General features: G+C 35.4%; 6 protein-coding genes and 1 pseudogene across 6 annotated transcripts; 3 read left to right on the forward strand and 4 right to left on the reverse strand.

Moving 5' to 3' along the window:
* Positions 1-6,763: 6,763 nt before the first annotated feature.
* Positions 6,764-7,870, reverse strand: LOC135270178 (olfactory receptor 8U8-like). The gene is made up of 2 exons (XM_064365511.1): positions 7,671-7,870; positions 6,764-7,523 (listed from the first exon to the last, which is right to left on the reverse strand). The coding sequence occupies exons 1-2, from the start codon at positions 7,868-7,870 to the stop codon at positions 6,764-6,766; spliced, it is 960 nt and encodes a 319-aa protein (XP_064221581.1).
* A 7,819-nt stretch (positions 7,871-15,689) lies between these two features.
* On the reverse strand, positions 15,690-16,655 carry LOC135270232 (olfactory receptor 8J1-like). Its single transcript, XM_064365598.1, has one exon. It carries the CDS (start codon positions 16,653-16,655, stop codon positions 15,690-15,692), a length of 966 nt encoding a protein of 321 aa, XP_064221668.1.
* Positions 16,656-17,973: 1,318 nt separating this feature from the next.
* Positions 17,974-18,802, reverse strand: LOC135270233 (large ribosomal subunit protein uL18-like; annotated as a pseudogene).
* Positions 18,803-29,820: 11,018 nt separating this feature from the next.
* LOC135270179 (olfactory receptor 8U9) lies at positions 29,821-30,780 on the forward strand. Its single transcript, XM_064365512.1, has one exon. The coding sequence runs from the start codon at positions 29,821-29,823 to the stop codon at positions 30,778-30,780; it is 960 nt and encodes a 319-aa protein (XP_064221582.1).
* A 7,188-nt stretch (positions 30,781-37,968) lies between these two features.
* Positions 37,969-38,946, forward strand: LOC135270180 (olfactory receptor 5AL1-like). Its single transcript, XM_064365513.1, has one exon. It carries the CDS (start codon positions 38,005-38,007, stop codon positions 38,944-38,946), a length of 942 nt encoding a protein of 313 aa, XP_064221583.1. The 5' UTR covers positions 37,969-38,004.
* Positions 38,947-43,552: 4,606 nt separating this feature from the next.
* On the reverse strand, positions 43,553-44,523 carry LOC105718575 (olfactory receptor 8U3). The gene has a single exon (XM_012454307.1). The coding sequence runs from the start codon at positions 44,521-44,523 to the stop codon at positions 43,564-43,566; it is 960 nt and encodes a 319-aa protein (XP_012309730.1). The 3' UTR covers positions 43,553-43,563.
* Positions 44,524-67,149: 22,626 nt separating this feature from the next.
* Positions 67,150-68,073, forward strand: LOC135270181 (olfactory receptor 5M3-like). Its single transcript, XM_064365514.1, has one exon. The coding sequence runs from the start codon at positions 67,150-67,152 to the stop codon at positions 68,071-68,073; it is 924 nt and encodes a 307-aa protein (XP_064221584.1).
* The last annotated feature ends 4,016 nt before the right edge of the window (positions 68,074-72,089 follow it).

Raw genomic sequence — 72,089 nt, forward strand, 5'->3', positions numbered from 1 at the left:
AATCTCATTCCATTTTTCCATGTATGTGAGTTTAAGGGGTTCTAGGGTGGTTTTGTTATATGGATCTATTGCACAGTTGTGAAGTCTGAGCTTTTAGTGTAACCATCACCTAAAAGACACACATTTTACCCCGTCAGTAAATTTTCATTGTCACTTCCCTCCCAATCTTACTTTACATACTATGTCCATGTGTACATATTATTTAGCTTCCACTTACAAGTGAGAACATGTGGTATTTTACTTTCTGAATTCCTTCACTTAAGATAATGGCCTCCATTTTCATCCATGTTGCTGCAAAAGATACAATTTCATTTTTTTCTGTGTGTGGCTGAATAGTATTCAATTACCCTTAAAGAGTAAATGAGAATTTGTCATTACAGCTATGAGAAAGTAAATACAGTGAATTTTGATGAACTTAGCAACTTTGTAATAAACAATTGCATTTTAATGGTAGATAACTATTGAAAATGACATTTGATTGACATTTAAGTCAAGCAGGATATAGTAGAAAGAACTCTAGATAAAACTGGGAGACTTGGAATTTATTTCCGTCATTCTCTAGTTACATAAACATTGGCACATCAAAAATTCAGTTTGTTTTTAAGTTTCTAATCTATAAAAGGTGTTATTTTCTATCTAAAATGATCATTGTTACTACCAAAAGAAAGTTATCTGCAGCACATAACAGGTATAAATATATTTTAAATTAGAAAAAATGTTAAACCATGAAACTTGCTTCCCCGATATATTAAAAGTTATATGCATGTAGAAGTTAGCATAATCACTTTTAAAATTCATTGACAGCTGGGTAGGTAATGCTATGGGTCAAGGTAATATAATTCCAGGACTTATACATAGGGAAGTCTGAAGAAATAAAAAACAAAAATAGTAAAAAACACATGGAAAATCCTTAACTGATGGAAGTAGATAGGTATAGTTAAACTTTTACATGTAATGTGTCTTTTAAATTGAATATAGAGAGAAAAGTGTCCTAAAATTTTGGTTCCTGAAACATAATCTCAGCAAATAATAAATTAACAAAATAAACTAATTTATATATTTTATTATTTCAGGAAACAGAAGGGGAATATATCAGGAAATGTTAGATATTCTTTATAAATTATGGACATGGGAATCAAAAATAAAAAAAATTTTGAGTATATGTACATGTATGTTTCTACCCCTTTCTGTGAAGAAGATAACCACAGATAATATTGATCACTGCTGCTGCTGCTGCTGCTTATTGTTATATGAAATAGGTGTATCATCAAAGTTTTTAAAGACTTTTCGGTATTCATACAAATACACACATTTTGTTTTGAGATAATTAAGCAACTATTTGATTTAAAATTTAGTTTCCATTTCCAGAGATTTCAGGTAAGGCTGTGCTGTTTGACAACTATAAGTAGTTTATTACCTCACCTCAAAGTACCACTTTATCTCATCTCAAAGGTAGAGTACGCGTTATATTTGGAAAAAAAAATTATACATGACCTTTTACAATATAGCCCATGATGTTTTCCATCAAAATTCCAGACACATCTCTTCCCTCTGCCACTACCAACACCCAGTGATCAATTAGGAAAATTATTTTGCAGTCCTCAAATACAACATGTCCCTACATGTTCCCCAGCCTTTATATGTACTTTTGCTTCTGCTTATTTCCACCATGTGAATGGCAAATGGAGAGCTGCAGTGAAAACTATTTATACTTCAAGGTTTCCCTAATTTCTGGTTCCCATGTGGTGGTACTGCCTTTCGTCTTTGTGTTCTAGAAATATTGTATACATAATTCATTTACCTATATCACCTATATGGCAACCATCTGTTTTCATATATTTTCTTTTGATAAACTGCTGACTCCATGGGTGGAAGCCATAACATTTTAATTAATTTCTTAATGTAACCCCTTCTAGATGTTTGGTAATGGGAAATTAATAATTAAATTTTTGCAATAACCTTTCAATATTTATTTCACTGGTTCACAAGTAATGTTCTTTGCTTATAAAAAATATATTAAGTGACATATTGATGACTTGGTTTTGATATGCTCACTTTTCATTTGGCAAAAATAGGAAGCACATTGTTGACGTAAATTGCAATCGGGTCAATTAACTGCCCAAATTTTCCAAGCAGCCTAATAAATTTTATCTTGGTATTCCCAAATCATTTCTTTCCATCTCACACCAATAAGAAATATATTTTATATAACACATACACATATAACTTAAATAAGATTATAGGAAACAGTAGCCTTATTTCAGAAAATACCATCTTAAATGTTATATTCTAAAGTTCATTATATTCTATGGTACTTCATTTTTTAAGTGCTTATCTTGATCTTCATTTTGAAATATGTTATTTGAACTTACTTGGATAAAGGGTGTTCCTATTTCTTCTCCAAGTGGGTTTGGGCAGCAACACAATGTAGAGTTTTGACAGTGACTCTGTCCCATAGGATCTTATTTAGAAGAATGATGCAAGTAAAAGCATCAGAAAAGTAGTTAATAACCCAAGGGATTCCAAAGCAGGCTAGAGATAAATTAACATTATTATCTGGCTTTGAGGACCAAAGATCTACAGCTCTATTTTAGCATTACATTATTGCTTCAATGTTCTTATTTTTGGAATGCTATTTATCAATAATTTTATTATTAATAATGCTATTTATTTATATACTTTATATTGCTATTTATTCATGTTGTAATTGTTCATATTGTTGTTGTTATTGCTTATTTATTTATTTGTATTCTTTTCCTTTTGTTGTTGTTGCTCAGTGATAGAGTTTAGATTTATCTTTAAAAGAAAGATAAAAATTACCTTGCAAAAATTTTTACAGCATATCTTCCAAAGAACTAATATGCAACTCCCAGTAACCTATTCCAGAATAACTTAATACATGATACTCTCTCTTTGGCTTATTCTTTGAAATGCTTATGAAATATTTTTGTCTTTTTTAAGGATGTTGTTCTCTGTTATTACTTAATTTTGTAGTTCCCTGGTCTACAGAGTAGTCTTCCAAATTATTTTATTAGCCAATCTGTGGCCATAGCAAGAGAAGAACATTATTTTAATACTTACTACAGAACAATGCATCTGCTAGGAACTGAATTGTTTCTCTCAAAATTATTATGTTGAAGCTCCAAACTCTCATTGTGATGATATTTGGAGACAACACCTTTGGGAGGAAATTAAGATTAGATAACTTTATGAGGGAGGGGTCCTCATGATGGGGTTAGTGCCTTTATAAGAAGAGACACTAAAGTGTACGCTTGATCACTCTCTCTCTCTTTTTTTTTCTATTTTTTGAAACGGAGTTTCACTCTTGTTACCCAGGCTGGAGTGCAATGGCACGATCTCGGCTCACCACAACCTCCGCCTCCTGAGTTCAAGCCATTCTCCTACCTCAGCCTCCCAAGTAGCTGGGACTACAGGCGTGCGCCACCATGCCCAGCTAATTTTTATATTTTTAGTAGAGACAGGGTTTCACCATGTTGACCAGGATGGTTTCGATCTCTTGACCTTGTGATCCACCCGCCTCAGCCTCCCAAAGTGCTGGGATTATAGGCGTGAGCCACTGTGCCCGGACTTCTTTTTTTTTTTTCTCTCTCTCTCTCTCTCCTGTAAGCTCTCAAACAAAAGGTCATGTGAGCACACAGCAAGATGTTGACTGACTGCAAGTCATGAAGAGAGATCTAACTAGGAACTGAATCAGAGAGAATCTTGATCTTGGACTTCTTCAGAACTGTCAGAAAATAAATTTCTGTCATTTAGGCCACCCTGTCTGAGTTGTGGGGTTTTTGTTGTTGTGGTTTTTATTGTTTTTTTTACTGTAGCATGAGTTGAATAAGAGAGCGTCTCTGAGAAAGCAAAAGCAAAGTAATCCTCTACAATGCAAAAGGCTTTGTTGGGGGAGTGTGATAGGGAAGACAAGGGGTGGAAAGCAATCATAAAATCACTTTTTTTCTCTAAATATAGTATATTTTCTGCTAGCTGAAAATGAAAATGGACAAGATTCCCCAAATATGTCTTTTATAGACAGAACATGAAAATCACAACTGGGTTTACACACAGTCAGCTGAAAAGACATAAATGAGAAGGCCAATAAGACATTTGATACAAACCCTGGGATCCAATCATTAGCTGATCCCTTAGCTAACTTAGCAGAACATCCCAGTGACCACACACTACAGGAAATACAGATTTTGCAGAATTAGTCCAAAAAGTCACTAAGAAAACAAACGCCATCAATAAAAATTATAACAATATAAAAAGGACTGGGCAAAACCAACAAACCCATGGTGTATGTATGTGTGTGAGTGTGTGAGAGAGTGTGTGTATTTGTGTGTGTGTGTAAGGTCTGACTGCTATAGTTGATACTAATGTAAAACGTCCAATTTTGACAAAAATTAGGAATGAAGAATTAGGAAATTCAGTTCCATTGATGAAGAAAAGAAAATAATCAACAGAAACTTTCACCAAGGGAATCCTAGCTGTTGGTCTTTCTATACAAAAACCAAAATCTCTGTTATAACAGTGTTAGAGAAAACAGAAGAGACCATACATATGAAGTTAAAGTATGAAAACAGTATCTTACCAAATGGGGACATTTTTTAAATATATACTTTTTAAAGAACCAGGTAGAAAATTTGGAGACAAAAATACAATAACTGAAATAAAATGTGTTAGACCAAACAGAATAGTGATAACGTTGAAGACAGAATTAGTAAAATTAAAAATAGGTCCTTAGACTAATCAAAATTGAAGTGTTGAGAGGCAATGAGAGCAAAAAATCTTGGAAGTTGTTGATGAATTCCATAGAAAACCACAATAAGTTTAACAGATGATTTCTTACAAGGAAAAGATGGAATGTGATGGGATGATGCGTCCAAACTGCTATAAGAAAACAACTGTACACAGGTACTACTATATCCCGCCAAATTATATTTCAGAAATAAAGGTGACTTAAAGACTGGCCTGGGTAAATCAGATTAAGATAATTCATTGCTAGCAAATCTGCCTTATAATAAGTACAAAAGAATGTCTTTCAGAGGACAGGAAATTATTCTGTATGAATTTCAATCACAGAAATACATGAAGCACAGTGGAAATGGCAGATATGTCAATTTTTATATTTATTGACATATCGAGTCATATTACTGACATAGTCTTATACATCTGTGTATATTTAGAGAGTGTACATACATATTCTCTTCTTCATTTATATAAATGACATACAATTGCATATTTCTTGTCTCCTCTTAATTCATCGTAATGATACAAAATTGCATACATATTCAATTATGATAATACTGTCTTGAGGTTTATAAGTAGACATTGCATATATGTGTATGTATGTATGCATTTACATAGTGCTATGCTAGTGTTAATCTGAAGTAGATTGTGATAAGTTAAAATAAATAAATCCTTAGAGCAATCATCACTAATGCATGTCTGTATGTGTGCATTTGTATGCGTATATATTTAACTTATCAGAAATTACATTTCTAATTTAAAATTTTTAATACAAGGCATTAGAGCTCAAACAAGGAAATAAAAAAAGAAATGTCATTAATCTTTTAAATATTAACAACATAAATTCAACCATATCAGTAATCACGTTAAATATGAATGGACTTTATGCTCTAATTAAGAGGAAGAGCTATTCAGAGTTAATTACAAAGACAAGATCCAACTATTAACTGCTGATAAGAGACAAAATTTACACTTAAAATCACAAATGTAATAAAAGCAAAATGATGGAATACTACTTCATGCCTATAATAACCACAAGAGAGCTGAAGTACTTATATTGTCAGAAAAAAATAGACTTTTTGTCATGAAATGTTAACACAAATGAGAGAGCATATATAATCATGCTAATAAGAAAATAAATCAGTAAATTGAGTAACTAGAAATTCATGCACAAATGACAAAGGAGCCTCAAAACATCTAAAATTAAAACCAAGAGAAAATAAATGTAAATACATAATTTAACTTGAGATTTTATTATCAGTCTTAAAAATCAGTAGAGCAAATAAAGAGAAAACCATAATGTTACAAAAGGCTTGAGCAACCCTATCAACCAGCTTGATCTGAATGAATCTATAGAATGACTCTTAAGGAAAAAGTTATTTAAAACAGGCTTTCTCAACTTTAGCACTACTATCATTTGGGAATGTATACTTTCTGAGTGAGGGACCATGTTGTGAATTGTAAAATACTTTGCAGAACACCTGGCCTCAACCCTCTAGATAGCAATAGCATTCCTTTATGATATCCTGTTATTGTGAAAATCAATACTAAGTCTAGGCATTGCCAAATGTCCCCCTGGGAGAAAAATTACCTCTATGTAAAGCCACTGTTTTACAGTTGCAGGTAATGTAATTAAATATCATTAAATTTAATTTTAGATATACTATAAACACTCTTAGGAATGCATTAAAGAATTCGTATAATCCTAAACTGGGCATTCAGAGTGGCTTCATTTTTTCTATTCTTGGCAGCACCTAGTTGTATAACTATTAGATGAGACAATACATTTTTAAAATACATTTTTTCCTGTGAGCAATGATGTAAATTCTTATGTACTTTCTACATATGAAATATGATTTTATGTTAAAAGAACTTACAAAAATGCAAAGAATGTTTTTCAGTAAACAGATCTTTATTTCTTACCAATTAAGAGCAAGGTACTCCAATAATTTTATTAATATGGGGGGAAAACCGGATATGAAGGAATGCCCATTTTTGTTTATTGAACTCATTTTCGAAGTTTCAGAAACATAAAAGCTTGGTTTCTATTGATGATGACTTTCTTCAGGGCATCTTTTACATCTTTGTTCCTGAGACTGTAAATCAATGGGTTCAGCATTGGAATGATCACTGTGTAGAAGACAGAGGCCATCTTGTCAGTGTCAAGAGAATGACTTGAGCTTGGTTGTAAATACATAAAGATCAAGGTGCCGTAGAATATGGTGACTGCCAGCATGTGAGAGCTACACGTGGAGAAGGCTTTGTGTCTTCCCTCAGCTGAGCTCATCCTCAGGATGGCAAAAATAATGAACATGTAGGAGACAAAGACAATCAGAACAGAGCAGATGAATGTGATACCAGCACAGGCCAAAATCCATAGCTGTTTGAAGCGAGTGTCTGAGCAAGTCAGCCTGAGGAGAGGCATGTCATCACAATAGAAATGGTTGACAATGTTGGAGTGGCAATAGGAGAGGCGGAAGGTGAGGATGGTGTGAAACAGTGCCATCAGGAAGCTATAGCTATAAGGAACTGCTACAAGTTGCACGCAGATTCCTGGAGACATTACAACCATATACAATAGAGGGTTACAAATGGCCACATACCGGTCATAGGCCATGGAAGCCAGTAGCAAGCACTCCGATATCATGAAGGTGAGAAAGCAGCACAGTTGAGTAGCACATGCATTGAAGGATATAACATTTTGCCTGTACAAGAAAGTCCCAAGCATTTTGGGTGTAATGACGGAAGAGTAACAGAAATCTACAAATCACACTGCCATGAATGCACCTATGCAACAACTTTGCATGTTTTTCACATGTACCCCAAAACCTAAAATGCAATAAAAAATAAAAATAAAATAAAAAAAAAAAAAATCTGTGAAATGCTAAAAAAAAAAAAAAAAGAAATCTACAAAGGCTAGGTTGCTAAGAAAGAAGTACATTGGTGTGTTGAGCCTTGAATCTGCTCTAATGAGTAGGATCAAACCCAAGTTGCCTACTACTGTGAATAAGTAGATGGATAAAAACAGCACAAAGAGGGGTATCTTCAACTCTTGATGATCTGTGAGGCCTACAAGAATGAACTCTGCCACCTGGGTGCAATTGAAGTGAGCCATGTCTTTTCTGGTCATCTAAATGTGGAAGTTGGAAAAAGAGTTAAGTCTAAGTTATATTTTAAAACTGTAAATCCTATATGTGGTGTTTTTATATTTATTTCATTGTAAAGAGTTTAATTAATTAGATTTATTTATTAATTTATTTAACTAATATGGGGATTGTTAGCATACTAGAATTCTGGAAATGTGATGGAGAGCAAAAATAATGTAACATCATATAAACATCATTATATCTAATGCATGAACTTACATGAATGTAGGGAATAAAGTCTCACATAATTTTATCCTGTAAATTAGAGTAAATTTGATATTTGCTTTCCAAGCGATTTAAAAATTTATGTTTCTTTACAGTTCATGTTTCTTTTTTACCTTTTATTAAAAAACTGATTTAATTACATTTTATGCATTAATTTTTGTTTTCCTACTCTATTTAAATTTGTGTGTCACTGTTTTTCTTGTTCATTTTGACTAATCTTTATAATTGAATTATTGAATATCCAAATATTAGCAAATGTCTGTCTCTTCAATTCCCTTTTCTTCTCTCTCCCACCTTTATATATAGTAATTGAAAACAAAGCTTTCCTTGAACTTATAAATTACATGCCCTGAAAATTACTATGCAAATAAATATATAAATAATATAAGAGCCTGTGTTTCTTCACTGTTCTTCAAACTTTACTAATAGCTCTGTGTATTTGCTTTTGCTTAGTTTAACAAAGAATCCATTTCAGTTATTTGTGGTTTGTATTAATAAACATATTTATTGAGCAACATTAATGGTAAATAATAACTTTCAATAAATTTGAATGGTAAATAATAACTTTCAAGAAAATTGTGGTAAGTAATAACTTTCAAGAAATACTTATTTACCTTAATTTTATTCTAAACCAATTATATTTATTATACATATACATATAAAATATTTTATACATATAAATACATATATATACATATAAATATAAAATATATTGTACATATAAATATAAAATATTTATTAGATATGCAATATGTAAAACCCTAATACAGGTGAAACTTTAATGTCTAATTATAGTAACATGGAAATTTGATGGATGAGGACCTAGGAATCCATAAATTCCAAATCTCTAATTGCATGTTAAAAACAAGTGTTTACTCACACATCGATATTTGATGGAGTTATTGAAAATGTCATTCCTCGAACTTTTAATAATATTCAAAAGTAAATGAATTCTCATGGCTGAATTTAATTTTACCATCAGAAACTAAACCTCATGATTATTACTACTTTTGTAATTATTCAGTAGCAGCAATATTCATTCAGTAAGCACATTATATATCTGAGGCATTATGCCACATGCTTCCAAAAACTGTCAAATTTCATTATCTATGAAATTTCTACTAAATAACTTTTTTTTTTTGAGACAGAGTCTTACTCTGACATCCAGACTGGGGTAGAGTGGCTCACTGCAAGCTCTACCTCCCGGGTTCAGGCAATTCTTCTGCCCCAGCTTCCTGAGTAACTGTGATTATAGGCACCTGCCACCACATCCAGCTAATTTTTGTATTTTTAGTATAGAGGGAGTTTCACCATGTTGGCAAGGCTGGTCTTGAACTCCCGACCTCAAGAGAACTGCCCACTTTGGCCTTCCAAAGTGCTGGGATTACAGGCATGAGCCACAGTTCCCAGCCCTAAATAAATTTTTTGTAGTTTCAATTCAATTGTTTCCTCTGCTTTGTCTATTAAGTTTTTATTTTTGAAAAGGTGAAACCCTAGAGTTTTTTTTTCATCAATATGCTAAACTTATAACTAATTTTTTTACAGTATGGGATATTTTTTCAGTGACTGTAACATAGATTTGACTCTTGCAATAAGCAATCAAACAAAAAGTAAGCAATCAAATAGAGATACCTGTGCTTATATCAGTGCCATTGGTTGACAGAAATGGAAGATGGGTCTGCCTAATGTATGGATGTGAGTACCTGCATCACCACAGTGTAGTTCTCATTAATCCTTGTAAGCAGAGTCCAGTATTCTCTCCACTCTAATGAAAAATCTGTGTTTTCTCAACATCGTTATTTTCCACTTTGACTTGTGTAGGTGGAGACTGGAAGGTTTATTTGTTTTAATCCTCATTTTCAGTCTCTAGAGTGTTTAAAATAAGGTGTACTTTTCTTCTAATGTCCTCAGAGAAACTTCTACTGGGACATTGCTAATAATCTCACCTTTTCTCTTGAGTCGTGGGAGATTATGATGTGAGAACTTAATAGAGCCAGTGTAAACAAAGGAAAAACATTACATAGTTTAGTGACTTTTTCATATTTAAGAAAACTCATAATACCACTAATAAATATGCAATTTCTAGAATCTCAAGTCTGTCATTGAAATGTAATTTCAATAATTGAGGAAATTGTATTTTAGTTAAGGCACACCAAATGACTCTCACTATCTAATTTTCCTCTAGGAAAATTATTAAAGATAAAATAGGTCTTTCTAACCTAAGAAGAATAAACATTTATCTAAGAAATACGTGCTTTCTAGATTTTGAATTTTGCCAGCCAACAGAATTTCCTTTTCCAATAGATGACTTATAATTGGCAAATGAATCCTAGTGAACTTGGGTTTTTTTTTTTCTTTGCGTGATACTGTAGTCAATAATATGGCTCTACATTTGACGTATAAATGGTTCTAAATGTTTTAAGGTGAGACTCATTCATGCTCAAAGGGCAATATTAGTGATAAAAACTTTATTGGCAAAGCAGAACTTATGGATGCATCTTGGAGAATCAATGTTAGAAAACTACTAAACTTGGTGGGAGTGTGGATTACATTGTCACAGCTTCAGACAGCTTTTTGAGATGCATTTGAATTCTATGGAGATGAGCATTGACTGACATCTCTAAAACTATACTAAGCTTGAGCAGATAAATAAACAATTAGATTAGAGAAAAGAAAGCCATGTATTCCACTCTCAGAGAAAGAAGTTGAAAATAATCAATGGAGATGACTAGAATGAGCACTGTGATGCTGGATTAAAAGCCGTGTTATCACTATGTGCTTAAGCTTATCTAGATAGATATAATAGTGAAGTAGGTAGGTAGGTAGGTTAGAGAGATAGATATAAAATACACATATATAAAATATATATTGGTGTGTATATCAAAATATACATTATACATATATATCTATTTCTGTATACTATCAATATAACTTATCACTGCTAATGTCAGCTTTGATCATCTGGTTGAAATAGTGCTTGTCAGATTTCTCCACTGAAAAGTTCCTCTTCTCTTTCTTTCATATTGTGCTTTTCAGAAGGAAGTTAGTAGGTGCAACTCACATTTAGGCAGTGGGGAATTATGCTTCACCTCCTTGAGGGCAGAATAGCTACATAAATTTGTGAGAATTTATTTGTCTCTTTTCTTCCATTTCTAATTTGTTCAATTATGTATTTCTACCAATATGTTATAAAAATTATTTTATACTTAAGATAATAATTTCTAACATTCTACATTATTTATTTTTGTTACACCAATTATTCTGGCTTTAATCATTGGAAACCCTTTCACTTTGCTCCAGCGTTATTTTGGCATAGCTCCATCATCGTGTTTCTCTTTTGCTTCCTTCCTTCCTTCCTTCCTCCCTCCCTACCTTTCTCTGTATCACTTTCTTTCAGTGCTTCCTTAACTTCTGGAACTATAATATGCTCTGGATTCATCACATAAATTTCCCCCCATTTCCTAGTTAAGTCTCAAAGGTTCCTTGCCTCCTTTTTTGGAATAATGTTATTAGAAACTATTATTTGGGTTCTAAGTCTGTTTGCTGCACTGAATCGTTCACATGCCTTTAGGCCTTCTCAGCTGACAGATCAAGGAGGTAGAAATGTGGATATGCATTCATATATGTTGTATATACCTATTTATAACTATTTCTATCTAGTATATATATTAAGCTGAGAATAAATTCATTTCATTGTTAACACTAATTGGTTATCACATGGATCACTCTAGAATACTCTCCATGCTAATCTGTAACCTCCTACGCCAATAATGTGAAATGTGGGATCAACTACTTGCCATTCACTTATTTAACTGTTCAGTTCTAGTATACAACCATACTGGTTTCAGAATTGTTGAAACAGATCCCTATGAGAAACAACTTCATAATTATAGAGTAATGTATAGTTCATTCTGCCTTTAATTTTCACACTCTTTTAGATGTTACTTAGGTCAGCACATTTACCCCATCCTTTACAGGAAAATTGTTTCATGATTTTTTATTGACAGAATCTTGTTCTGTCTTTCAGGCTGAGTGCAGTGGCACAATTTCGGCTCACTGCAACCTCTGCCTCCTGGGTTCAAGTGATTCTCCTGCCTCAGCCACCTGAGTAGCTGGTATTACGGGCATAGGCCACCACTCCCACTAATTTTTGTACTGTTAGGAGAGACAGGGTTTTACCATGTGGACCAGGCTGGACTCGAATTTCTGGCTTCAAATGATCTGTCCACCTCGGCTTCCCAAAGTGTTGGGATTACAGACATGAACCACTACGCCTGTCAAGTTTTGTGCATTTTTAATACAATATATTGTTTTGTCACATTCTGCATTCCTTTTCAAATTCCTCAAACCTACTAAATGAGTATTTCTCAAACCTACTCTATGGGTATTTGAAAAATGGATGGTGTCATTTATCCACCATTGTGGTATTATATCATACTGAATAGTCTGACTACAGGAAATAATTCCATGTGTTTTACCTACTTAACTCTGCCCTTTTATCCCTCCTTTCAAGTAAGTCTTCTCATTTCTTTTAATAAATAATTATTTTACACAGTCACCTTTTTCAATTTAAAAAAGTAATAATGGTGTCTAAATATTCACAGATACTATGGTAAATTCACAGTGTCTGATTTAATTGCTATAGGCATTATCTTGTTATTTTTTATATTTTTTAAGGTGAGCAAAGGAAAGTAATAGATGAAACCCATGTAAACTATTTCACAAGAGAGAGGAAGTATAAAACAGGATTGGAAAGTATCTACTCAATGCTTTTATGAAGAAACTTCCGAAGATTAAGAAAAATTCTCAGGCTGAGCAAGACAGCTAATGCTTGTAATCTCAGCACTTTGGGAAACTGAAGTGGGAGGATTGCTTGAGATCAGGAGTTTGACCAGCCTGGGCAACATGGTGAGACCCTGTTTCTACAAAAACAAATAAATAAACAAACAACAAGAACAAAAAACATGGTAGGTGATGCATATCTGCTGTCTTAACTATTTGGGAGGTGAGGCAGGAAGATCTCTTGAGTATAGGAATTTGAAGTTACAGTGAGCTATGATCACACCATCGCACTCAAGCCTGGGTGACAGAGCAAGATCTTGTCTCAAATAAAATAGTAAAAGATATTCAGAAATTTCTCCCAAAAAGTTGTACTCATAGTATTGTTAGTTTGTTCAAAACATTTTGTTTGAAAGGAATGTGGATAACTTTATTATTACACAAAGAGTGGTTTAACATTCACTCTCTACTTCAGGGTCCAAATAAAATCAAGCATTCTCTAGGACATCCTTTATAGCACCAGGTACATAGCTAGTGCAAAGGTCCAAACATTTTTTGTAAATTAATTTCAAAGGATACTTGTTCTCCTTTACTAGAAATGCCCAGTGTGGTTACATGAACATATACAAATAATATTCCATTAATTTAACTTCACACTAGGTTAAATAATAATTTTTAAATTGATCAATAGTTATTGTATTTAATGAAGAAAGTACTATTTCTTCATAAAAAAAAAATAATGAGGTCCTGTCATTTGCAATAACATGAATGGAACTGGAGATCATTATGCTAAGTGAAATAAACCAGGCACAGAAATACAAACTTTGCATGTTCTCACTTAATTGTGGGAGCTAAAAATTAAATAATTGAACTCACCGAGGTATAGAGTAGAATGATGATTATCAAAGGCTGAGAAGGGTAGTGGGGGGCAAGTGAGAAGGTGAGGATAGTTAATAGGTACAAAAAATAGAAAGAATAAATAAGATCTAGTATTTTCTGGGTCTTTGATAGTAGCTGTGGATTCTTATTCTTATGATTCTTAATTGTATTTAGTTGCATTTCTTTTATACTAATATGTTTAGAGTTTCATCATGAAGTGATATTGAATTTTGTCATACGTGTTTTCTGTTTATATTGAATTGATCATACGGTTTTTTTCTTCTTTCTGGTAACATGATGTATCACATTTATTGAGTTGCATATGTAGAACCATCTTTGCATTCCTGGAATGAATTCCACTCGATCATAGTAGATGATCTTTTTAGTATGCTATTGAACTCAGTTTACGAGTATTTTGTTGAGGATTTTTGCATGTGTGTTTCTCAAGGATAGTGATCTGTAGTTTTCTTTTCTTCTTGTGTCTTTTTTCTGGTTTTGGTATCAGGGTAATAATGCTGGTCTTGCAAAGTGAGTTGGGAAATATTCCCTCATCTTTAAACTTTTGGAAGAGTTTGAGAATTGGTATTAGTTTCCTTTTTAATGTTTGGTAAAATTAGGCAGTGAGGACATCGAGTCCTGGGATTTGTTTTGATGGGAGACTTTTTATTATTTATTTTGGTTTTCACAGTCTGGGAAAATTCTTTTCTGAGAACTCTCTTAAACTGTAGGATTGCTTACAAATTTGGGGCAGGTTGTATGGCATTGTCCTTCATCCTGTGACCTCAGTAGTTGCTGCAGTACTAGCTGGTACCCTAAACCCAAGACTGCTGTGGTCACTGCATCTCGGGGCTGGAATCCTGGTGACTGTTGAGCCTGATGCAGCACTGGAGTACAATCAAAGTCCACTGCCACTAAGGCCTGATTTGACCGGAACCCAAGGTCAATGTAGTCAGCCATATGTGATAGAGGCAAGATATCAGGTACATTTTGCCACAGCTATAGGTTCATGACTGGCACCAGGATAGGCCAGGAAATTCAGTCTGCAGGATGCTAATACCTCAGTCAGGAGTTACCAGCCTGGATCCATGAGGGACTGCAAGGTGCTAGATTTAACTATAGCAGTCCCAGTGTTGGGGACAAAAACATATCCTATGCTCACTTTCTTTTCTTTTTCCAAAGTAGATGGTGTGTCTGTCTATGATGTGCTTCCTGGGTTTGGAAGAGAGATGATGTGGGTGATGTAAAATTGTTCTTCTTACTCTCTTCAATGCATCTTTTCTTATTACTATGCTCCAATCAGGTGCTGCAGACTCCACCTGGTTTTCTTAGCTCTTGTGAAGATATTTTTGTGCATGGATTTTTGTTCAAATTGATGGTTCTGTGGAGAGTGATCCTTGGAGAATCCTATTCCAACATCTAGCTCCACCTTCTTACATTTCTTTTGATGTATTAAAATTATCCGACTTAAGATTTACTCCCTATACTTGAAGAAACTCTTCTACGCTGAAACACACTTATAAATAAAGTGAACATACACATAGAATGTAATATATCTTGTGAATGACGCCAAAGTATAAGAAAATCAACTTTACTTCTCTCACCATATTATTTTGCTTCATTCAAACTTATTTACATTTTTTAATTTATATTTTTTCTAACTGCTGGAAACCATTTTTATTTCAAACTCTGTATCTGCTTAATCCTGGGCAGAATTGGTGAATAACATTTTTTTTCTACATTAACCTCACAACTCAAAGAGTTTCAGTTTCGTTTTTATTTCAAGTCTCCTAAATTCTATCTTGTAATTCCTACGATTGCTTATGAACCTATAAGTCAGATACCTACCTTTTCTTTTTCCTACATTTTCTCTCACATAATGGCAGCTTATATTAACTCTCTCCTTATTTATCTGTACAGTTTAAGATGACATTGTTTTAAAGCGTAGCACTGATTTGTCATGAATCTCTGTAGAGCAGACTTCACATCCTTATTCCTCAGGCTGTAGATCAAGGGATTCAGCATAGGAATGACCAATGTGTAAAACACAGAAGCCATCTTATCAGTATCTAACGAATGGTTACTTTGAGGCTGCACATACATGAATAGCAATGTCCCATAAAAAATTGTGACTGCCATCATATGTGAAACACAGGTAGAAAAGGCTTTTTTTCTTCCTTCTGATGAACGTATTTTTAGAATGGACAAAGCAATGTTGAAATAAGATACTAGAACTATAATCAAAGAACCAACCACATTTGTAGCTGCAGATACAAAGATGACTGTTTCTGGTAAGTAAGTATCAGAGCAAGATAATGCTAACAGAGGCACATTATCACAGTAAAAATGATTGATTACATTGGAAGAACAATAAGACATGGAAAATACACAAGATGACACCACAATAGCTGTACAAAAGCCATAGAGGTACGTGAGGGAGACCAGCAGGAGGCAGAGACGCCGAGACACCACCACCATGTAGAGCAGAGGGTTACAAATGGCCGCATAGCAGTCATAGGTCATCACAGCCAGCATCATTACCTCCGATACAATAAAGAACAAGAACCCTCCCAGTTGGGTGGCACATTCATAGAATGAGGTAGTTTTCTTCTTTACTAAAAAATTAATCAGCATTTTATGGGCAATGACAGTAGAGTTGCCAAGATTGATGATAGCCAGATGTTGCAGGAAAAAGTACATGGGGGTCTGAAGTCGAGAGTCAACACTGGTGAGGGTGATGATGCCCAGGTTCCCTGCCATGGTCAGCACATAGAGCACCAGGAAGACCAGGAAGAGGGGAATCTGGAGCTCTGGAGAGTCAGAAACACCTGTGAGAATAAACTCAGTGACCCCGGTGAAATTTTCAGGAGCCATGTAAGAGTTTGGAAATTCATCTGTTTGGGGAAAAAGAGAAGTTAAAAACTTTAAAGAATTATTTGTAGGACTGCCATTATATGGCTAGGACAATTCCTTGGTAACGTTTCTGTGAATTATGTATTAATCTAACACAATTATTAAACTCAAGCTTCTAACTCTAATAAGTGAACTTAGTATAATTTGGGAGAGAGAAAAAGCAAGTATCGAAAAGTATAATAAATTAAATAGATGATCATGAAACATTTTGAGGATTTACTTCCTTACAACCTTATTGAATTATGAGTGTATTCTTAGTTTGAAAACATTTGAAGCCACAATTAATATTTTATATCATTTATGTTGAGCACGAGAAAGGTTTGAGGCATTTTATATCTGCAAATAATCCAATTTCTAATCTGAGACTTCTTGCTTTTTCCTAAGAATGGATGATTTTGTAATTTTGCTCAAAGAATGAAATTCATACTATTAATGACTTTATATTTTGAATGCTAACCAGAATAAGATTAAAATAATTTTATATATTATTTTTACAACTTATAAAGTATATCTGCTTTTTAGTTTATTTTTTTATTCATCTTAATATTTTTAATATTTTCATTAGTGTAATAAGCATAAGTATTACTTTAGAGATTTTCTGTGAAAACTACAGTGCTTATATTTGACATAGAATTTAAATGCTATTTTAATATGTCTAAATATTTCCCTTGAGTTCTTTATAAATTTAGGATGATCACCTACTCCTAACTGAGGCAATTAGAGTGCCTTCTATGCCATAATTTATAGTTCCACTGGTGTGGGCACCTGACCCAAAGAAATCCTATCATAGTCCCTTATCTAAAAATGTAGAGTTAAGTTTCAGTGGGTTAACACAATATCATTAAACATACCTGAATTTTAAAATCCCAGAGCTGTTTACATTGTTTTCTCCTTCTGAAAAAAAGATAAATAGAAAGAAAAATTGAAAACTATTCTGTAGTGTGAAAAAAGAATGAAATAATAATTCCTAACATTGTTAATATCTAATCTCAGTTTGATTCTGAAAGCAAACATCACGCTTTTTCTTGTTTTTAAAAATAATCATCTTATTTATTTATTTACACCTGTTTATTGTATACCTTACTCTGGTAACATGCAAACTTCAGATAAATTGCTTATCCCTCTTTTTATGGACCTGCTAGTCCAATGACAGGAAACATACAAAAATCTGGTAAACAAACATATAAACAAGATTATTGCACACTGCAATAAGTATAATAAATAAATTAAACAAGAAAATACATTATGATAACTTGGGAGAATATTTTCACATGGTATGTTAAGGGAAGGTCTTTTTTAATTTTAGCAGTTTCCACCTTTGCGTTTTAACTTCTTTCTTGGGCTTCATTTCATAGACTAGATTCTCTCATACAGCTGCATAAGCTTTCTTATATATCTCTTCCATCATGTCTAGAGTTAGGCTGTTCTTTATGTATTGAGAGAACTGCTTCTTGTAAGCATCTTCATCTTCTTCATTAAGTAGCACATGTCATCTGCAACATTCTGGCCCATGATACATTTCCACTGTACTTCTGCATTAAATTCCTTGCTTTCAGAATCATAACCAGGGAATTGTTTGGTACTGTGAGAGATAGGCAAGCCCTCATCCACAGCTCCTTTCAGGGCACCAAAGCTTTATTGCCAGTGGTAGTTCTGGCAAGGCCTGCATCCAAATAGCAAGTAAAGGCACCTGGTTGACCATAAGTGCTTTCCACGTCGTAATCATCGCCGGTCACTACCACTTGGCCTTTATAGATCTTGCCCATGCCAAACCTATTGAGAAGTCTGCAGTCCGGCAGCAGGCCAGTACAATACACTGCAGCAGAATTTGTCAGGCCAGCCTTCACACCACATTCTGGCAGTTCGTGTGCATATGCTGTGCAGAATATCGTATCCTCCTCTATACAGGCAAAAGCAATCTGACAAATGATATATCTGTTTGTTACACAAACTATCATCCTGTATTTGGGCATTCTGTATTTATTTTTATCCTGTATCACCAAGCATTTCAGAGCATAGTAATCTGTTTTACCCTCTCATCGTCTTCTAAATTTCACTTGGTGTCTTTTAAGGTAGGCCTTATTCCTAACAACTTTAACAAACCCCATTCTGCAGAAGAGAGGCCCACGTCCGCGGCTCAACAGAGACCTGCAGGCCTTGAATTGTAAGCCATGACAACATTTTAAGATAGGTGAATAGCATTATTAGCTTTATTTAAAAAGATTACTCTTGTTGTTATAAAGATAATGTACTATAGGACTGAAAAAACGCGAGGCAGGGCTGCAATAGAAATTTTAAAATAATAAAAAATGAGTTTAGAGGTTGATATGGGACTTCTGGTATAAAATAATGTGGGCTTCAGCTAAAATGGAGAAACTCAAGATCAAAAGATAGTAACATTGATAGTCTGGAGCAGAAACAAGATAATCTCCTCAACGCGATTTACGTAATAAGTTATATAAGTTATATATGACAGAATGACAGATGGGGGATTTATTTTGATTAGGGCAACAGCTATGCCATTTTTGAGTATGAGCCAAGATGTTTTAAGATGGAGTAAACAAAGTTGATATTTTTGAATATATTCAGTTTTAGTTGCTTAGGAAACGTTTAAATAATCATTTAAGTAAGCTAATATTTAAATCTGGATGATATTGATGTGATTAGGCTTGGGAAACATCAATCTAGATAATGATAAAGTTTTTTGTTATATTTCAAGATTTTATAAAAACGTATAACCCTAATTCCTAATTTCTTCTTCATTCAGTTTGCATCCTTTCTGACTCAAGATCAATTCTCGTTTTCCTTTTATTTCCAAACACTACACAACAGGTAGTCGTGCTTCTGTGTCCCCTCTAATGCCCCTTTCTTATCTGACTTTCTCTAGGTTTGCAATTTTAGTATTCCGTCTGCAGCCTTCAGCCACTTCGTTGTCCCCCTTAGCAAACATGCCAGATATCAGCCAATATGAATGCTTGCAGACTGTATTAGCTACTGTTTCTGATGACACCTAGTGCTTTACTGGCTTTATGATTTATTTAAAAATCCAATAATTAATTCTTAAAAGTAATCATTTTGAATCACAAAAACAATATTCATCCTGTAATTTTCTCTTTCAGATCTCAAGATTACACTATATGCTAATTTCTGTGAATACTTTCCCATTATATACATCTCACTCTTCTACTTCCTTAGAGCAAGCACTTTTATTAATTATTGTATTGTATCCTTCCTGGTTCACCATGTCATGATTCTTTTAGATTGACTGGTAGGAATGACAGTCATTAAGGCATTTTGTACAATTAAGTTATGTTATCCAAGCTATTTTTTAGAATAATTGAAATATGCTTTTACCTCATTTACCATCAGATTCACTTGACATTTCTGGTCATCTACCCTAACAAACATGCATTAAAGGTATATTTTTATTTCTGACCCTTCGTGTCCTCACTGGTATTGATTCTTCTGAGACTGATTTCTTTTTCTTTCTCTTTCTTCTTCTTCTTCTTCTTTTTTTTTTTTTTTTTTTGTGTGTGTGGTGAGAGGTACAATCTTCTCTGAAAAAAGTTTGTCCACCATTTGTAGCAGTGTGTCCATATATTTAAAAACCGGAAATGAGGGTAGCATCAAATGAGGCTAATGAACTTTAATTTTGTAGTATTTAAAGATGTCATTTGTGATCACTCTCTAGGCATGTTCAAACTTTTCAAAACTACTATTGAATTGAAAGAATAGAAAGATAGATGAGTTGTCTTTTTCTTGTGAGATGGAGTCTCACGCTGTCACCCAGGCAGCTGGTGTGTGGTGGTGCGATTTCCGTTCACTGCAACTTCTGCTTCCCAGGTTTAAGCTTCAGCCTCCCAGGTAGCTAGGACTACAAGGCGTACACCACCATGCCTGCCTATTTTTTTTATTTTTAGTAGAAATGGGTGGTGGCAAGACTGGTCTTGAATTCCTGACCTCAGGTGATCCACCTGCCTCAGCCTCCCAAAGTGCTGGGATTACAGGTGTGAACCACTGTTCCCATTGTTGGACCCCAGTTAGTTGTCTTTAAATTAGTACAGTGTTTTATGGCTAATGTGTAACAATAATAGCCTTTAACTTTTAAACAAAATAATTCTTATTTATTCCCTATTACTAGTTTTAGTCAACAATAATAGCCTTTTAAAAAGTGTTTTTTCAAATACTTTCCATGTACTTAAGATTTTCTTTTCTTATACCATCTGAGAGGCAATGAAAAGAAAGTAAACTTATTTTTGAACATTCTATTTTAGGTTAGTTTAAGGACAACCCAGGCAATGAGTTTTTTTTCTATATTCCTCTTGATAATGTTATAGAGGTTTTGTCCCATCACACCGTGAATCTAGGGTTGTGCAGTTTTTCTTAAAGTCTTACTTCTGCTTTTGGAAATGTCTTCCTGCAAATTGAAGTCCTACTTTTTGATATCGAATGGAAGTTCTTCCTTGCTATTTCTTCTGAACTAAAATACTGACAGATTCCTTTTATGACAAGATAGATGGTTTAAACATTTTCCATTATTGCACTGGATTACATACTATACTTCTATATATATTTCCTTGTATATTATCACATTGAGAGGATAATTTTTCTGAGGACACTTGCATTCTATACTTGTATTCCCAAAAAGAAAGGCATCATTTTGACTTCAGGTAGTTGTATATCCAGTTATTTCTTTCATAAGTTATACTGTGCAACATGCAATTTTCATTGTAAATAATATTGCATACTAAAACCATGATGTAAACAGTCTCCACAAGCAAAAATTCATAGTTTCAGTAGTGACATAATTTGCTTAATCATTGTATTATTTGATTATATATAATGATGCTATTTCTAACTTGGAAACATAAATAGCTTGATCATAATTAATGCCCTGTATTCCTAAAAACAGTTATAAATCCTAAAACCAAAGTTTAGTTTAAGCATTGTATTATTTGATTATACATAAATGAAATGAGCCTTCCCAAATGAAAGTGAAGTGGCTCATTTTAAGGTATGGTTTTGGATCTTTTAAAGATCATTATACCAAAAACACAAGTATTTTCCACCCACCTCTACAGGAGAATCTGCTTCAGGTTCTTAGAGTTTATACATGGCTGTGACAATGAGAGTTGTCGGGCTTTCAAAACCTTTGAGACCTTAACTCTGAAGCACAGGCAACTCTTGTACATACACATTCCCTTTTATGTCTTTGGGGAAGATGCCAGCTGGGACTGGTTCCTTAACAAGGTCTCCCTCTAGAAAGTCAATCAGACACCCTGTGAGTCCTTCTGGTAGTCTGTGTTTATTCTGTATTATTGAAGTGAGTTCAAGTTCATTACAGCTAAGGGACATGGTGATTAAACTGTGTCTTTAAAGTAACCCATTTCCATTCAGAGACTCATTACTGCAAGATGAGCTATGTAAGAGCTAGAAGCTGATGGTATTACAGCAAAAGTTTAAAAAGAAACCTTGTATCTATAAATAATATATTTATTGTGTCGTTATCTCTGTTGTCTCCCTCTACCTTTTATTTCAAAGTATAAAGCATAAAGTCCCTGATGCACAAAGGCATTTTTAAAGACACCTAACATGTAGGACATATGCATTTTTATGCATGTAATGACTAATGGAATTGTTTAGAAAGAAATATGCCTTGGGGAAATTATCTTATTTAAGAATTAAGTCCTTTTTGTATACACAAAGATCTGCTCCCACAGGCCTCAAATTCAAGCAGAAAATGGAGATATATAGCATGATCACATTTATGTACAATATAAACCCATATACAGAGAAAACTATTGTATGCTCTGTAACAACACAGGAAAACAAATTAACATTAAGTCATTTTGTGGTGGTTTCCCAATGGTGGTGGTTGGGACTGGGTAAAAAAATTAAGATGAAAGGTATATTGAAGACTATCATAACAAAATGCCACAGTCTGAATAGTTTTAACAATGGAAATTTGTTTTCTTACAGTACTGAAGGATAGAAGTTCAAGTTCAAGGTCTCAGCAGGTCTGGATTCTTCTGGGGTGGCTCACCTGGGCTTACAGGGGGCCTCCTTTTCACTGTGTCCTCACAAGTTGTCCCTTGGTCTGTGAATTGCATGCAGAAAAATGCATATATTCCAAATGTTTAGTGTTTTTAAAAATGCCTTTGTGCATCGGGGAATTTATGTTTTATACTTTGAAATAAGAGGTAAAGAGAGAAAACGGAGATAGTGATATAATAAATATATTATTTATAGATATAGTATTTTTTTTTTCTTTTTTCTTTTTTTTTTTTTTTTAATTGCATTTTAGGTTTTGGGGTACATGTGAAAAACATGCAAGGTTGTTGCTTAGGTGCATACGTGGCAGTGTGATTTGCTGCCTTCCTCCCCTTCACCCATATCTGGCATTTCTCCCCATGCTATCCCTCCCCAATTCCCCACCCCCCCGCTGTCCCCCCCACTCCCCCACAACAGACCCCCATGTATAGTGCTCCCCTCCCTGTGTCCATGTGTTCTCCTTGTTCAACACCCACCTATGAGTGAGAACATGTGGTGTTTGATTTTGTGTTCTTGTGTCAGTTTGCTGAAAATGATGGTTTCCAGGTTCATCCATGTCCCTACAAAGGACGCGAACTCCTCGTTTTTAATGGCTGCATAATATTCCATGGTGTATATGTGCCACATTTTTCGTGTCCAGTCTATCATCGATGGGCATTTGGGTTGGTTCCAGGTCTTTGCTATTGTAAACTGTGCTACTATGAACATTCGTGTGCATGTGTCCTTATAGTAGAACGATTTATAATCCTTTGGATATATGCCCAGTAATGGGATTGCTGGGTCAAATGGAATTTCTATTTCTAGGTCCTTGAGGAATCGCCACACTGTTTTCCACAATGGTTGAACTAATTTACACTCCCACCAACAGTGTAAAAGTGTTCCTATTTCTCCACATCCTCTCCAGCATCTGTTGTCTCCAGATTTTTTAATGATTGCCATTCTAACTGGTGTGAGATGGTATCTCAATGTAGTTTTGATTTGCATTTCTCTAATGGCCAGTGATGATGAGCATTTTTTCATATGCTTGTTGGCCTCATGTATGTCTTCTTTTGTAAAGTATCTGTTCATGTCCTTCGCCCACTTTTGAATGGGCTTGTTTGTTTTTTTCTTGTAAATCTTTTTTAGCTCGTTGTAAATTCTGGATATCAGCCCTTTGTCAGATGGGTAGGCTGCAAAAATTTTTTCCCATTCTGTTGGTTGCCGATTCACTCTATTGACTGTTTCTTTTGCTGTGCAGAAGCTGTGGAGTTTGATTAGGTCCCATTTGTCTATTTTGGCTTTTGTTGCCAATGCTTTTGGTGTTTTGGTCATGAAGTCCTTGCCTACGCCTATGTCCTGAATGGTTTTGCCTAGCTTTCCTTCTAGTGTTTTTATGGTGTTAGGTCTTATGTTTAAGTCTTTAATCCATCTGGAGTCAATTTTAGTGTAAGGTGTCAGGAAGGGGTCCAGTTTCTGCTTTCTGCATATGGCTAGCCAGTTTTCCCAACACCACTTATTGAACAGGGAATCCTTTCCCCATTGCTTGTTTTTATCAGGTTTGTCAAAGATCAGGTGGTTGTAGATATGTTGTGTTGCCTCCGACGCCTCTGTTCTGTTCCATTGGTCTATATCTCTGTTTTGGTACCAGTACCATGCTGTTTTGATTACTGTAGCCTTGTAGTAGAGTTTGATGTCTGGTAGTGTGATGCCTCCTGCTTTGTTCTTTTTGCTTAGAATTGACTTGGCTATGCGGGCTCTCTTATGGTTCCATATGAAGTTTAAGGTGCTTTTTTCCAGTTCTGTGAAGAAGGTCATTGGTAGCTTGATGGGGATAGCATTGAATCTGTATATTACTTTGGGCAGTATGGCCATTTTCACGATATTAATTCTTCCTAACCATGAACATGGAATGTTTCTCCATCTGTTTGTGTCCTCTCTTATTTCGTTGAGCAGTGATTTGTAGTTCTCCTTGAAGAGGTCCTTTACATTCCTTGTTAGTTGTATTCCTAGGTATTTTATTCTCTTTGTAGCGATTGTGAATGGCAGTTCGTTCTTGATTTGGCTCTCTTTAAGTCTGTTATTGGTGTATAGGAACGCTTGTGATTTTTGCACATTGATTTTGTATCCTGAGACTTTGCTGAAGTTGCTTATCAGTTTCAGGAGCTTTTGGGCTGAGATGAGGGGGTCTTCTAGATATACAATCATGTCGTCTGCAAATAGAGACAATTTGACTTCCTCCTTTCCTAATTGAATACCCTTTATTTCTTTTTCTTGCCTGATTGCTCTGGCTAGAACTTCCAGTACTATATTGAATAGGAGTGGTGAGAGAGGGCATCCTTGTCTAGTGCCAGATTTCAAAGGGAATGCTTCCAGTTTTTGCCCGTTCAGTATGATATTGGCTGTCGGTTTGTCGTAAATAGCTTTTATTATTTTGAGATACGTTCCATCGATACCTAGTTTATTGAGGGTTTTTAGCATAAAGGGCTGTTGAATTTTGTCGAAGGCCTTCTCTGCATCAATTGAGATAATCATGTGGTTTTTGTCTTTGGTTCTGTTTATGTGGTGAATTACATTTATAGACTTGCGTATATTGAACCAGCCTTGCATCCCCGGGATGAATCCTACTTGATCATGGTGGATAAGCTTTTTGATGTGCTGTTGTAATCGGCTTGCCATTATTTTATTGAAGATTTTTGCATCTATGTTCATCATGGATATTGGCCTGTAGTTTTCTTTTCTTGTTGAGTCTCTGCCAGGTTTTGGTATTAGGATGATGTTGGTCTCATAAAATGATTTGGGAAGGATTCCCTCTTTTTGGATTATTTGGAATAGTTTCAGTATGAATGGTATCAGTTCCTCTTTGTATGTCTGGTAGAATTCGGCTGTGAACCCATCTGGACCTGGGCTTTTTTTGGGTGGTAGGCTCTTAATTGCTGCCTCGACTTCTGACCTTGTTATTGGTCTATTCAGGGTTTCGACTTCTTCCTGGTTTAGGCTTGGCAGGAGGCAGCTGTCCAGGAATTTATCCATTTCCTCCAGGTTTTCTAATTTATGTGCATAGAGTTGTTTGTAATAATCTCTGATGATGGTTTGAATTTCTGTGGAATCTGTGGTGATATCCCCTTTGTCATTTTTTATTGCATCTATTTGGTTATTCTCTCTTTTCTTTTTTATTAGTCTGGCTAGTGGTCTGTCTATTTTGTTGATCTTTTCAAAAAACCAGCTCCTGGATTTATTGATTTTTTGAAGGGTTTTTCGTGTCTCTATCTCCTTCAATTCTGCTTTGATCTTAGTTATTTCTTGTCTTCTGCTAGGTTTTGAGTTTTTTTGATCTTGCTCCTCTAGCTCTTTCAATTTTGACGATAGGGTGTCAATTTTAGATCTCTCCTTTCTTCTCATGTGGGCACTTATTGCTATATATTTTCCTCTAGAGACTGCTTTAAATGTGTCCCAGAGATTCTGGTATGTGGTGTCTTCATTCTCGTTGGTTTCGAAGAACGTCTTTATTTCTGCCTTCATTTCATTGTTTATCCAGTCAACATTCAGGAGAAAGTTGTTCATTTTCCATGAGGCTGTGCGGTTCTGGGTTGGTTTCTGAATTCTGAGTTCTAACTTGATTGCACTGTGGTCTGAGAGACTGTTTGTTATGGTTTCCGTTCTTTTGCATTTGCTGAGGAGTGATTTACTTCCAATTATGTGGTCAATTTTAGAGTAGGTGTGATGTGGTGCTGAGAAGAATGTATATTCTGTGGATTTGGGGTGGAGAGTTCTGTAAATGTCTATTAGGTTTGCTTGTTCCAGGTCTGAGTTCAAGTCCTGGATATCCTTGTTAATTTTCTGTCTCGTTGATCTGTCTAATATTGACAGTGGTGTGTTGAAGTCTCCCACTATTATTGTGTGGGAGTCTAAGTCTCTTTGTAAGTCTTTAAGAACTTGCCTTATGTATCTGGGTGCTCCTGTATTAGGTGCATATATATTTAGGATCGTTAGCTCTTCTTGCTGCATTGATCCTTTTACCATTATGTAATGTCCTTCTTTGTCTCTTTTGATCTTTGTTGCTTTAAAGTCTATTTTATCAGAGATGAGAATTGCAACTCCTGCTTTTTTTTGCTCTCCATTTGCTTGGTAAATCTTTCTCCATCCCTTTATTTTGAGCCTTTGTGTATCCTTGCATGCGAGATGGGTTTCCTGGATACAGCACACTGAGGGGTTTTGGCTTTTTATCCAATTTGCCAGTCTGTGTCTTTTGATTGGGGCATTTAGTCCGTTTACATTTAGGGTTAATATTGTTATGTGTGAATTCAATCCTGTCATTTTGGTGCTAGGTGGCTGTTTTGCCCTTTGGTTGATGCAGATTCTTCATTGTGTTGATGCTCTTTACCTTTTCGTGTGTTTTTGGAGTGGCTGGTACTGGTTGTTCTTTTCTATGTGTAGTGCCTCCTTCAGGAGCTCTTGTAGAGCTGGTCTGGTGGTGATGAACTCTCTGAGTGCTTTCTTGTTCACAAAGGATTTTATTTTTCCTTCACTTATGAAGCTTAGTTTGGCTGGATACGAAATTCTGGGTTGAAAGTTCTTTTCCTTAAGGATGTTGAATATCGGCCCCCACTCTCTTCTGGCCTGTAGGGTTTCTGCTGAGAGATCTGCAGTGAGTCTGATGGGCTTCCCTTTGTGGGTAACCCGACCTTTCTCTCTGGCTGCCCTTAGTATTTTCTCCTTCATTTCGACCCTGGTGAATCTGATGATTATGTGTCTTGGGGTTGCTCTTCTAGAGGAGTATCTTTGTGGTGTTCTCTGTATTTCCTGGACTTGAATCTCGGCCTGCCTTGTTAGGTTGGGGAAGTTTTCCTGGATAATATCCTGAAGAGTATTTTCCAGCTTGGATGCATTCTCTTCGTCACATTCAGGTACCCCTATCAAACGTAGATTAGGTCTTTTCACATAGTCCCATATTTCTTGTTGACTTTGTTCATTCCTTTTTACCCTGTTTTCTCTAATCTTGCCTTCTCGTTTTATTTCATTGAGTTGATCTTCGACCTCTGATATCCTTTCTTCTGCTTGGTCAATTCGGCTGTTGAAACTTGTGCATGCTTCACGAAGTTCTCGTGTTGTGTTTTTCAGCTCCATCAATTCGCTCATATTCCTCTCTAAGTTGTCCATTCTTGTTAGCATTTCGTCAAGTCTTTTTTCAAGTTTCTTAGTTTCTTTGCATTGGGTTAGAACATGTTCTTTTAGCTCACGGAAGTTTCTCATTATCCACTTTCTGAAAGCTGATTCTGTCATTTCATCACACTCATTCTCCATCCAGTCTTGTTCCCTTGCTGGTGAGGAGTTGTGATCCCTTGTAGGAGGAGAAGTGTTCTGGTTTTGGGTGTTTTCATCCTTTTTGCGCTGGTTTCTTCCCATCTTTGTGGATTTATCCACCTGTTGACTTTGTAGTTGTTGTCTTTCTGATTTTGGTAATTTTAAGTCTGCTGTGGCAGAACTCATAAACCCCCTGCTCTTCCCCCCAGGTGTTCTGTCCCAGGGAGTTACGGTTTCATGATGTTCCCCTGTGCGGTTGCTGTTTTCCCTGCCCACAAGGTGGCAGCCTAGTCACACTCAGGTTGCAGAGGCTTCGCTAAGCTGCTGTGGGCTCCACCCAGCTTCCGTGTGAACTTCTGGGTGTAGTTAGAACTGCTTCCGATATGTTGGCCCGCCCCTGTAGTGACGGAGTCTCTGTAGTGGCGGATTGCCTTGGTAGAGAACAGCAGGGTGCCTATGGAGAACGCCCCTCCTCCACAGAGATGGACCGTCCCGGTTTCAGTTGTGTTTCAGGTCTTCTTGCTGGGTAAGAGGGGACACCGTCTCATCTGATCTGCCTCCGGAGCCGCTGCGTTGGCTAAAGCCGCGGCTCTGAGATTCGTGGCGCTGGCCTGGCTCCCCGTTTCAGCTCCCCTTGCTGGCTTATAGGGGATTCAGACTCTCTCACTTTGTACAGTGAGCCGTTGCCTCAGGGTGCCGGCCCAGCGGCTGCGCCGTTCAAGCCAGCGGCGCCAGCGGCGCTGGCGACCCGTGTGGCTTCTCTGCGTGTGAATCTCCTGGTCTGTGGGCAGTATAAATCAGTCTGGAAATACGGCGTCCACTCACCCTCTGTGCTTTCTCTCGGAGCTTCATTCCCGAGTTCCTCCTAAGCGGCCATCTTGGATCTCCGCAAAAATTTTTTTTAAACGTGTAAGTATTCATTGTATTTGGTCAAGTAAGTTAATGCTTTACATATAAAGATGTTTCTGCAACTACATATCAAGGAACACTTAGAGAGATAATTTAGGCATGCAATGATGGAATAAATTTAATATATTACAAACATAATAGTGAGGTGCATAGACTCCTGTGTCAGAAAAACACATTTACATTCTACTTACTTCAGGTACTTAACCTCTCTGTGACTTTTTTCCCTAAGTTTTAAGATGGGCCAATAAAAAATGAAATAAACACCTATGAAGCACACTGTTGTGTCTTTTCAGTATTTGGATTATTAAAACAATTATGAAGATTGTGTAGAAAGCTATAGCAATCTCTTTATGGTAAGTAATGAATGAACAATAAAATAATAGAGCATTTTATATATGTCAGTATTGCAGTAATGTGTAGTTTCTGTTGTGGAGATACAATGACAAATATGTTAGAGTGGCGTCATTAGACAAGATTTGTTTTCCTTTATGCTATTGATGCTAGCATTTTCCAATAAATGTTAAATGTCAATAATTGTTTTAAACATTTAAAAATTACTGCTAAATTTTAAATAATATAATGTACAGAACTTTAAACAGATTTTGAGCCAATATGGATCAAAGCTATAATACCACTACAGCTCTTAGCTTTATAAATATAATTACTTTGTGCAGAGAGAAATATGTGTTCCCACAAAATATCTTCTTTACCTTTCATCCCATCCCATCCCATCCCTACACCCCAAGTGAGCTAATAATTTTAATACTAAATTACCACTTACATATTAACAATAAAATTGATTTTAAGGATATTAAGGTATTTAAAAAATTTACACCAATGTTAAGCTTGATTAAACTCTCTTTTTATCCAGACCACCTCAAGAGGTATGACTCAGATCAATTGCACCCAAGTGACAGAGTTTATTCTTGCGGGCCTCACAGATCGTCAGGAGTTGAAGACGCCCCTCTTTGTGCTATTCTTATCCATCTACTTCTTCACGGTAGTAGGCAACCTGGGTTTGATCCTACTCATTAGAGCAGATGAAAAACTCAACACACCAATGTACTTTTTTCTTAGCAACCTAGCCTTTGTTGATTTCTGTTACTCTTCTGTCATTACACCCAAAATGCTTGGGAATTTCTTGTACAAACAAAATATTATTTCGTTCAATGCATGTGCTGCTCAGTTGGGCTGTTTCCTGACCTTCATGACAGCTGAGTGCTTGCTACTGGCTTCCATGGCCTATGACCGGTATGTGGCCATTTGTAACCCTCTGACATATACACTGGTAATGTCCCCAGGAATCTGCATTCAGCTTGTGGCTGCTCCCTATAGCTACAGCATCTTGGTTGCACTGTTTCACACCATCCTCACCTTCCGCCTCTCCTATTGCCACTCCAATATTGTCAACCACTTCTATTGTGATGACATGCCTCTCCTCAGGCTAACTTGCTCAGACACTAGCTCCAAACAGCTATGGATCTTTGCCTGTGCTGGTATCATGTTCATTTCCTCCCTTCTGATTGTCTTTGTCTCTTATATGTTCATCATTTCTGCCATCCTGAGAATGAGCTCAGCTGAGGGAAGACAGAAGGCTTTCTCAACGTGTGGCTCCCATATGCTGGCAGTCACCATATTCTATGGGACCCTGATTTTTATGTACTTACAGCCTAGCTCTAACCACACCCTGGACACAGACAAGATGGCCTCTGTCTTCTACACAGTGATCATTCCCATGTTGAATCCTCTGATCTACAGCCTTCGGAATAAGGAGGTGAAAGAAGCTCTGAAGAAAGTCATCATTAATAAAAACCAGACTTTTGTGTTTATTAAATTAGGAAAGTGACTTGAATAAGTAAAAATGGAACTTTGTCATGGTATGATTTTTTGTCCCAGCAGAAGTTATCAGAATGGCTATTTATTAATATGCGATCTATCTACATATACATATTTGTGGTGCGTAATACAATTTTCTAGAGAATTTCTCTTAGAATGTCCAGTGTAAAAGTAACTGTAATAATTTACACCACTTCTCTTATTTTTCAAATGAAAAAATATTAAAATTATTAATTGTGTTGCATAATATTTTATACCAATTTTCCCATTTCCCAAATGAAGAGTCCATAAAAAGTCATGATCAAGATATATAATTAGTTATTACATCTTGTTCAGAGCACAGACAAAAGTTAACTCTTCTCCCGTCCATCTCCGGTTCAGGATTCTGAAGCTATATTTACAATATCCCATGTGAAAAATAAAGACACATCATCTAAATATTTTCTTTCTCAATTCCTAATTTTTTTAAAAAAGATATGACAATATAAAAATGTCCCATATTTATACATTTAATATATTGTCTTTACTATACAAAGAGTACTGCTTTCTAACCTCACCTATGGCACTGATCGAACATGCCTTCTAGTTCCTGGAAGTCTTGTTCTGTCTCTGAAGACTAATTCTCTAAGAGAATGCTTTTCTTATGCCTACAAGATCTCATTATACTTTTTCCCAAAATGTGAAAAATGTAACTCAGGGATAGAATTCTGGAGGGAGGAAGGGAGGGCATTATAATTCAAACAAATACCTTCACAGTAATTGAATCATCATAAATCATTTTGCCAGTAACAAGGGTTATATGAAGTTGTGCTTGGCAAAGCTCAGGTAAGCTGTTCATTATTTATTAAGGTATAGCTTATAACACAATGAACCCAGTAGGCAATGCAGCTAAGTGAATAAGCACACGGCTTATAGTCAAAGAACATGGTTAGATTCCAAACATGGCATTGTGCTCCATGTGTGCTCTTACCAGCTTATTCATCAGATAAATGAGAGTAATGTTACTCAGTTTAGAGACTTTTTGAGGACTAAGCAACATGGAAAGGGGTAATAGCTCATGGTAGGCACTTGTATATCATTTCCCTTCCTTCTACGAACCTGCTAACTTGAATGCTAGCCTACTAATTATAAGTCACATGAACTTGAGGGAGCAATTTATAAATGGGGATTATTATACAATTCAGCTGATAAATTGATAAATGTGAGAGAGGGAATATGTGTAATAATCTTAAAGTGTTTTTGTAACTTTTATTTAAAGTCATGGGTAGAAGTGCAGGCTTGTTATATATGTAAACTGTGTCATGGGGGTTTGTTGTATAGATTTTTTCATCACCTAGGTATTCAGCCTAGTACCCATTACCCTTTATTTTTCCTGATTAAATCCTTCCTCCCAGCCTCCAGTCTCTGAAGGGCCTCAGTATGTTTTGTTCTTCTCTATGTGTTTGTGTGTTCCCATCATTTAACTTAAGAAAGGTTTGATTCTGTGACTCATGCAATCATTTAATATTTTTGCTTCACTCTTTTTCATCTATACCTTATTTCCATACTTAATGTCAGAAGATTAGAAAGATACTATTAATGCCCACTGAGAAGCCATCTTTTGGCTTGGTGTTTCCTTCCTCAGATACCTGTTTTCTCCTTCACTCCTGTGCCACAGTTAGTTCTGTACAGAAACAGAGAAATGGCTTGTTATAAGAATAAGGGCTAAGAAGAATGATGGCACATCTTAGGAAGTAAAGATTGGGGAAATATTGATTAGGGAAAGATTGATAAGGAAATAAAGATTAGGGAAATCATTGAGGGGCTAGGAAAGCTACAGCTAGAAGATGAGCAGAACAGATCATGAAGATCTTAACCCTAAAAAGCAATGCAAATGCCCCCAGGAAACTTGGCATAAATAAGAATCCCTGAGAAAACTCCTGTCCTAAGTAGCAGGGAAGGGGGCACTGCAGTTTGTGAGCTTATCGGAGCTCCCATATCTTCTCCGTGTCCATTCACAACTGGCATTACATAAATGTTTTCTATTGACACAAAAATGATGAATTTAAAAATCCAAAACATAATGGCTTAAACAAATGCAATTTGTTATTTACCACGTGTCGCAGGACAGTTTCTGTACTGGGATATGCTTGGCTACTCTTGTCTGCATCCACTCATGAGTTTGTACTCAGCTTGTGTGTTGCTTGGAAACAAGCTGACCTAAGATGTCCCCACCTGTGAAAACTGCTTTAGCACCACATGACTCCTCATCTGCCAACAGGTTAGCATGCATCTGTGGTTCTGGCAAAGGCAGAAGAGCAAGACAGGAAGTTGAAATACACTATGCCTTTCTCAGGCCTACATTTGTGTCAAGTCTGTTATCAAAATATCAGCTAAAAACAAGTCACATGACTGAGGTCAGAGGCAGAATACAGAAGTACTACACATTTATAGAAAAAGAGCATGATTACAGAGAAGCCTTTAACTGGGGCTGTTAATTTGACTAATTAATCTACTGTGCCCGAAAAATGAGCTAGAGCAGCATTCCCAATTATGACATATTAAGTCTCTGATATTCTCGTATGTTCATATCCAAAGCACTGGGTATATTCCTTTGGAAAAAATCTGAAAAGCAGCTATTGCATTAACATGCTGTAGTTTAGGAAGGTCCTGCTTCAAGGAAATTCAGTTCTCATTTCAATAAAAGAGTTTTACTATTATAAGTTCTGAGGTACATGCGCAGAACGTGCAGGTTTGTTACACAGGTATACACATGCCATGGTGGTTGACTGCATCAATCACCCTGTCATCTACATTAGGTATTTCTCCTAATGTGATCCCTCCCCTAACACCCACCCCCTGCTATCCCTCCCCTATCTCCCCACTCCTCAACAGGCCCCGGTGTGTGATGGTTCTCTCCCTGTGTCCATGTGTTCTCTTTAATCTATGTTTAGACTTAATTATGAAAAAATCTTAAGGAAAAAATTGTTCATTGTGACTGGTGTTATTAGTTTTTTTTTCTCCCTAGCTCTGTGTTTTGTCTAAATACACAAATGGAAAAAATATTTTAAAATACTATGCTTTATATGTCCCCTACAACTATAGAATTATATACAATTATTAAAGAACATCAACTGCCCATTCATCTAAACCCAGGAACACCACGATCCATAACCCATTACCATAGAAACTGGGTTAAGTACCTCAGTTACAGCCTAACAAAGTATTGTAACCCAATACCAGTATTGAATCCACCTTGTTATCACCATTTCAGAATAACAACATCCCTACTGTTATTAGAGAGCACAGGTCTGTAGGTCCACTCCATTCATACAGGCCAAGTAGAGGCATGGCCACTACTGAGCCCCTAAAAAGCATACCAGTTCCCTCTATGCTAGTGCATTCCTTATTGCCCAAGCAAAGACACTCTTCTGCGACTTCCTAAAATATAGACAGGTAAGGAGTTTCTATTTCTACATAATAAATTCATCATCACACTCCGACATTTCTCAATTTTCTTCCTGTGTCTTCATTACTATGTGAGAGTATTTCTAGTTATCTGTTTCGTATAATGTCAGGCATCTTTCAATATAGACTTTAAGGAGCCATCTTAGAGAATTTCTAGAACAAGCTTCAGCTATTATTAGCAAATATTCTTCTGGATGAAGGAGTTCATCTATTTCTGTTGAATGATAGCAGCTAGGTGCCAGTTAACCTGTGGTTTGTATGCATTCCTCTCCTAGGGAGGACAACATTTTTTTTTTTTAATTAATCCTTGCTGTTGAACTAAAATGCCAATTATAACAACATGTTGTGATATTAATCTCAGAAGGCAGATTTAAGTGTTATTAACTGGAAAAGTTATCTTTCACCTAAAACTTTATAAAATCTGCTGCTATATATGAGGCCCACAAGCTCAATATTTATTTTAAATAAATTCATAATTGTAATCAAAAGCCAATGTAACAAAATTAAAGCAAGTATAGGAAATAATCAAAGCAGATATAGCCATTAATCAAATTGTTTTCCCAAAAGAGATCATTAAAATATTCCTCTACTCCCTACTCATTTATTGACTAATAGCTGAAAGAGTACTCTACCATTTCAAGGGAAATAGTTTTGTCCCCAAACACTAAACATCAAATACTTGCCTGTTACTGAATAATCACTATGTTGTTTTGCAATGTTTGTTTAACAAAAGTAACAATAAATAAAAAGTTTCCAGAGGGACCATTAAAAAACAATAATACAAAGCTGTCTCACGTCCAGGTAATTTTAAATGTTACTGGCTTCACAAAGGTTGCTTTCAGGTGCAATATACTATTTGGAGATTTGTTGTTGAACTGAAAGACAGCGTTTTGAATATAGAAAGATGTTAGGTAGTAGAAAAAACAAAAAACTCAAACTGTGTTGTGGGAAAGGCATCAAACTTATATGACTACTACTTCTATTCACTTAATCATTTAACAGATAATTATTGATGATTTGTTTATACTAGATACTACTAGAGGTAAGTAATTAAAATGGATATAATTTAGGAATTAAAACTTGCTTGAACAGAAGAGTTTCAAGTTTAGGGTGTGTTACAGAAATGTTAACAGTTGGTTGCAATATAGTGTGGTAAGTGCTATCTTAAAGCAATCAGTGGATGCAGAATAGTGTATATGAGAAGCATCAATTTTGGCCTAGAAGGTCATGAAAGCCTCTAGGAGGAAATTATTTAACAGAATAATTTAAAGTTAAGTAGAAGAAAAATCAGGGATAGGTAATAATAGCAGAAGAAAAGTATTCTGGGCACAGAAGGAAATACATATAGACATGTTTGAATAACTGTGATAGTTGATCATATCTGGAATGTGAAAGCCACATGCAGAATGCTGCAAGAGATGAGTCTGGTCTGAGACTCATGGCCTAGGTTTTCTCCTTCCTTCCTTCCTCTTTCTTTCTTTTTTCTTTTCTTTCTTTCTTTCTTTTCTTTCTTTCTTTCTTTCTTTCTTTCTTTCTTTCTTTCTTTCTTTCTTTCTTTTTCTTTCTTTATTTTTCTTTCTTTCTTTCTTTCCTTTTTTTCTTTTCTTTCTTTCTCTCATTCTGTCACCAGGCTGGAGTGCAGTGGCTTGATCTTGGCTCACTGCAACTTCCACCTCCCAGGTTCTAGCAATTCTCTGCCTCAGCCTCCTGAGTAGCTGAGACTACAGGTGTGCACCAACATGCCCAGCTAATTTTTGTATTTTTTTTTTAGTAGAGATGGGGTTTCACCATGTTGGCCAGGATGGTCTCGATCTCTTGACCTCATTGTCTACCCGCCTCAGCCTCCCAAAGTGCTGGGATTACAGGTGTGAGCCACTGTGCCTGGCCAGGGCCTAGGTTTTCAAGAACTATGTTAGCCATGTTAAAAAAAAGAGAGAGAGAGAGAAAAAAGAAAAGAAGCCTAGGACTTTATCTTTAGGGCAATGGAGAAGGTATTAAGAGACTTAACCAAGAGAATATTGGAATAAAGTTTGTATCTGTAAAGAGTTTATTTCAGCTGCAATATAAGGAAGAGAGAGAAGGAGGAAAGACTGAGGGCAAGAATATGAGTCAGTTGTCAGTTACAATAAAGCAAAAAAAGTCATTATTGTTGCATCAAGAGAAGAATGTAAGTTAACTGATTTTAAAAGGATGTTAGATATAAAATTGTTAGTAACTGGAAACAAATGAAATATTGGCATAAGGAACAGGAATGCATAGTAAAAAATGATTGGTCCCTGATTTGAAAAACTGAGTAAATAATGTCACTATTCACCTAGAGAAAGTATATACTCCAGGTCTTGAATATTAGGTTTAACATGCAGAGATGCCAATAGAGAAAATAAATCTGAAATAGAAATATATATGTGTGCCTAGCCAGAATATAGATGCTTACTGGAGATATAGGCTTGGATAAAATCACTGAACAAGAAAGAGTAAAGAAGAGAGCATGGGGGTTTAGAATCTGAAGTACATGTCACCTAAAGCATATATAATAGAAGTAGAGCCTCCCAGGTACAAAATCAAAATAAACCACCTAGAGACTACTTTGTTTTGGAAACCTAAGGTGTATTAACAGAAACCAGTGCTGCTACTCTGCCAAAGAAAAATAGGCTGGATTGGATTTTGGGATAGTGAGGTCAATAGTGAAGTTGGTGAGGAGATGTTTTGGTTTAATGGGAAAGGAAGGCAAATTACATTCGGTTAAGTTATGAATATGATTGATAAAGTAGAGGCCTGCTCTAAGATGTTTGATGAGAAGTGAAAGTAACAGAAAAGAGTATTTTACCTGCCTTGAAGATCTGCAAGGTACATGTAAAGCAACCTGAGACAATATAATTATAAAGGAGAATCGAATTAACTTATCCTGTGCTCTGCTTAACAAATGCAGGGAGCAATTTAATTCTGCCAGTTTTCAAGCATTCAGAGACCAGTTTGGGTTTGAAAAAATGGTCTGTGGAATTGAGCTCTTCAAAACACTGCCCAAATGCTATACACTTTGGACCATTTAGGTATCTAAAGATAGAAGTTAAATCATGTTTTTCAGTCAGCTAAAGCTGTTTATAACCTGTAAAATTGTTCACTGGTGTGTGTACTCTTCCAGAAAGACAAAGCCAGAATATTTAAAATCCTGTTATTCTTTAATATCAATATTAAATGTCAATTAAAGAAAAAACAGAGATAAGGAAAAAAAAAGAAAATTTTAAAATTACTCCAACCTGGATGTCCAAAAAGATAAATGGTGTTAATATTTTGATTTTGACTCTTTATGTTAGATTGTCCTCATTTAATTTTGTTAAATTGTGATATCCTTGTGAACAAATATATCTGTGTATAATTTTATAAACTTATAATTTAAGAAATAATTTTACATATATTGTCACTATTACATTCTTAGCATTGCAATGTGTTTTTTTTTTGTTTTTTTGTTTTTCAAGAAAAGTACAACATAGATTTTGCTGTTGTATTAGTTACAGTATTTTATTTAAAATCCTTTTATTTAAAACTTCTTAATGAATTATATACCTTGGAATTTCTGTCTGAAACAAATTATGTGACTCTGAAAGCATAAGGAAAATTAATGTTTAACTCAGAGTACTTATCAGAACGTTAATTTAATTAAATTTAATATAATATCCTGGTAAGTAATGGCTATCTTCTCACATTTAATTAGTCATTTCTTATAGCATCAAGATTATTCAGAAGGTGTGCTCTGGAGTTCATTTTAGAAGAATCCTGTATCTATTACATGGCAAAAGGCAATCATTCATCAGTGACTGACTTCATCCTCCTAGGGCTCACAGATAATCCAGAACTTCAAGTCATTCTCTTTGGTGTGTTCCTACTGATTTACTTAGTTACTGTTATGGGTAATCTTGGTTTAATTGTGCTAATCCAAATCAGTCCTCAGCTTCACACACCAATGTATTTTTTCCTCAGCCATCTGGCTTTTGTGGATTTTTATGGTACCTCTGCTATCACTCCAAACACCCTTGTCAACTCTTTGTGTGAAATTAAAAGCATGTCATTTTATGCATGTGCTGCTCAAGTGTGTTGCTTTATCACATTTTCAGTTTGGGAATTATTGTTGCTGTCTGTCATGGCGTATGATCGGTATGTTGCCATCTGCAACCCTTTACTCTATGTAATTCTCATGCCTAGGAGGCTCTGCATTCAAATGGTCGCTAGCTCATATATTTATGGATTCACTGTGGGACTCATAAAAGCAATGGCCACATTCCATATGTCTTTTTGTGACTCTAATGTGGTTAACCAGTTCTACTGTGATGATGTTCCTCTGATTGCTCTGGCTTGTTCAGATACACAAGTCAAGGAGTTGATGTTGTTCGTTATTGCTGGGTTCAATGTTTTTTGTTCTCTTATCATTGTTCTCATCTCCTATGTTTTTATTGTCTTTGCTATCCTAAGGATCCACTCTGCTGCAGGAAGACAGAAAGCCTTTTCTACCTGCGCTTCTCACGTGTTTTCTATTTCCATATATTATGGGACCCTCAGTTTTATGTACCTTCAGCCTAAGTCAAGCCATGCACTAGATAAAGACAAATTTGCCTCAGTATTCTATGCAGTGGTGATTCCCATGCTAAATCCATTGATCTATAGCTTGAGGAATCAAGAGGTAAAAAATGCTATGAAAAAGATTATTAAAAAGATGTATTCTAGTAATCAGTAAAATTTGTTGGTACTAAAAGAAATGGTATATACAGAGTCAGGATATTTTGAATCAAGTCTTGTAAAATGCTAGTATATGTAGAAGTCTGTCCTGTGGGGCTTATTTTCCTTGAAAATACGTATTTTTATTGCTTTGGCTTACAAATGATAAGCACTTTATAAATGTTCATTTTATTGTTGAACTGTAAAAGAGAGATAAGAATAATCTACTCTCTTTAACCATGAGATGTTTCAACACTAAATAGAAATAAAGAAGAAAGCACCTTGAAATTACAACTTTACCTTATTTCACTACAATATTGAGAATTTTGGGTTATCTTGAGAGACACGTACCATTATTATTATTGCATATAATATTGCAAATACCAGGTAAGGTTTTGCTCTGTAGCTGAACTGGGAGAAAAATAGCAAGATGCTTGGTTGAAAGATTTTTGTTTGAATATCCCTTACAAGTTAGATTATCCTTCACTTTACAATACCTTACTGATTTGACTGAATATTTTTATGTGATCACTCAAGCACGATCCCTCACTGATTACCCTGACATTCAGCCAGCACATTTGCTGAACTGATGCATTAGCTATTTGTCCTGGTTGCTCTCCCTCCCCTTGCCCCCCCACCCCACAACAAGTTCCATTGTGTGTTGTTCTTTTCCCTGTGTCCATGTGTTCTCATTGTTCAACTCCCACTTATGGGTAAGAACATGCCGTGTTTGGTTTTCTGTTCCTGTGTTAGTTAGCTGAGGAAAATGGCTTCCAGCTTCATCCATGTCCCTGTAAGACATGATCTCATTTCTTTTTATGGCTACATAGTACACCATTTTGTACTACATTATTTTTTATCCAGTCTATCATTGATGGGCATTTGGGTTGGTTCCATGTCTTTCCTATTGTAAACAGCACTGCAATAAACATACGTATGCATGCGTCTTTATGGTAGAATAATTTATATTCCTTTGGGTAAATACCCAGTAATGGGATTGCTGGTTCTTCATGAGTTCATGATTACCATTGAACTTATGTCTTCTTAAATACCAGTTGTTTATCCAATATAGGTGCATAGCACTGATAACCAATGGGTTATCATAAATAATTTGACTTAGACCATGGAGTTCATTTACATTGTGTATTTAAACAATTTTAGTGTTGGCTGATTTAGCATGATAATACAGAACTTGATTTTGAAAAGTTTGCTTAATACCAAAAGTTTAAAACATTGGATATTATGAAATAGAGTCTTATGTTACATAATTCATTCATTTAGCTCAAATGATAACTCAAAGGTTTTTGAAAGAAAAAACATTATTCTGATAGAGAGGAGACTCAGCTTTCCAAACAAGACCCAATGAAGACAACATGAGGGCGACTGACTCTGTCTCCCTTCTTTCCTACCGTCTCTTTTCTCTTTTGTAATTTCCTTAGAAGTCAAATAAAAACATTTAATTATCTTTTAACATTACATAAAAATCCTTTTGAAAAGAGAAAAACTAATTTTATGTTTCCATTAATGTATTTTAATGTTAAAGTTAGTTTTTAATAACATTTAATAAATCTATTCAGTTTTAATTATTTTGACCATAAGGTAAGATTTTTATAAACCTTTTACATTCCTTTACATTGTTTTTCCCTCAGGGCAGAACAATGATCTAAGAAAACTCTGTTGTGCTTCTATTACAATGTCCAATTTACGGAGAACAAAACCTGAATAATGCCATCTTAACTTTAGCCACTATTTTCACACATAGAATCTCTTATAATTAATTTCTATAAACTTTTCACAAATTATTCAAACGTTTAGCTTTATATAAACAATCCTTCAACCCTCTAACCTAGTCAAAAATTTACATTCCTATACTTTTTTATAATCTCTTACAAAAACACATTTTATTCTCCTTACAAATACTGTTGTAAACTTATTTTTTCAGTAGTCTCAATTACATATTAAAATGTTAACTCTAATAGACTTTTACTTTTGGTGAAAGCCTTGGTCAGTAAGGAATTTTAACTATATACTAGATGTGGAGCCTTGGACCCAGACAGAAATGCAGTTAAGGCCTGAGTCTTTCCAGCATCTGACTCCATGTGTCCCAGGCCTTACCTAGCTATAAAGCAGGGAAGCTGTACAGTTAAGAGTCATAGTAGCATTTTATGAAGCATTTAGGAGGTCCAATCACCTTTAAACAAGAGCGAAACTCCGTCTTGGGGAAAAAAAAAAATACATCATAGAGATCACAGAGGGGTGACAAATACAAATATTTATTTAAATATGCCTGGAGATATAATAGTGTTTATTTCAATGTTTTGGCTGAAGGACTGGTGTTTTAGGAGATGAACCCAGTGACCCAGAGTAATTTTCAGTTGATAGTTTTAGAGGTTGCACAGAACTGCCTGTATCTGCTCAAAAATAAACAGAAATATATATCTATTGAGTATACTTGAATTTCTTAGCTCATTTCCTTTAGAACATCTAAGCATATCTCAATATGTGATTGTTAATAGTAGGGAGTTATAACTCTGTAAAGACATGAAAAATTCAATTAATGTTTAAACATTGCTACTGTAAATAATTCTATAAAGTAGGCAGGTACAGTGAAACCACAGAAGATCATTGTTCTCCAGGTGAGTTTTCAGGATTTATAGACCTGAATCCCACTACCTGTAAAAAGAGAGACCATCTATGACATTCCTATTTTTCACGTCTCTGATAAGTGAGAATATTGTGTGTGTCCATCTATAAATATACACTCACCAGACCAAGTGTGGAAAGTAGAAAAACCAGGTTTCTCTGTCAAACCTGTTTTAAAAATCAGATAATTCACTCCACTTACAAGGTTCTAAAACCACCTTATGGTAGCATATCTGAGTCATTTACAAAGAAAGTACAGAAGAAGAAATAATCACAGTATATTGCAAACCTCACATTGTATTTTATATAATGGCTGCAAGTATCATAATCTCTTTGTAAAATGGAAAAAATACAGGATAATTTTAAACTACTACTTTTTCTGAAATGTCAAAATAATAAAAATATATAGTATCACTATTTTTTAATCATATTCCATCACCTACAAGGGTGAATGAATAAAGAGCAGGCATGGATAAATTACATAATAACCTAAGGTAATTTCTAATTGAACAGATATGCAAATACAATGAAGGTGTTTATTTTTAAAAATAATTTCTTTTTTTTAATATACATATTTTTATTGTACTTTAGATTCCAGGGTACAAGTGCAGATCATGCAGAATTGTTGCATAGGTACATACATGGCAATATGGTTTGCCTCTATCCCCCTGTCACCTATATCTGGCATTTCTCTCCATGTTATCCCTCTCCAACCTCCCTCCCCCCCACTGTCCCTCCCCTAGTCCCCCCCAACAGGTCCCAGTATGTGATGCTCCCCTCCCTGTGTCCACGTGTTCTCATTGTTCAACACTGCCTATAAGTGAAAACATGCGGTGTTTGATTTTCTGTTCTTGTGTCAGTTTGCTGAGAATGATGGTTTCCAGATTCATCTGTGTCCTACAAAGGACACGAACTCATTGTTTTTTATGGCTGCATAGTATTCCATGGTATATATGTGCCACATTTTCCTTGGAAACATGTTCTTCCAATTATATTTTTAAAAACGTGATAATGACACATTTAAATCAAATTAACCTATATTATAAAAGCCTTCATTCTTAACACCCACAGTGTTAAAAAAATTCAGATAGATTTCAATTTGCATTTAGAATTTTTATATCGCTAGTTATATGACTTTCAATTTAGAGATGAAACTTCACACATATCTTATGTTTATTTGATTGTAGAAATAGGACTACTTAAGTGTCTAGAAGGCAGTAGAAAACCCAACCAGGGTTTGTTTCTCCTACTTAATGACTAATAAGCCTTGGAGACCTTAAAACATTTTATTTTTTAATTGTTTTTGTTTTTGTTTGTTTGTTTTTAAGAGAAATACAAGGTCTCTCTATGTTGTCCAGACTGGTCACGAACTCCTAGGCTCAAGCAATCCTCCCACCCTGGACTCCCAAAGTGCTGGCACCACAGGTGTGAGTCACTGTGCCAGGCCAAATAAATTCATTTCTAACTTTATATAACAAACATTTATATACCTAAGCCTTCTGAAACACTTATTATCACTGGATATTTTTCTAAGCATTTCATATATATTGACTGGTACAATTCTTAATAAAAAAGAACAATGAGTTAAGTCCTATTATTTCCCAGACTTGGAAACAAAGTTACACATAATTTAGCCCAATTTTCCAAGGTTGCAGAGCTAATATGAAGGAAATTGTATTCAAACTCAGTCTTATTTCAGAATCCCAAACTCTTAACAACAAGATGCTGCTGTCTTTGCTTGGAATACACCTACGAGTGTTTGCATATATGAGTGTGTCTGTGTTTGTATTTGAGCATGATTTCAGTGGTCTGCCAAGAGTGTGATGGCCTGAATTGGATGCTTTAATTCATACTTATTTTTTATGATCTGCCTGGACCCTTGTAGAAAATGTCAAGGTCTACTAAAGTAACAGCTATGTTTTCAGTTCATTGGGAAATAATTACAAGAAAAAGTTTAATTGATTTCCTGCTTCTATTTAATAAAGTTTTATTATTATTTTCTTAATATTAAGATCTGTAAGTTTTCACAACCTTTATTGAAGGCTTTCTTTGAGGCATCTTTCACTTCTTTGTTCCTTAGACTATAGATTAGGGGGTTTAACATGGGGATCACCACTGTGTAAAATACAGAAGCCATCTTGTCTGTGTCCAGAGAGTGGTTTGATTTGGGCTGTAGGTACATAAAGATCAACGTGCTGTAGAAGATAGTAACAGTCACCATATGCGAGCTGCAGGTGGAAATGGCCTTGTGTCGCCCCTGAGTAGAGTGGATCCTTAGGATGGCGGCAATAATAAAGATGTAGGAGGTGAGGACAATGGAAGAGGAACAGATCATGTCAAAGCCAGCAAAGGCAAAAATCAGAATTTCTTTCACGTGTGTGTCTGAGCAGGACAGAGCTAAGAGGGGGAGGTCATCACAATAGAAATGATTAATTACGTTGGGGCCACAGTAAGTCAAACGGAAAGTGATAATGGTGTGGAAGAGGGCAACTAGGAAGCTGTACACATACGGAACTGCCACCAATTGAATGCAGACTCTTCTTGACATCAGTGTTGAATAATACAGGGGACTACAGATGGCGACATAGCGATCGTAGGCCATGGAGGCTAAAAGGAAACACTCCGTGATCATAAAGGTGAGAAAACAACCCAGTTGGGTTGCACAAGCATGGAAAAGAATGATGTTGCGTTCCACGACAAAATTCACCATCATCTTCGGTGTAATAGCAGAGGAGTAACAAAAGTCAACAAAGGCCAGGTGGCTGAGAAAATAGTACATAGGAGTGTGGAGTCGAGCATCAATCCTGATTAAGGTAATCAACCCAAGATTGCCCAACACTGTGACCAGATAGATAACTAAAAACACCCCAAAGCATGGGGCCTGAAGCTCTGGTCCGTCGGTAATTCCTTTCAGAATGAATTCAGTGACATAAGTGATATTAACTTCAGCCATTTATCCTAACAGGTTTTGTAGATTTTGTTGCAGTTAAAGAATGATAATGATACTTCTCATATTCCCTGTCAGTGATGGGTAAAGGTGATCATTGTTATCTTCTTGCCTTGAATCATATCATCAAGTGGGCAAAAACATACGTCTTACCTTTCTAATGACAGAGACCAATCTTGCCTGAGGGAGGGGAGCCTTTTACTTGCAGAATAGTCTTCTTAAGAATTATTTTGCTTTGCAATTTTAGAAAATAAGAGATAATGTTGGTTAAAATTATGTAGTATGAAACCACTTGAGACAACTGGCGCTAATATTTCAGTGTTTTTGCTGCCATTAAAAATCTTTTATATTTTCCATGTATATATAATTATAGCAGCACAAAAATACTGAATTTATAGAAGTGACCACATTTATATTTCCTTATTTTTCAGTTTTGTGCATGCTTCCATAAAATATATTAAAAATGTATCAAAATAATTTTATAGCTGCCATCAACTATTCACTTTGCTATATCCCTTCCCACATTTATACAGAATAGGTAATTTGTGATATAGAAGCTGAAAGAAATTTGATCAGAAATATGGGAAAACATACAATTATATTTACATATGAATTAAAAGGACATTTTTCCAATTCAAAATTTGACATATTTGGAAGTGTGTTGCCCAAATAGTTAACACAAATCAAGTAGTTTATCAAAATTTAACATATTTGGAAGTGTATTGTTCAAAGAGTTAACATAATCAAGCAGTTTATTATAGTTAAACCCCACATAGAAAAATAATTTCCTCCACAAATGTGTCAATATATTTCCAGGGCTTAAAAAATTCAAGGCACTTACTGTAGTTGGTTGTACTTTAAGAAACATATTCTAGGAAAATACTCAGTTGTAAAATGTTTTATGGAAACATTTACTGGTGGGTGAAGTTTTTGATGCATCTTTTAGAATAATTATACTTATTTATATTTCTACCAGCCCTGAAAAAGAGGATTCATCTTGTTAAGCCCAATATTAGCCTATTTAAACTTTAGTTTTGCTCCTGGCTTTATTTTTCACAAAGTAGAAGCATGAAATATTAACTAGAAAATGCCTTGAGAGATCGTCGTATCTAACCACTTTGTCTTTCACATTCCATTGATTAGTACTATTATTATTTTATCTATTGCAATTGAGAGACGTCCTTATCAGATATTGAGTGAATTACATGAATTAACTTAAGATCGTCTCTTGCTTACTCCATGAGGAAGGCTCTCATCCATCATTCCTTATAAACACTGGAAAAATCCCAATTTCTGATGATGGTCACAGACTATCGGTGTGACTGTATAGAACTGACAGCAGAGTCCATATTTCTAATCATCCTTATACTGCCCAACTGTAGGAGTTTGTTCCTCAAGCTTTAATCAACGGGATGGAAGAACAAGGCTAAAGTGTCAAACTAGATGTTTAAAGCTGAGAGAGGGCAAACATGATAACTGTAGTTTTCCAAATATTGCTAAGTTTTTCATATTCTAGGTCAAAGTAAAATAGAAGGTTCCTAAAACTTATGTAGATATATTAAGACTTTTATGTATATATACATAAATCTATCATATGTATTATATATATATATATTTTATGTATGTATTTATGTATGTATTGTGTATATATATAGTATGTACGTATGTATTTTTTGTATATATACATAAATATACAGAAAATATTATCGAAAATATTTTCTAAATTTCTTTTTAGGATTTGTTGGCCTAACCTATGAATTAGTTTGAGTACAACACTCCACTGTGCCAGTGGAATCCCAACTGAAGTATGCCTGTTTCTGTTTATTTATATATTTATATATATCTTTATATATATAACTTATGTATACATAAAACTTGTATATGTAATAAAAATTATTTTTATATATATTGCTATTCTCAGTAAATAACTGTTTCACTCATGAATATTCGGAAGTGAGGATTATCGGACTTATATATGGAACTCGCTCAATTTTTTTCGCAAACGCTTTTATGTTAATTCTAGCTGTGAAGTTATCATTTGAACCCTAATTGAGGATAATTATATGGCTATCCCACAATGTAAAAGTAAATAGATCACTTACACTGCAAAATAGTGTCAGGGAAAGAGGTTTATCTATCATTTACTTCATTTTATTTTTTAAGTAACAAAGTCCATCTATATGTTAGCACTTCTTGTGTTATTGCTTTTATATAACTTCAAGATTTGTGGTGGTTCCAAGTTACATGTCATACCAAATGAGATAGAGCCACGTGAGAAAACAGATGTATCAGTAAGAACATTAACTATGGTGGACATACGCTATTAAGTAACATGGAATATTTAAACAGTACATTATGGTAGAAAAAACAAAGTCCACAGCAAAGTTGCATATTAAGCTGGAGTTTGAATTACAAATTCAATAAACTTAAAAATCACATAGAAATAAAATTACTTAAAAAAATCTGTTACCGTGCTCATAAAATAACAGCATTTATGATTTTACATCTATCTTACAGCTCTCTACATTATTTTATTAGTTCCTCTAAGTTTTTAAAAGCAGTTTTTTTTTCTTCATAGCCTCCAATTAGTTTCTCTGGGTTCTTCTGAAATAATCGTCTTCCCAAAGTGTCATCATCCATTTAGTCATTTTCATATCTTTATCAATTTGTAGTGGAAATCTAAAATCATTGCCACATTTCAACCAAAGAGTTATTTCATAAGCACTAATGTTTCTCCCTTCACTTCATCTTTCCTAAAGCAAGTTTTGCCTCAAACTTTACTGCACACTGGAATCAATTAGAGCTCTTAGCATACCAATTCTAAGGCACCCAGTCCCAGTTAGTCAGAACATCATGGGGCACTGAGGCTTAAGTGGTTCTAATATACAACCATGTTTGAAAACCAGTAATCTAAAGAACAAATTTGCTTTTTGGAATGGCAACCTGAGTTCAGATATATTTTCAAAATTATTTTTAAAATTTTCAAAAATATTATTGAAAATATTTTCAAAATTTCTTTTTAGGATTTGTTGGCCTACCTATGAATTAGTTTGAGTACAACACTCCACTGTGCCAGTGGAATCCCAACTGAAGTACGCCTATTTCTGTTTAAATGAAAAGATTCATCAAAGATTATGTGAACAAAAATGGTCTTAAAAAAGTCAATTTCAGTTCCTCTATTTCTATATTTCCCTTTTTCTTAAAATGATTTGACTGAGAAAGTACCTGTGTTCTTGGTTCTTTTTTCTCTTCTGTTTTCAAAATCATTCCTTTTCCCATGTTACAAACAAAAGGCATACTTGTCATCCATCTGGAATCTTAGTATGATCTCTTGCCCCCAGGTGTAAAAAATATCCTGGATTCTAAAAGACTTGAGCATTTGGATAATTCTTTCAATCAAGACACCATTAATATGACCCCCATCTCATTAATAAGACAACTTTCCACTATAAGTTAAATTTATATTTAATAATCTCTCATCAAAATTAGAATAATATAAGTTATGGTAATTATTTTATATTAATATACATTTAACTTTAGGCATTTGTTTAAATCTATATTTAATTTTAAATGCCAATATCTATAGCATTGAAAAACTACATCTTAGTACCTAAACTATTGGTCAAAAATTTTAGATATTCACTTAACTATGAATGTTGAAGATAATATTTGTTTTTCTAATTATTTTGGTGAGTACCAAAATTAATTATTAATTTTTTTGTTGTTGTTGGTTTGTTTGTTGGTTTTTGTTTGTTTATTTTTTGGTTTTTTTTTGAGACAGAGTCTTGCTCTGTCACCAGGTGCCAGGCTGGAGTGCAGCGGCACAATCTTGGCTCACTGCAATTTCCGCCTCCTGGGTTCAAGCAATTCTCCTGTCTCAGCCTCCCAAGTAGCTGGGACTACTGGTGCACACCACCACACCCAGCTAATTTTTGTATATTTTTAGTAGAGACAGGATTTCACCATGTTGGCCAGAATGGTCTCGATCTCTTGACCTCGTGATCCACCCTCCTTGGCCTCCCAAAGTGCTGGGATTGCAGGCGTGAGCCACCGTGCCCAGCCAATTAGTAATTGTTTTTTAGGCCTTTCTGATAGTTAGCTAATTCTTTTAAATTAGGCAGTTTTATTTATTGTGTTCTCTTCAAGTCTCTGTAGGTCATATTTGCCCACCTAGATTCTCAAAACTCAGTTGCAAAATAAATTAAATATCTCTCTGAAACACTAATGCTTGAAGGGTTTGCCTTGCTTCTTAAGAATTAGGGACATCCTTTTTTTTCATGTCCTTTGCAGGGACATGGATGAAGCTGGAAGCTATCATTCTCAGCAAACTAATACAAGAATAGAAAACCAAAAATCACATGTTCTCACTCATAAGTGAGTGTTGAACAATTAGAACACATAGACACAGGGAGAAGAGAATCACACATTGGGGTCTGTCAGAGGGTGAGGGGCTAGAGAGAGGAATAGCATTAGGAGAAACACCTAATGTAGATGACAGGTCGATAGGTGCAGCAAACCACCTTGGCACTTGTATACCTATGCAACAAACCTGCATGTTCTGCACATGTATCTAGGAACTTAATGTATAATAATAAAATTTTTAAAAAAGAATTAGGAACATATTTCTGATGTTTTAAACACTTTGGCACCTATTACAATGGCAATGCTTTGCACAGAAAAAAATATTCAATAAGGGAAAAGCAAAAGCTTAATGGAGACCTCCTCTTGCCTACCCACGGCCCTATCAATCAAGACATTTTCTGATTTACTCACTGCCTAGTGCTATTCAGGTCCTACCTTGTGCTTTATCAGGGTGTTCAGGGCTTTTTCAAGTCAAGCATTCTTCATTCTAGGGCTGCAACCAGCTTGGTTTCTTCACCAGCTCTTAGCAACAGGCTGCAGGGGCACCCTGTGTGCCAGCAGTGTGCTATAGGTGTTCAGAACTGGGGACTTCTTCAGCCATCGATGTAACTCAACACATAAAACTGCCATGATATGGCATGAAAAAAGGTTGGGAAGCACTGGTTTGATTTGGATTACCTTGGAGCCCTAAATAAGGCCAGATACTTAGACCTGAGAAACAATATTAGGTAAATAATATGCCAATAGGTTTCTACAGAAAATGTATAGTGAGTATTTATTTTTATTTAGGAGGGAAAATTTTACTTTATGTTCAGTGTCTGCCAAGGTTAAGGATGGATTATTGAAAAGCTCATTGCCAGAACTTAAATGGAGGAACATTCTTGGTAAATGAACTTTGAAAGAATTTTAGTCAGTAAATCACATCTGCACCTATCTCTCCTCCATCGTCCATAAAGTAACAACTCTTTATTTGTGGGAACTACTGCAGAAGGCATGGTAACTCCTAAGAGGTTTTCTGGTCAGCTTAGCATGTCGTCATTTAAAAAGAGAGAGAGAGAGAGAGAGAGAGAGAGAGACTGTGTGTGTGTGTGTGTGTGTACGTGCACGCGTGTGTGTGTGCATAAGGGGGAGAGAGAGAAAGAGAGAGAGACAGAGAGACAGAACTGAGGATTAATGAAGTATTCTTATTCTTCTTCTTATTATTATTGAGACGGAGTCTCACTCTGTAGCCCAGGCTGGGGTGCAGTGGTCTGATCTCGGCTCACTGCAACCTCTGCCTCCCTGGTTCAAGCAATTCTCCCGCCTCAGCCTCCAGAGTAGGTGGGACTACAGGCACCTGCCACCACGCGCAGCTAATTTTTTTTATTATTATTATTTTTAGTAGAGACGGGGTTTCACCATGTTGGCTAGGATGATCTTGATCTCCTGTCCTTGTGATCCACCTGCCTAATCCTCCCAAAGTGCTGGGATTTCAGGCGTGAGCCACCGCGCCCGGCCAATGAAGTATTATTTTGAATACAAATAATGAAGTATTTTAAATACAAACAGATATCCTTTAGACAGTTCTGGAAAAGCAGACAGTGTAAAGGTAGGAAACACAGTTAGGATGCAGTCTGAATCCATTTAACACCCTACACTCACCAAAGAGAGAGGCTTCTGATGAGGATCTGGAGCATGAGTGGAGGGATGCCTGTTGGCTCCATATACAGACTCACTTACCTGCTTAGCAGTGATCTTGACTCCTAATGAGCTCATTTGGAAGCTATTCGGATGATCTATTAGTTCCTAGGTCCCATTGGATCTAAACTTGAACCTCTAGAGGTATCTGAAAGCTTGATGTTTCCTCCTATCTTTCTCTCAATGTGAGAGGAGCTGGACAAATTACACTGGAGATTTTTTTTAGTCCTTCAAACTATCTGTATTCCTGAGACAACCATACTTCAAACATACTAATCATATAATCCATGAGGGCAAGTGTGTGATCTACTACTGGAAATGATATAATAAACCATAACAGTTCATTTTTATTAATAATCAAGTTTTGTGAAATAATGAAATGAGCACATAAATCCTGAGTAATTTACTAATGAGATCTTGGGAAAAGGTCTATGACTTTTTGAGCCTCAACCTCCTCAATTTTAAAATGAAGTAAAATTATACCTTCTCTGTCACGTCTTTGAGATTACTGAATGAGTTAATATATGTGAAGAGTTCAGTAAACTGTTGGGTAAGCAGTAAATGTTTGAAGATATCTTTTTTAATAAGCAAGATGGAATCAGAACCACAAATAAAACTAAGATACTCCAAAAGCTGACAAGAAAACCAGAACCGTTGCTATCCATTTCAACCTCTATCTAGGTGAATCTGGAAAATTTATTAAATCTTTCTGGTGTACGTTATACTGTCTTTAATGAAAATAATTTTACGTATTCCTCAGAATTCACTTACTTATGTATCTGTCTCCACCACTGTGTGTATATATATATACATATACAGACACATAGGACTCATCATCCTAAGGTCTACATCTCATCTCATTATCATGTTTTCTCACTGTTCATTCATTTTTGCCACAGAATCTATCTTTTCTGATTGATTTGTCTCTCTACAACTTCTAAAAGTATCTTTCAATAGAAAGGATTATACCTTTATTTTTTAATTTTACATCATCATGGATGACATTGATTTTGTAGTATATTAAGTATTTCTTTCTACCATAAAGACACATGCACACATATGTTCATTGCAGCACTATTCACAGCCGCAAGACATGGAATCAACCCAAATGTCCATCAATGGTAGACTGAATAAAGGAAATGTGATACATATATACCACATAATACTAGACAGCCATTAAAAAAGATAGATGGAGCTGGAGGCCATTATCCCTGGCAGACTAACATGGGGATAGAAAACCAAACATGACATGTTCTCACTTATAAGTGGGAGCTAAATGATAAGAAAACAGGGACACATGGAGGGAAACAACAGAAACTGGGACCTCCTTGAAGATGGAAGGTGGGAAGAGCGGGAGGATCAGAAAAATTATCTACTGGGTACTAAGCTTAGTACCTGGGAGACAAAATAATCAGTACCACAAATCCCTGTGACACAAGTTTACATATATAACAGGCCTGCACATGTACACATAAACCTAAACATTAAAAGAAAGAAAAGAAAGAAAAAAAAGTATACCTAAAAAAAGAACTCTTATTGACTCATTTCAGGTTTTTTTAATTAATATTGAAAAACATATTATTTATTATTAATGGTAAAATTCAGTTTCTTCTCAAATTACAAACTGAAAAACTATTATGTATGTATTAGATATGTATATGTAAAACACAATCTGTAGCAATAGTCAGAATTCTCAAAACTTGCTGTTTATTGCTTCCAATTTTTCATAATCCTTTGCCCTTTCAAATCCAGCTTTCCACTTATCACTGAGGCCAATCCTTTCTAGGTTAACCAATTGCCTCACTATTGGTATGTACAATGGAAAATTGTCCATTCTTAGCTGAATTTCTTCAGAAATTTGGAAATGTGGTACAATGTCTCACTCCTTGTCTTGTGTGACGCCATCACATTTTCTTTGTTTTTCTCTTACCTTACAAATTGCAGATTTGGCCTCCTCTGTTCAACTGTTAGTTTTTCCAGTTCCTCGTTTTTGTAGACTGTTTTTTTACACCCACAACTTCAATTATCAATGATTCTCACTTTTATTTCTCTATCTTACCAATTCCCGTAGCTTCAGAGTGCTATAGCTAAATACCTAATACTGAGTTTAAGTTGCATGGCTCAAAAGCAAATCAAATTCTACATTCACAAGGCCAAGTTCCCAATATCTTGACTTCAACTTTGGTCTTTGTCCTGTGTGCTTTATCCCTACTGTCTATCCTACTAGGCAAGTCATATACTAGTATTCATCCTTCACTTCTTTTTCTTCCTTATTTCTCCAATTTTATATCTAATTTACCTCTTAGATGTTCACTTTATCCATGCTTTTCCTTCCCTCTCCATTGCCATCCTCCAATCCCAACTAACATCAACTTTTCTATAATGGCTAAAATATTATTTTAATTAGTCTCTAATAAATTTATTGAAACACAAACCCCACTGAATAATCATATTGATTTTAAAAGTTTTAATGACTTCCAAATATTGTTAGAATAAAGGTGAAATTTTACACTATTGTATTCAGGCTCCTGCATGATCTAAGACTTTCCTCTCCAGCTCTGCCTTGCTCTCCCTCAAATTTACTTCTATTCTAGCCATAGTAGCTTTTCTCATTTTTTTCTCATTTTGCAAGTTTCTTCCTGCTTCGAGACTCAGAGTATTGTTTTCTTTCTCCTTAAATGTTGTCACTACTCCCACCCCTTTTGCAAATCCTTGGGAATTCAAACAAGCATCATTTACCAGGAAGACTTTTGCTGAAAGCTGAACCATTCTGGGTTTCCCTTCCCATTCCCTCAGCATCATGCAACTCTACTTCGAAGGAATAATCACAGCTGATAATTATAAGTTCCTCTGTAGCCATTTATTTTAAGTCTCTCCCAGGAAATCATAAGCTCTGTGAGGTCAGGGACCATGTCCAATTTTCTCAACACTGTATCCCTGCATTCCAGCACAGGTCTTACTATACAAAATAAAAACAAATATTTTAAAATTGACTTGCCTACCAGTCCATTTTAAAAGTAGTTTGCTCTTTAAAATATAAGCACACACAAACACAACTGGAATCAGACGAAACAAAAAAATGTGTCTTAAACCTTGCTTTTAATTTTTTAAGGTCTTACAACTAATTATTTGCGACATTCTCTATCTGGCCTTCTAAGATCATTTAGTTTAACATTATCATTTAAACAGATGGGGAAACCAAGACTCCTTGAGCTCTCACAACTGTCTCTCTTAATTTTATCTATGAGTGAAGAATAGAACATCACGGTCTTTCATAGTAATAATATTCACTATAGTAATAATATTCATTATAAATAAGACAAACTTATTTATAGTCACTCATATTTTATACTCATATTATAAAGTATTATACTCATATTAGCACTATTTTAAGAGGTTCACATATTAGCATATTTAGTCCTAGCAACCCTATAAGAGGTATTATTATCCCTATTTACAAAGGTGGAAACTGAAGTTTAGGAAGGCCAGGCACTTTGCTCAAGGCCACACACCAGGAAACTGGGACTTTGACTAACTCCAGAAACATAACCACTAATTTACACATTTCTTTCTTGCTCTTCTCTAAACATGAAGATACTAATTCCCATGGACTGCATCTCTAAGGAATACTTGAAGGCTGGATTCAATAGGTTGCAGCCAATTGGAACCTGTAACACAAGATTAAATGGGATGAGGAGAGAGAGGCCAAGATACCTTAGCCCTGCTCTCTCTCTGCTCTTGGCCTATGGCTGTCACTGTCTCTGGCACTACAGGCATCCCTGTTCTCAGCTCCTTTCAGGCAACCTCTCACTCACACCCTAGATATCAATGGGCTCTTGATTCCCTTTGAGTCCCTAAAGCCACTGAGGTGGTAATAAAATGTCATGGTTAGATCCCAGGTACTCAGTTTCCCATGTTTGTTTACATCTCTTTGCTTGAATTATTGAGGTTTGTTTCTTTGCAGGAATCTGATCAATAATTCTCTAATTTCCTTGCAATTTATCTAATATTTTTCTTGATAGTTTAAAGCTTTGGGAATTTTTTAGAATTAATATCATCTCTACGTATTTAGGTGGGGGTGGGTGCATTCTAAGACCTTTGATAAAAAATGAAGCACTTAAGCCAAGACTTTATAAAAATGGACAGGATTGGCATTCTTAGAAATGAGGCAATACTTCATTAAGTTCATTGATCTCTACTATCTGCTTAAAATATTGACTCTTCGTATTTTATTCACATGATCAAAATTATATATTTGAAGTGACATATGCATGGATGTACTCAAGAATAAAACATCCTCTGACAACTGTCAGTTGGGTCTGATCTAACACTAATTCCACAGAACATCAACATGAGAAAAATTTACAGGGTAACTATGATTAAACAAGACAAAATCAGGATAACTGAGCAATAACATTGGAGAACAGACTAAATCAGGAAAACTGTCCAAACCAGAAATGGCCTAACATCCTTGTCACCTGGCTAATATGAGGAACTGCTTCCTTTTTTTTTTTTTTTTTAACCAACTATAGCCTTAGTCCTTTTCCATTTAACATGCCAAATCATAGAATTGCTGCCACATGCTAACAATACTCAACACAGAGAGAAACCATGCTTTCTTAAATCCTCCCATAAATAACCTAATACAGGTCCAAATTCTATAGCAAGCTCCTCCACAAACCCTCTTTTGAGATGCTCCTATTTTACATGGACTGTTGTTTCTCTCTTTGAAACAAGCAAGGGTAACACAACTTTGACTACACTTTGTGCCTGGTGGTCTTTGCCTGGAGAACACCAATATACAAAAATGTTGTAAAATCTGAGATTTGTTATGTACAGTGCAGCAGTAGTCCAAAAACTTTTGCAAGGGAGACAAGAATCTTGAAGCATAGTGGCCAGCCATCAAAAGTTGACAATGACCAACTGAGAGCAATCATAAATGCTGATCCTCTTACAACCTCATGAGAAGTTGCCGAAGAACTCAGCATGGAACATTCCACAGTCCTTCAGCGTTTGAAGCAAACTGGAAGGTGAAAAAGCTCAGTAAGTGGATGCCTCATGAGCTGAGCGAAAAAAAAAAAAAAAAAAATCATCATTTTGAAGTGTCATATTCCCATTCCACACAATGAACCATTTCTCAATTGGACTGTGATGTGCAATTAAAAGTGGATTTTATATGACAACCAGTGACAACCAGCTCAGTGTTTGGACTGAGAGGAAGCTCCAAAGCACTTTCCAAAGCCAAACTTGCACCAGAAAAAGGTCATGGTCACTGTTTGGTGGTCTGCTGCCAGCCTGATCCACTTCAGCTTTCTGAATCCCAGCAAAATAGTTACAACTGAGAAATATGTGCAGCAAATTAACGAGATGTACCAAAAACTACAACACCTGCAGCTGGCATTCATCAACAGAAAGTCTCCAATTTTTCTCCACGACAATGCTCAACTGCACATCACACAACAAACACGTCAAAAGTTGAACGAATTGGGCTATAAAGTTTTGCCTCATCTACCATAGTCACCTGACCTCTCACCAATCCACTACTAGTTCAAGAATCTTGACAACTTTTTGCAGGGGAAACGCTTCCATAACCAACAGGATGCAGAAAATGCTTTCCCAGGGTTTGTCGAATCCCAAAGCACAAATTTTTATGGTACGGGAATAAGCAACTTTATGTCTCATTGGCAAAAATGTGTTGACTGTGATTGTTCGTATTTTGTTTAGTAAAAATGTGCTTGAGCCTAGTTACAATGATTTAAAATTCGTGGTCCAAAACTGCAATTACTTTTGCACCAGCCAGATATATAGGATTGATATAATTAGAAGTAGCATTTTCAAAAGGTCCTTCAATGACATAGGGGTTTAACACAATGAAATACCATGTGGCAACTTTGAAAGAGGCTGATATGTGGGAAAATTAATAAAAACAGAATAAAATTCAAAATATAAAAAATCACACACATTATAGTCTGTGTGTATACAATTTTTTTAAAATGTTAACATTTGGATATTTCTGCATTTAGTTTACTGTTCCCTGGATTGTGCTACTGGGATTCATAGTTAGAAGACTGATAGTCTTATTTAAGGAATTTAATAATATATGCATAAGTGTGTGCATGTATTAAAGAAAAAAAACATATCTAATGACACTTGTTAAAGCACAGTAAGGAAGAAATTATTCAGGACCACTGGCATAGATATAGCGATGACTGCAGTGGAGTCTTGCAGCAGGGGAGAGAGTCTGAGCTGAGCTCTCAGTAGAGCATGGGAAGTAGAAATGTAGAGCCAGGGGGTAGAGTCGGGGTCAGTGAATGGAAAATGACCAGGAGAAACATAATCGGTAAAGGAGCTTCTGGCTAAACCAACCAGGATTCTTGCAGAAAACAGGCCAGCATGATCAGCTATCACGTAGGAGACGGTGGAAGATAAAGAACCTGATCAGGTATTGAAAGCGATCATATATCAGGGGTTAGGGGATTCTTGCTAAACTGACTTAGCAGGGTTATTTGCTAAAATTGAATTTTTCAAACAAGTGCATAGATGGGCTGAGGAAAAGGCTCAAGAACCACACAAAAGTTTGGCCAAGCAAAGAATTTCTGTCTTGTGTATGTATGTATGTAGGTGTGTATGTATATATCTATCTGTCTCTTATCTATATTTTGAGTACAATGTTTATCCTATCATTACAAATAACATGAGAATGCCAAATTTGTTAGTTTACTGAGACACAATCATAATTCATGTTTGAGTGTCTTAGAATACATTCTGAAAAAATAGAAAGGGAGAGAATAAGCACATAGTTGTTAAAAATATCCATTCTGGCCGGGCGCGGTGGCTCAAGCCTGTAATCCCAGCACTTTGGGAGGCCGAGGCGGGTGGATCACGAGGTCAAGAGATCGAGACCATCCTGGTCAACATGGTGAAACCCCGTCTCTACTAATACAAAAAATTAGCTGGGCATGGTGGCGTGTGCCTGTAATCCCAGCTACTCAGGAGGCTGAGGCAGGAGAATTGCCTGAACCCAGGAGGCGGAGGTTGCGGTGAGCCAAGATTGCACCATTGCACTCCAGCCCGGGTAACGAGCGAAACTCCGTCTCAAAAAAAAAAAAAATCCATTCTATATTTGCATCTGGGTTCTAGCTAACACATTTATCAGCTGTAGCTTGAGGCAAGGTGTTTAAATTATCTGATCTGAGCCTCTTATCCAAAATGTGGGCTCATTTTACCTATATCTTGGTGTTTTTATGAAGATTAATGATATAATACACATAAATATTTTAGCACCTTGTGTTGAATAGAATAAGCAGTGAGTAAATGTTAGCACTATCATTGTCATTATCATTAGTGTTATAATTTTACTCATAATCCATATATTATTAGTGATCTAACACTATAACACATTAGTGTTATAATTTTACTCATAATCCATATATTATTAATTTCTAGTTTGCAAAGTAATTTTATATTCACTGTAAGTGTAAGTTTTAAAATACGCCTCTGCTGTAAGTAGTATTTTCATTTCTTAATTGAGGCTCTGAGTTTATAACGTTCCCAAGAGTGCATGGGTAAATAGAAGAGCCTGGGTACAAACCTAGGTCTGGCTCCAAATCCTCTTCTCTTCCTACTAAAATACCTTGTCCCCCAAAGGAAGGTGCTTCAAGGTAGAGGAAATGGCCATCCCTGAGGAAGCAGATAATTATTTTGACACTTGCAAACTAAACTGCATATTCATTAATCTTAATGAAAAAGTTGAAACTTTGTGTTTATTGAGATTGGTTTCAGTTAATATGTCCCCATGAAAAAGCTGAGAAACCAATCATTTTAATAAGGCCCTTGGAAACTGATTAGTAATAAATCAACTTTTTATAGTAATTACGGTAAGGAATTGTGTTTGCAATGAAGAAGTTTGTAATGAGACCCAGAGAGACAGTTTCATCATCAATGCTGAAGCAAACTCTGACTTCCTTTCTCTTTACCTAATGATCAGCAATTATTTAATTAAAAGCAACAGAGGAAGAATGGCAGTTACATAAAATGGCATTTTTCTTAATTTTTCCATGTACTCTGAATTTTTTAAGCCTGGCTATAAATATAATTGCTAAACTAACTCCTTCGTATTGGAGCTGTTAAATTCTTTGATGAGCTAGTACATATTAATCTGTATAAAATTATTCGGGAATATAATCACCAATTAATATTTTTTACATTCAATGGCAAACTACAACTTTTATCACAATAAAAAATTTTGACATGTTCTATGGTAAGAATTTCCTATTAGAATGCATTAAAGGAAAGTAATTCCTGAACAAAGAAATGCAAGACAGACAACCAGTTAAAGCCCTACTCACAAGTAGATAGGATATAAATATCAACTATGGAGAAATACATGCTGGTAATATAACAAAGTATATGCCACATCTGCATAGCTTGGATGGAGTTGATGATTTATGAGCTTCAACAGTTGGGCAGATCATTGGTCACTGCATATTTGAGAGTATAAATTATGTGCTGAAATAAGACAAAATACTTGACTACGGTCTAATGATTTTCTAGAAATATAACAGGTGACAAATATTGCAAAACAAATATTGTATCAAAACATATCAAAATAAATCACTCTTGTAAAAGCTACTAAAATAAACTTTCTTAAAAGAAAATATTGATTTTGCAGTTTAAAACATCAGGGCCATAATTGTCTCTGTGTGTATTTGCTCACAAATTAAGTCACGTGCAGAGCATTACTCATGCACAGCACTATACCACTTTGCAATTAAATAAGAAAGAGTCTAACTAGGTGCATTTGAAATTAAATTCCAAAAATTGAGAAGAGAAACAAAGCTGATGTATGAGTTGAAAATTAGAAATAAAAGAAAAAATTAATATAGAAATCTCTGCAACAAATGGTTAAAAGATTGATGTGATTGATGTAGGGGAGGTGGGGGAGAAAACTATATTTCCTGTTTCAAACTTAAACAACTTGTGTGACATTGAGCACCTAGTCTTGCTTCTACCTTAATTTATTCACATGTAAATAGAGAGCAGAAAAAAATATATATTATTAATATTGAAATTTGAAATCAGGGGTTATTATAAAGGGTCAGTTGATAGAATTTGTGAAAAGTTATTATAACAATGCCAGTATATTAGCCAAGCACACAGCCTATGTATTAGCAATGGTCCATACTAGCAAACATGATTATATTTTCAATAATGCTCATATATTAGCAGCAGAAAATATATTGTTAGAGAGAAAAGATAGATATTAATAATACTATTGGCTCATGATTTTTCTAGACTACTTTGCTATCCAGGGACCTCCACAGTCCACAATGCCCCCACACTCAGGCTTTGTTCAGCCCTGGGCCTGCTGCTGGAGACACCCCACCAACTCAGCCTGTCTGTGTTATAGCTTGTACCGGTGTTCAGTTGTTCCTGAGTTCATATCCTGTGTCCACGAAAAATAAGGGTATGCTAACAATTGAAGGGTGAAGATGAGTGAAGAAAAATTTTATTGAGCTGCAGAATGGCTCTCAGCAGAGAGGGGATATGGGTGTGAGGGGGTGTCTCCCACCCGTGAGTTGGCTGGTTTTTCTCATTGTGGCTGGGTCCAGGGCTTTTATGGGCTCAGAATAGGGGAGAGTGTGCTGATTGGTTTGTAAGTATGCAAAAAATGTTAAAACAAAGGCACAACTCAAAGGTGGCATGACAGTGTAAGATAACAATTAGGGAAGTGTAGGTATATGTAAAATAGATGATGAGTGAAGATGAATAAGAGTAAAGCATGTCAAACAGGAAGAAAAGTTCTTAATCTGGTTCATGGAATTGACTTGTAGCTTGGCTTTCAGGCTTTAAATTGTGTTTGGCTTAGAGGTACAGTTTCACTGAGAACCCTCCCCTATCTGCTTAGCTTTAGTCTGCCTCCTGCTGCTATCACTATCTGATAGAATTAAGTATTTTAAAAAAATTTATTTTTAAGACCCTATATTTATTTGCCTGGTATTTATAAAGGTAAAGATTATTCTAATTAAAGATGCATTTTCATTGTTTGAACTTAGTGGTGTGATTCAAAAAATTAATGAGACAAAAGAAAGAATTTCATTGTTTTCCCCATACATTTTTTTTAGAAAGTGTTTGATAAAAATTAACCTCTCACCATAAATAAAGCTCCAAGGAAAACAGAAATAAGAAAACAGCATAATAATAAAGACAATCTGTCACAAATTAGTAGTAGTCACTGTCATATTTAATGGAGAAAAAGACATTTAATGACATCTTAATGAAAATCAGAAAATAAAGAGATTCCTTTTACCTCCATTAATTTTCTTTCAAACTCTAGCCTAAGAATTTTTGTGACAGTAGTAGGCAATAGGAAAAATAGAGACTAGAGTGAAAGAAGCCATATGCAATAAAGAAAGAAACCAATCCCATCTCTACTAAAAAAACCAAAAAAACAAAAATAGCTGGTTCTTGAGTTCTTGTCTAGTGTCTAGGAAATATGAAGTCACACAAGTGAATTGAAGAATGGTAAATGCAGAAGATTTTATTACCAGTGAAAATGTCTCTCAGTGGGAAGGGGAGCTGAGAAGAGGATGGGGACGGTAGGTAATCTTCCCCTGAAGTCCAGCCCACTCTGGCTGGATTCTTCTCCAAAGTTACATCATCAAGCTGTCCCTCTGAAGACAAGCCACTTCTCTCTGACATCCAGCTGTAGTCCCCAACATGCAGCTGCTTCTCCTCTCTGCCTGCTGAGTCTGGGGTCTTTACATGCACACGATGGGGAAGTGAAGGGCCATGAATGATTTAAGAAAAGGCAACACTTGAGCAGAAAAACATGGATGTAAGTTCTCACTTTGGGCATAGTGTCGGGCTTTTCAGCTTGAGGGTGGGAATTCGCTAGGGACCTGCCCCATCTGTCTAGAATTTCTCTGCCCGCTGTCTCCATCATTACTAGGTAGCATTCTAAATCCAGTTGAGATATAGAAAAACCACAATCCAAGAGTTAGATCCATTTGAAGAAGTCCCAGAGGCGAAGGAAAAACAGCCCACCTTCCTAGGCTTTAGACAAGGAGACTAATAAGGGCTCATATAAATGACAGTTTCAAACTGAAGAGTAAAGTATCAATTTTCTTTAGCTGCCACAGCAAAGTACCATACACTGAATGGCTTAAGACAACAACAATGTGTTCTCGAGCAGATCTGGAGGCTAGAAACCCCTAATAAAGATTTCTACAAGGCCATCCTCCTTTCTGATCTCAAGAGGAGAATCCTTTGTTTCTTCTTTTAGCTTCTGATAACTCCAGGCGTTTCTTGGTTTGCGGCAGCATGATAATAATCTCTGCCTCCATATTCACATGGCTATGTGCCGTGGTTTGAATGTTGACTCCAAATTTCACATAGAAATTTAATTTCCATTTTGATGGTATTAAGAGGCATGACAATTAAGAAGTAATTCTGTCAGGAAGGCAAAAAGAGTCAGTTTGTAAAATATTTGAAGCAATTTATTCTGAGCCAAATATGAATGACTGTGGCCCATGACACAGCCCTCAGAAGGACCCGAGAGCATGTGCCTGCGGTGGTCAGGATGCAGATACAATTTAGGTTTTATACAATTTAGGAAAATATTTAGGGAAATGTGTAACTTAAAATGAACTATAATAAAATGTGATAGCTACTATATGAGCAATATGGACTAGTGGCTGTCAAAATGCAGGAGTAAAGATTATTAATTTTACATGGGAGCCTCCAGGATGTGTTTAAGAGAAGACACTACTTGCATGATTCAAGTAAGCAACTCTTGAGTTAAGTTACCTTCTTTCTGTTCTGGAGAGGACTTTAATTAGGACTAGAAGAAGAAAAGCTTACTTTGCATGTGGAATGAGTCTTATCTGGATTTCTCTGTGCTAAACAAGTGGCTCTCCTAGCTTTTCACAGTAACCGATAAGCTCGTTTACAACATAAAATTCAGAAAAATCACATGAGGCTATTTAGTGTCTTGTAGAGACTGACCTTAAAAATTAAACCTAACACAATAGTAGTACAGACAAAAATTAGTTAATTTGCAATTGAAAAGCAGTCTGTGTTCAGAGATCTGCAGGTTACCCTTTGTTATTTGAGGCCCATGACTTGTGTGGATAGTAAACTCCTGGCAATAGGTAGCACAATTGTTCTCTCTAGATGCACTGAGCGCTCCAATTTGCACAGTCTTAACCAAGGTTCTTCCATGCTACCCTACAACTTCATTTTGTGTCTGAAACATCCAACATTATCCTGAGAAGTACTTAAGTGTACTTAGATGTGTATCTCTCCTATCTATGTACTCAACAATTGAAAACTCAACCACTTTAACCATTTTCTTTAGTTAACAAATATTTGGTGAACACCTACCATGTGCCAAATACCATTATAAATACTGGGGCAGGGCTGGGGCAATACAGTTAACGGCCCTTTAATCAAAACTATATTACCATGGAGAAGGAAAAATGGATGTGAGGAGAAACCAGCCATTTTCTCCACTACTTAATAAATGATAATCAACATTGTTTGTAGGAATGTAAACATGGCTGGTGTTAATGTAGCTCAGTGGGAGGGCAGAAGAGGGAACACCTTTGAGCTATGGGAGAAAATTTTCAGACACCCAAGTAAAGTGATCAACTGCATATAACACTGAAACAATCCACAATTTTTTGGCTATACAAAAAACATGTTTGTGTTCTCTTAAGCCCATGAAGACCGTGATATAATGCATCATGTACATGGTAATGAAAATGAGAGTCTTTTAGGATTAGGACATAATAAATTTGGTCTCGTTTCTTGTAGTGGTTACTTGTTGAACCAAAGGATGAGATGGTTAATGATACAAATTCTGGAATCAGGAATCTAGTTCTTGATTCATCGAAAGTATGACATTGATCAAGTCATTGAATTTCTGAAAGACTCAGTTTCTTGTCTATAAAATGAGAGTGATAATAATTGCTACAGAGTTGAGTTACAATAATTAAATGAGTAGCCAGTGTGTGTTACTTTAAAAAGTCATTATTATTGCTGTTATTATTATTACTACTATTTGTTTCCTTATTTATAAAATGAGGGAATTGAAGAAAATAGTTTTTTCTGCTTTGATGTGCTATAATCTTAATTATAGGAAATAATGTTTGACCCATCTTCCCTGGAAAACCCAAGTGGCAGAGAACATGAAGTATAGAGCATGAAATTTATATATACAGTTTGGGTAACTCCATAAACAAATTTAGTATGATACAAATCCCCTCCCAAATTTTATTTGACTGTAGTACCCATTCAAAATAACTGGAGTTTGGGGGAATATAAAATTTTAGAAAACTCTAACCAAAAATGCCCACACACTCAACAGATGCCTTTTTCTCTAGAGATGTACTTCCCACAGGTTCATTACTAAGGAAAAATTCTTAATTGCTCCTTGCTTTCTAAGGCAAGCGCTTAAGGGAGGCTTCTCCTTTGCACTTACCTCAGTTTCTCTGTGTCAGGTTGAAGGTGTTTACTGTTCCCATATACAGCATGCACTTTTCAACTCTGCATCCTTATTGGAGATATTTCTCTTCATTCTCAGGTTGGTGAAAAATGCATCCATCAGGAACTGTCAGATGGAGCTTGCACTGTAGACTTTATTTTTTTATGATTTATAGGAATGCATTCATGATTTTATCTATTATGTTATGTGTGTAGGTGTGTGAGAGAGACACATAAAAAAGAGACATTTTTTCAGTGAAATTATATAATTAGATAATTACAAATGCTTAATGGAGTGCATCTGATAATTTTTTATATTTTTATGTGTTAATATGTAATATCTCTTTTCATAGTCACAAATGCTCAATGAAATGGATATTATTATTATTAAGTCAAGGAACAGGAAAAGTAAAACTAAAGCAAAAATCAAGAATAAAACATGTCCAATTTTATAAAATAAGTCATAGACCCAGGATCCAACCAAGATCCGACAATAGAAACAGAACTCTTTAACTGGGATACATTTTTGTTCTTATTCTTTTCGAGATGGAGTCTTGCTCTGTTGCCCAGGCTGAAGTATAGTGGTGTGATCTGGTCTCACTGCAACCTCCGTTTCCTGGGTTCAAGTAATTCTCCTGTCTTAGCCTCCCAAGTAGCTGGGATCACAAGCACACAACCACACCTAGCTAATTTTTGTATTTTTAGTAGAGACAGTTTTTCCATGTTGGCCAGGCTGGACTATAACTCCAGACCTCAGGCCAAATACCCGCCTCGGCCTCCCAAAATGCTATGATTAGAGGCATTAGTTACGATGCCCAGCCTGACTGGGATACTTAATATTGCTTCATACTGGGTCTGGAAAAGAATCCATATTTATTGGTAATTTAATTTTAAATAGTGATTCAATAAGCAAAGTTTACGTGTGTATTCTTGACTTTTGAGGAAATCCTGTAAATATTCTTGAGGTCCCCATTTCTCTATTTCTTCATAGACTTTGCACCCCCTAGGATCATATCTAACCCCTAGTTTCTGGTAATTTTATTATTGCTATTTATCATCTGGATAACCATCACTCAAGGCTCTATATTTAACTTGTGGGAAGTACTGACAATGCCATCTTCTACATTCTTGTTAGTGCTGAATCATCCCTGGTACTACAGAATGAGATAAGACTTTCCAAATAAGAATCCTTCTATTGTCAGTCTTCGAAAATTACATACAGAGGAATATTTCAGGCAGCTGCAGGCATAAAATGTTGAATCAGAAATCTGGAATTATCTGTTGACGTGTCTGTAATCTCTGTTTAGATATGAATATAAGGATCTCAGATACTAATTTAACAACACTGTAAGAAAATTTTTGCAGCCCATACATAAATATACTCTAAGGCAGTTTATATAGTTTTTAGAACTTTATTATTCATTTTTTAAAATTTACCACTAATTAATGCCTCAAATTTTTATTAATTAAACCAAACCTCTGAAGCCACATAGAATGTAATCTGTTTCAGTTAGTAATTTCCCCCTCTATTCATAGAAAAATGTTTTTTCCAAGTTTGGTGTTTGAAAAGTTTTGGATTTCCACTGTGAATAAGTGTGCACTTATTTTCACTATGCAATGAGATTGATTTTCCTCAAATGGTGGTTGAACATAGTTTAATACTGCAGATTACAAGAAAGGTCTTGGGAATAATCATTTGCTCTAGAGATAATATATAGCCATAAGAATGTATGAAACAATTCAATCTCCAACGAATATACTGTCCTGCTGAAAGGCTATCTCAAGATTCTTATTAGATTGACCTGCACTCTTTGTTCTACACAATATGAATGTTCATTGACAAAATATCTAATTAATGGAATTTCTCTCATACCTATATTGAATAAATATATATAAGCTATATGTATGTGTATATACATATAGGTGTGTGTGTATATATACATATGTATATACATATATGCAGACATGTATGTGTGTGTGTGCATGTAAATTTTTAAGTTAAATGAATGATGTGTACAGTAAATAATTTATTAGGTAGATTCTGAATTACTAAGAAATTTGGCAGGGCACAAAGATGTCCCATTTGTTGGAGGAACACTTCTGGATTATTCTCCATTATATCTGCTCACATCATGTCAACGACTAATAGTGCATGATGTTATCTGTATTTATTAACATCATGCAAAGTACTAATTCTATTTCTAATATACTTAAAATATAATTTGAGAAACAATTTTGAGAAAAATTTTCATGTTATACATTCTGTGTTTGAAAATAAAGTTGCAAACTATCCAAGAAACCTTCCTAGAATTCCACTGAATTCCCAAAGAAAATTAATCACTTTCTAAATTTCTGTTCACATTAAAACTCTGTAAGAATATATCCAAGTTTTAGAAAGCATTTATTTACATTAGTACTTTCATAAATACTGACATTAATGTGTACATTTTATTTATCTTTCAATCTCTAGAACATAGCAGTATATGATATCTGGTAGCTGGAATGTGAATAAGTAATTTACTCTTTAACTTGACTTTGATGGCTAACGTAATCAGTTTTCTGTTCTTCACTTGAAAGGAACGCAAATATGAGATTATAATAAAAATTTTTTATGACATTTTAGGATGATTAATTATTTATTCATATGATTTTCTTCTCTAATTATTGAAAATAGGCTTATAATGAAAAAGAGATTAGGTTTTAAAAGCACACTTTTTTAGTTCTATTACAAAAAGAACTATAATTCCCTATTATTATCTTAAAAATATGAAACTCAAAATATGCCATCATTGGAAATGAGGGCTATTTAAGAAGTAATCTTACAAATGTGACTGCTTGCAATACTTAATACCAGCATATTTCAGTCACTAAACTTTGTATAATTTTTATATAATAGGGACTGTCTACATTTATTCATCATAAAGCCTATTATAAAACAGGTGCTGAGAAAAGATTTGTGAAAATAATGCAAAGTGTGATCACAGATATTGTATAAAGGGAGCATAAATAAAGATATAAAATAATAAATAAAAAAGATCCTAATTTTTTCTTTCATTTTATTTTATTTATCACAAAGATTTGTAACTCCTATTGACTCAGAATTGGAAAATGCTCAATTTCACCGATGTGACAGAGTTCATTCTTTTGGGGCTAACCAGCCATCAGGAATGGCAAGTCCTCTTCTTCATTGTTTTTCTCGTGGTCTACATTATCACCATGGTGGGCAATATTGGCATGATTATGTTAATCAAGGTCAGTCCTCAGCTTAACAGCCCCATGTACTTTTTTCTCAGTCATTTGTCATTTGTTGATGTGTGGTTTTCTTCCAATGTCACCCCTAAAATGTTGGAAAACCTGATATCAGATAAAAAAACGATTTCTTATGCTGGCTGTTTAGTACAGTGTTTCTTCTTCATTGCTCTTGTCCATGTGGAAATGTTTATTCTTGCTGTGATGGCCTTTGATAGATACATGGCAATTGGGAATCCTCTGCTTTATTGCAGCAAAATGTCAAGGGTTGTCTGTATTCGACTGATTTCTTTCCCTTACATATATGGTTTTCTGATGAGTCTGGCAGCAACATTATGGACTTACGGCTTGTACTTCTGTGGAAAAATTGAGATCAACCACTTCTACTGTGCAGATCCACCTCTCATCAAAATGGCCTGTGCCGGGACCTTTGCAAAAGAATATACAATGCTCATACTTGCCGGCATTAACGTCATATATTCTCTGGTTGTAGTTATGATCTCTTATTTATTCATTCTCATTGCCATTCTGCGAATGCACTCAGCAGAAGGAAGGAGGAAGGCCTTTTCCACATGTGGGTCCCATCTGACAGCTGTCATCATATTTTATGGTACTCTGATCTTAATGTATCTCAGACGTCCCACAGACGAGTCTGTGGAGCAGGGGAAGATGGTGGCTGTGTTCTATACCACAGTGATCCCCATGTTGAATCCCATGATCTACAGTCTGAGGAACAAGGATGTGAAAGAGACCATGACAAAAGTGATCAGCCGATCATGTTAGACAAAATAAAATCAAATTTGAATTAATTTTGACTCCTATTATTGTTTGGAGAAAGGTTATTTCCTACTACCTAAGAACATTAAGAAAAGATACTCTGTAGGTTGAAAAGAAAAATAAATGTGATGCAAATTGAGAAAATATAAGGTAGAATGAATCATTTCTGTTGATGTGAGTATGGAGATTAATTAAATATGAATAAATTAATTAATTGAAATGGTGATGTGTGCCAAATTTCATATGTGTACTAATGGAAATGCTCAAATTTGAAATGAAAAGACATTTTCTTCAAAAGTGCAGTTGCATGAATTTAGGTCATATTTATCTGCCCATTTAAAAGCAAATTTGGGGCAGAAAAAAACCTCAAAATATTTAATTTGGTTTTCCAATATAATGACATAAAATAGCGGTCTCACTAATGCTTATGAGATTTTTTTATTGTTTAATGTTTCTTTTATTCCATGGTGTTGGGTCTGTTCAGAGACTGCTACTTGGAAAATAGCAATACTTTTGTATTTCATGCTTTTTAACTTTTTGGTGTTTCTTAAGAAACACAACATGGTAAGTGTCTCTCTTTCATAGATCACAGTAACTGCTGTGTTTCAATTCTAAGACTGCCAGTCACCAGACTGGGCTGCCCCCGCCAGTGTCTTCACTCTGAAGAGTAGGAAAATTAGTGGAAGATAGTGTCATTGTAAAAGCATGGCTCTCCAAATTCCACGGAATAAATTACATTTGGGATATTTGGTACACCTGTGACCAAGATATGGCACTTACATATTCTAATCAACTTTTGCATTTCAAATAAATTCCGTATTTCAGATGCACTATTTGTTGTTATCAATAACGTTTTCTGACATAATAATAGGAACACAATTTGACATCTCTCTTGCACCTTATTCATGAAGCATAAGGATGAAGCTGCAACTTATTTCATCAAAGTCTATGTCCTCAGACCAAATAAATAAATATATAATCACCTTCTGTTTTGATGCAAGCAATATATAGCTAAGAAATGCAATTTATACATTTTGAATTCTATATTTAAATAATTAAAAATTATCTACAAAGATATGAATATAAGACAAAATTGGTGCCATCTGAGAAAAAAAGCATTCTTTTATTTAGTTTTCATTTTAAGTTCTAGGGTATGTGTGCAGGTTTGTTATATAGGAATACTTGTGTCATAGGGGTTAGTGGTACAGATTATTTTGTCACCCAAGTACTAAGCCTAGTATCTATTAGTGATTTTTCCTCATTCGCTCCCTTTTACCAACTTCTCCCTTCTCATAGGCCTCCATGTGTGTCGTTCCCCTCTATGCGTCCATGTGCTCTCATCATTTAGTTCATACTTGCAAGTGAGAACATAAAGTATTTGGTTTTCTGTTCCTGCATTAATTTGCTAAGGGCAATGGTCTCCCACTCCATCTATGTTCTTCAAAAAGACAAGATCTCATTTTTTTCTTATGGATGCATAGTAATCCATGGTGTTTATGTAGATTTTCTTTATGCAGCCTATCACTGGTGGGCTTTTAGGTTGATTACATGTGTTTGCTATTGTGAGTAGTGCTGCAATGAATGTACATGTGCATGTGTCTTTATAGTAGAACAATTTGTATTCCATTGCTGGGTATTTCTGTTTTGAGGTCTTTGAGGAATCAGCACACTGTCTTCCACAAGGGTTGAACTAAAATATATGAGGTCAAGAATCATATGAAAAAGCTCAACATCACCGATAATTTTAAAAACGTGAATCAAGGCCGGGCGCGGTGGCTCAAGCCTGTAATCCCAGCACTTTGGGAGGCCGAGGCGGGTGGATCACGAGGTCAAGAGATCGAGACCATCCTGGTCAACATTGTGAAACCCCGTCTCTACTAATACAAAAAAAAAAAAATTAGCTGGGCATGGTGGCGCGTGCCTGTAATCCCAGCTACTCAGGAGGCTGAGGCAGGAGAATTGCCTGAACCCAGGAGGCGGAGGTTGCGGTGAGCCGAGATCGCGCCATTGCACTCCAGCCTGGGTAACAAGAGCGAAACTCCGTCTCAAAAAAAAAAAAAAAAAAAAAAAAAAAAACGTGAATCAAAAGCCCAATGTGATACCATCTCACACCAGTAAGAATGGTTATTATCAAAAGTGCAAAAAACATCAGATGCTGGCAAGATTGCAAAGAAAAAGAAACGTTTGTGCTCTGTTGGTGAAAGTGTAAAAAAGCATTTTTATTTGTCCATTTTTGAATTTTATTTACCTCAAAAGAAACCACAAATGCAATGAACTCATTTCTACATACACACACATAAATCATGGGCAACATTTTAAAACCTTCTGCATACATAAACAAATTGCTAATTTAGATTCAATTAGAGTGTTACTGTGTCTTTGGTTGAAAATTGTTAAACTTCTATAGACTTTTCATATCTAAGGTACACAAGGTTCTTTTGAGGTTACTTCAGAGTTAAAAGTAATATTTTTTGGCCATACAAACATTTATTTGCCATTTGGGGGAAACTCTTGATATGCCAAATTAGTTTCTTATTATTAATACATTTCAAAATATGTTCTAAAAGCTTTTATATTTTATCCCTTGTGGCGAGTTGGCAGGTAAATTTGAACCATCTTTGTTACCTCTTTTTTTCTAAAGGTGAAATGCGTTTTCTATTTATTCTCCTTTTTATTTTTTCTTGTTAGACAGAGTCTTGCTCTGTTGCCCATGCTGGAGTGCTGTTGCCTGATCTCTGCTCACTGCAACCTCTGCCTCCTGGGATCAGCAGTTCTCCTACCTCAGCCTTCCAAATAGCTGGGATTACAGGCATGTGCCACTATGCCCAGCTATTTTTTTTTTTTGTATGTTTGGTAGAGATGGGGTTTTACGATGTTGGTCAGGCTGGTCTTAAACTCCTGACCTCAGATCCTCCCGCCTTGGCCTCCCAAAGTTCTGGAATTACAGGCATGAGCCACCATGCTCAGCCTCTATTTATTCTTTTGAAGAGTTAGTTTAGTGTTACATAAAGAATGTTTAGTTAAGGTTAGGGGTCAAATCGTTTGTCTGGATGTGGTAAATATACACTATCACCAAGAAAATGTGATACATATGCACCATGGAATACTACACAGTCTTAAAAAAGAATGAAATCATGTCCTTTTCAGTAACAGGAATGCAGCTGGAGGACATAATCCTAGGTAAATGGATACTGGAACAGAAAACCAAATACTGCATGTTCTCACTTGTGAGTGGGAGTTAAACACTGGGTGCTGGTGGACATAAAAAAAGGAACGATAGATACTGGAGACTATTATAGTGGGGTGAAAAGAGTGGGGCAAGGACTGGAATGCTAACTGTTCTGTACTATGCTCACTACCTGGATGATGAGATCATTTGTATCCCAAGTCTCAGCATCATACCATATAATCTAATAAATATTTAAAAATTTGAATTCGTTTTAAAAAGAAAACATCAGTCCTATAACTGCAAGAAACTAAATTCAGAAACACAATTATTAACTGGAAAGAGGATCCAGAGTCTCAGATGGAACAATAGACCTGACCAAGAAATTGATTTCTGCCTGGGGAGACCCTGAGCAGCAGGCCCATTTAATCTTTACCTAAACTCATAACTGATGGTAATTCTGAAATAGTAAATTTATGCTGTTTAAGTTGTTAAAAAAAGTCCCCAAAAATGTATATCAGGATAATAAGGAGTGATTACAACTCCAACGTACAGTTGGATAGCCAGATTTTTATGTCTAAAGGAAAAATGAAATAGTGGAGAATAAGGAATAGCTCTGCCATAAGGATCACAAAAAAATATGGCCTTAGAATATCAGATTGTGAAGCCCATTTCTGTAACAAACAGTTGTTGCTTGAGTAGTTCTACATTTTGTACCTCACCCTGACTTTTTAGAAGCAATTTTGGGTGGTTTAGAAACAAATTTTCATACTTTGCTGTCAGAATGTAAATTTATGAAAGAGTATGTATCCCACATACTTTTACTCAGATCCATTCCTAGTTACTAGGAAAGTGG

The sequence above is a fragment of the Aotus nancymaae genome, unplaced genomic scaffold, assembly GCF_030222135.1.
Source record: "Aotus nancymaae isolate 86718 unplaced genomic scaffold, 86718_ANA_hifiasm-v0.15.2.pri h1tg000059l, whole genome shotgun sequence".
Taxonomy (NCBI): Eukaryota; Metazoa; Chordata; class Mammalia; order Primates; family Aotidae; genus Aotus; species Aotus nancymaae.

What these genes read in the sequence shown, in the direction of transcription:
- LOC135270178 (XM_064365511.1), bottom strand. Translation starts at nt 7,870, where the DNA reads ATGGCTCACTTCAATTGCACCCAGGTGGCAGAGTTCATTCTTGTAGGC. An exon ending in TTCTTTCTTAGCAACCTAGC is followed by an intron (nt 7,524 to 7,670) that starts CTTTGTAGATTT and finishes CATGGCAGTGTG; the next exon opens with ATTTGTAGATTTCTGTTACT.
- LOC135270232 (XM_064365598.1), bottom strand. Translation starts at nt 16,655, where the DNA reads ATGGCTCCTGAAAATTTCACCGGGGTCACTGAGTTTATTCTCACAGGT.
- LOC135270179 (XM_064365512.1), top strand. Translation starts at nt 29,821, where the DNA reads ATGACTCAGATCAATTGCACCCAAGTGACAGAGTTTATTCTTGCGGGC.
- LOC135270180 (XM_064365513.1), top strand. Translation starts at nt 38,005, where the DNA reads ATGGCAAAAGGCAATCATTCATCAGTGACTGACTTCATCCTCCTAGGG.
- LOC105718575 (XM_012454307.1), bottom strand. Translation starts at nt 44,523, where the DNA reads ATGGCTGAAGTTAATATCACTTATGTCACTGAATTCATTCTGAAAGGA.
- LOC135270181 (XM_064365514.1), top strand. Translation starts at nt 67,150, where the DNA reads ATGCTCAATTTCACCGATGTGACAGAGTTCATTCTTTTGGGGCTAACC.